This window comes from Lolium perenne, chromosome 7 (assembly GCF_019359855.2).
Source record: "Lolium perenne isolate Kyuss_39 chromosome 7, Kyuss_2.0, whole genome shotgun sequence".
NCBI lineage: Eukaryota > Viridiplantae > Streptophyta > Magnoliopsida > Poales > Poaceae > Lolium > Lolium perenne.
The window spans coordinates 331,082,714-331,154,802 of NC_067250.2; the positions used below are offsets into that span (position 1 = coordinate 331,082,714).

At 46.8% G+C, this 72,089-nt stretch overlaps 1 protein-coding gene and 1 pseudogene across 1 annotated transcript; one reads left to right on the forward strand and one right to left on the reverse strand.

Annotated features, from left to right (window-relative positions):
* Positions 1–20,302: 20,302 nt before the first annotated feature.
* Positions 20,303–21,586, reverse strand: LOC127312160 (probable E3 ubiquitin-protein ligase ATL44). Its single transcript, XM_051342620.1, has one exon. The coding sequence runs from the start codon at positions 21,524–21,526 to the stop codon at positions 20,918–20,920; it is 609 nt and encodes a 202-aa protein (XP_051198580.1). The 5' UTR covers positions 21,527–21,586; the 3' UTR covers positions 20,303–20,917.
* A 23,986-nt stretch (positions 21,587–45,572) lies between these two features.
* LOC127318137 (small nucleolar RNA Z247) lies at positions 45,573–45,654 on the forward strand (annotated as a pseudogene).
* Positions 45,655–72,089: the final 26,435 nt, after the last annotated feature.

Genomic DNA, 72,089 nt, shown 5'->3' on the forward strand with positions numbered 1-72,089 from the left:
AGGACGAAGATGATGAGGCCGAGATCGCCGAGGTGGATCGTGTCCGTGCTGACGTTCTCCGTGCCTTCGAGGCATTCCTTCCATAGAGCCTATCCATGTAACCTGATAACTGCTCGTAACAGCTTGTACCTCTAGAGTCGATGGCTGCGCATCGGCTTTTTAATCTAAAGTCGATGTCTGTGCATCGGCTGTACTTTATGTCCTATTGCTTTGTATATTTTTTCTAAAGTCGATGTCTGTGCATCGGCTATGCTTTATATATTTTTTTTTTACCGGCCGATTTCATGCATCGGCCCCCATATTTCACTGTCCGTCATCCCACATACTTGGGAAATATTTCTTGAGATGCTGACCATTGACAGCCACTGGGAACTTCACACCGCTCAGCTCCTCAAGCATGTATGCGTTACCCTTTAAAACTTGGTCGACCCTGTACGGCCCGTGCTAATTTGGAGACCATTTACCATACACTGCATCCTTAGTCCCCAATGGCAATACAGCTTCCCATACCAGATCACCAACGTGGAACTCCTTTGGTCTCACCTTCTTATTATATGCGCGAGCTACCTTGGCTTTGTTCTCTTTAATTTTCTCAAGCGACCAAAGTCTAAGTTCCGTTAGATCCTCGATACTATCACTCATCAGGGTTGCATATTCTTCAGTTGTTAGGTCATTCTGAAACGTAACGCGTCTCGACCCAGCCGTGATTTCCCAGGGCAATACGGCTTCTTGTCCATAGACCAGATGGTATGGCGAGGTTTTTATCGCTCCATGACATGACATGCGATAAGCCCACAAAGCCTCTGACAATACCTCGTGCCAACGTCTAGGGTGCTCGTCGACTTTCCTCTTAATCAGCTTGATAAGGCTCTGGTTGGACGCTTCAGCTTGCCCATTTGCTTGAGCATAGTATGGAGACGATCGGATCAACTTAATTCCCATGTCCTCGCAGAACTTTCTAAACTCGCGAGAAATGAAGACCGAACCTCCATCGGTCGTGATCGTCTGGGGAATCCCGAATCTATGAATGACATGTTCCTTCACGAAATTGATAACATCTTGTGATGCCACTGACTTCATAGGGACGGCTTCCACCCATTTAGTGAAATAATCTGTAATGGCCAAAATCCAATTATGGCCTTTGCTCGATGGAGGATTGATTTTGCCGATCATATCCATACCCCAACCTCGAAATGGCCAAGGCTTGATGATGGGGTTCATTAATGATGCGGGTACCGTCTGAATTTTTCCAAACATCTGACACGCTTGACACCCTTTATAGTACTTAAAGCAATCCTCAAGCATGGTGGGCCAATAAAACCCCGATCGCCTGATCAACCATTTCATCTTATGAGCCGATTGGTGAGTTCCACAGGCGCCTTCGTGTACCTCGTGTAAGAGCCGATTGGACTCGGCTGGTCCCAGACGTTTGAGGAGTAACCCTTCCAAAGTCCTGTAGAACATGTCATCTCCTATAAGGACATATTTCATGGCCTTGTACCTTATCCATTTAGGTGCCCCCCGAGCCGGATCTTTCAAGTAATTGAAGATATCGGCTCTCCAGTCATCCGGTTCCAGGAGCTGTACCTGAACATCGGCTCCACCTGCTACGTCCTTGTAGCCTGACGCCATCTGTGTGAGATCGTTGGCCTCGGTGTTTTGCGACCTCGGGATCCAACTGAAGTTTATGTACCTAAATTGTGCCATCAGCTCACGGCATTCCATCCATAATGGGAAGAGCGACTCACTCTCGCATTTGTATTCTTCCGTGAGCTGGGAAATCACCAATTTGGAGTCTCCAAAAAGTTCCACCGCTTCTGCCCCGGCCTCCAAAAGCAACTCCATTCCCTTGCGTATTGCCTCATACTCAGCGACATTGTTGGTGCAAGGGGTAGGTAGCCTGATGGAGAAGGAATATGTTGCCCCCCGGGGCGACACGAGTAGAATGCCGATGCCGCAACCATCATCACAAGCTGATCCATCGAAAAACATGGCCCATGCACGCACAGACAGTGCTGCTATATCAGTGTTGATTCGTTCAGCAATAAGATCGGCCAACGCTTGTCCCTTGACTGCTTTCGCAGGCTGATACCGGAGATCAAATTCCGATAATGCAAACATCCACTTACCGAGTCGGCCTTTCAACACAGGAGCCGACAGCATATGTTTGATGACATCTGATTTGCATATGATGACAATTTCTGCTGACAGCAAGATGTGACGAAGCTTGGTGCAGGTAAAAAATAGGCAGAGGCACAACTTCTCGATCTCAGGGTACCTGGTTTCGCATCCAACATCCTTCTCGCTGAGGTAGAAAGCAACTCTCTCCAGACCATCATAAAGTTGCACCACCACCGAGGCGATGGAAGTGTCACCATCGACAAGTAAATATAGAATGGTCTGTCTTGTCAGGAACCAACAGGTGGCTTTGTTAGATACTCTTTAATTTCGTCAAATGCTCGTTGTTGCTCTGCCCCCCAGCGAAACTCCTCATCAGATTTAATTTTTACCAGCCCCATGAACGGCTCGATTCGCCCTGACAGATTGGAGATGAACCTTCTGACGAAGTTGATTTTGCCGATGAGACACTGGAGTTCCTTCTTTGTGGTCGGCGGTTTCATTGTTCGCACTGCCTCCTGACTTTTCAGGCCGATCTCAATTCCGCGTTCATGAACCAAGAAACCCAAGAATTGACCGGCCGTTACGCCAAAAGCACACTTCTTTGGATTCATTCTTAGCCCGAATTTTCTAGTTCGGTCCAGGATGCGTCGCAGATCCTCCAAGTGTCCTTTTACTGAAACAGACTTGACTACCACGTCATCAATGTAAATCTCCACCAACTTGCCGATCAGATCATGAAAGATGTAATTCATGGCTCTTTGGTATGTTGCGCCGGCATTTTTCAGTCCAAATGTCATGACTACATATTCAAACAAGCCCACTGAACCTGGTACTCTGAATGCAGTCTTGTGTATATTTTCTGGAGCCATAAAAATTTGGTTGTAACCGGCATTGCCATCCATGAAACTTAAAACCTTATGACCAGCAGCTGCATTGATCAATGTCTCTGCCACCGGCATTGGATACTCATCCTTTGGAGTGGCTCTATTGAGATCCCGAAAATCTATGGCGACGCGCCATCGGCCGTCCTTTTTCTGTACAGGCACGATACTAGAAATCCACTCAGTGTACCTGCATGGCCTGATAAACCCGGCGTTCAACATTTTCTCGATCTCTTTCTTGACTTCTTCTAAAATTTCGGCCTTCATTTGTCGTGCTCGCTGTTGGAACGGCCGAAATCCTTTCTTGAGAGGGAGCCGATGCTCAATGATGCTCCTGTCTAACCCGGGCATCTCTGTGTAATCCTAGGCAAAGCAATCTGGGTATTCTTTCAACAGAGCTATCATCAGGCCCCTCAGATGTGGATCTAGCTTTTTGCTGATAAATGTTGGTCGCGGCTTATCCCCAGGACCAATGTCAATCTCCTCTAGCTCATCAGCCGATGTGAATCCATACCCTAGCTTTCCGTCGCCTATTAGATCGATGCTGAACACAGGCAAAACGTATGGGGAGGATAAATTGGGCCGATTGCTGGAATCGGCCCCCCTTTTGATTGTATTGCTCAATGAAGGTTTACACCTTATTTGTGCTCTACTACGGGAGGGAGTCTCCCTACTACAACTACGTGACATGCTTGAGGTGAGATCATTGCTTTTTATATTTTGGGGCCAATCGCAGGGATCGGCCTTGCCACGTACGTCCATTGACTTTGCTCTTGCTACTCTGTCAGGCCGGTGGATAAGACCAGCCTCACCCCGTTTTTTGTAGCTTCGATGCTCTCACAGCCGTCCAAACTGACTCCAGAGATCGGCTCTTGGTCGTCTGCGTCCCAAATATTCATGCCAGCTATTGAGATCTCGACTGAGTCATCTGCATGAATGACCTCCACTTCATCTCCATCCCACTGTATCAGGCATTGGTGCATTGTGGATGGAATGCAGCAGTTGGAGTGAATCCAATCTCTCCCTAGCAGGACAGCGTAGGTGCTTTTGCTATCGACGATGAAGAATGATGTAGGGATGGTTTTTCGGCCCACGGTTAGATCCACGTTCAGAACGCCTTGCGTTTCTGATGCTTGGCCGTTGAAGTCGCTTAGTGTGACGTTGGTTTTGATCAGATCTGCGTTAGTGTGTCCCAAACGCCGTAGCATGGAGTATGGCATTATATTGACTGCCGCTCCCGTGTCAACCAACATCTTGCTGACAGGCTGCCCGTTGATATAACCTCTCAGGTACAGGGCCTTCAAATGTCTGTAGCTCTTCTCTCGTGGCTTTTCAAAGACAACTGGCCGTGGGCCGCAATCGAACTGTGCCACCGGTGCTTCTTCGATTCTTGGAGCACAAAACTCTGACGGAAGAATGAACACCATATTTGTGCCAGCCGATGCCTTCGCATCGGTTTTTACTTGTTTGGGGCGCCATTCTTTCTTCTGTGGACGCATCTCCGTGTCCAAGGTTTGCTGAATTTTCACGGCCAGATCGGGCCGCGCTTTCCTCAACGTGTGCAGGTATTGCGCCTCGGCTTCCTCCAAGCTACGTAGCCGCTGAACCCTACGCTTTTGGGAGTGACTGAGTCCATCAGGGCACCACCTTGGCCGGTGGTATCTATCTTCTTCTTCATCTTCGGACTCCTCGAAATCTTCCAATTGAGATGACCCAGCTACTTTGTTACCGAGATGGGAGAGGCCCTAGACGTTTGAACACTGAAACCTCACCTGTGTCCTCCTTCTGCTGCCTACATTCCGGGCAGTTGTCGATTGTAGGCAATCGGCTCATACCTGAGTCCCAGCAGTGCTTAAAGAAAGGACAATCCCAGTGTCTGTCCATGTCTTCCCGCTCTCTTGACCTCCCCTTAGCGCGACGCTCATACCCTTCGTCGTCTCTATCATACCGATGATATTTTCCATTGTCTACACCAGACCGACGATATCTTTCGTCATCTATATCGTACCGCCGGCGTCGATCGTACTGACGCTCATATTTGTTAAGGAGGTGCTCGGAGAGTGGTCGTTGATACCGCACGTTCCTCACTTGTTCCTCGGTGATGTACCGTCTGTCATCATATCGGGGCCGGTCGCGTGGGCCGGCCTCCTCCTTTTCCTTGCCACGGGGGTGACCGCTTCCTTCTCTATCCCTGCCATGGTGGTATACAGGCCCTGCCATGTTAACACCAAATGAGAAATCTAGGTGACGCCTCGTGGAGTTGTTGGGCTCCACCATGTTGACGCCAGGAAACGGTTGCGTGTCCACCTTCATGGCAAACTGACCAAAGATCAAACGGCCTTGTTCTATCGCCGTTTGGATCTGCCGACGCAACTCTTTGCAGTCATTGGTGATATGGGTGAACGAGTGATGCCACTTGCAGTACGGTCTCCCGTTCATCTCTTGCGCCGTAGGGATTTTATGGCCTTCGGGTAACTTCAGCTGTTTTTCCTTAAGCAATAAGTCAAATATTTGCTCAGCTTTGCTTACATCGAAGTTGAACCCTTTTGCAGGCCCTTGTTGTTTCACCCATTTGCAGGACACGGGATCTGCCCCCCGAGCCCATTCAGCCACGGCTACTTCCTGGTCTTCTGCAGAGTCCCCAACTTCTTCTGCCTCGACCAGGCCTATCGGGCGTTTGAACTTGTCTTGGTACAATTCTGGGTGGCGCTGCTCATACAATGTTAATTTCTGAGCCAGGTGCGCCAGCGAATTGTACTCCACTTGGAAAGCCAGATCCTTGATCGGCGCTGCGAGGCCCAACACTGCCAGATCGGCTGCTTCTTTCTCAGTTAAGCGAGCCGAATAACATCGGTTCTTGACAGTCTTGAAACGCTGGATATATTCCGCCACCGTTTCTCCACGCTTCTGCCGCACCTGTGCCAGATCGGCAATGCCAGCCTCGGTAGCCTCTGAGTGGTATTGAATATGAAATTTCTCTTCCAGCTGCTTCCACGTCCGGACTGAATCTGGTGGCAACGAGGTGTACCACCCAAAAGCTGGTCCTGTGAGAGATTGCGCAAAAAACCTTACACGTAACGGGTCTGATGCTGAAATCATGCCCAACTGTGCCAAATATCGGCTCACATGCTCAATCGAGCTAGACCCTTCTGATCCATTGAACTTTGAGAACTCAGGGAGCCGATACTTGGGCGGCAGTGAAATCAAATCGTAATCGTTGGGGTATGGCTTGGAATAGCCGACTGTTCTCCTCTTTGGCAGGATGCCGAACTGGTCTCTCAAGATTGTGCTGATTTGTTCCACGGTATTAGCTGCAGGGGCTGAGCTTTCATGACTCGTTCCGGTGGTATATTTAGATAGCCAGGCCTGTTTATCGGCGTCCGCTCCAGAAATCCCTCCTGTTGCAATCTGGTTCGTTCGCGCTACGTTATTGCAGTCCGGCACGTATGTGCACACGTATCCATGTGGGACCTCTTTAGGCGGCTCTTGCAGGAACTGGTAATCGCCAGGATCGCCTCCAATCTTGTAGACGACGTATGCCGGTGAACCCGGTGGCTCTGGAGCTGCAAGTGCGAATGGCAGCTGCGGTCTGGTTTGGAACGGTATCTCTCCCTGGTGAGTTCCTAGAGCAGGCCCTGACGGAGAGTACTGGTGCTTCATGATTTCCTGAACGACGCGAACCGCAATGCGCTCGAAAGCGTTTACCAGGCTCTCAGAATGACGGTGTAGAGAATGAGCCACCATGTAATTAACTTCCTGGCGCAGAGCTCTGGTGCGTTCTTCTGAAGGGGTAGACAGATCTACTTCATCGAGAACGCCTTCAGGTGAGAACCCTTTCCACCTAATGCCATGTTTACGGGTCCTCTCGAAAGAGCCGATGAGATCGGCTTTGAAGACAGCTTTAAACTCATCATACTTCTTCTTGTGCTCCTCAGGAAGTTCTTCGTACGTGACTGGTGTCTCCGCCATCTCAGCTGCAGATGTCGACGCCGTTGCTGTAGAAGGTCCCACCGGGCGTGCCAGAATGTGTTGCCTGCCAAAACCCACCGGCGAGCAGCGACAAGCAACACGAAGAGCCGGGAGGCTCCCAGAACTGCTGGTGGGCCCTGGTCCCTCGGGCAACGGCCCGCAAAACTCCGGCACGCGTCCTGGCTGTTGCGAGGGCGTGCCACCTGACCTATACCTGGTCAGGAAGGTGATGGATTGCTTCAATTAGTTTCCTACATGGCAGACACGTAAACATTAAATCCGAGCCTCGATCGGCTCTCAGGTTGCCCTGTGAATTGGCTCAAGGAGCCGATCGACCCATGGTTCGTATTAGATCTACGATGACATGGGGGCCCTGCTTCATCAAAACCAAGTTAAATCGACCTACGACAGTCTAGGGTTTTCACCGCGTAATCGGAACGTCCTACACGTAGTTGAGCCTGGCAGATATGAAAGATAACAGAAAGCTAGTCCTAGAAAAGGCCTAAAAACCAACATAGAGTCGATTCTCGGAACAACTCCTCTAGGATCGGCAAACCATACCTTACGCACTACTGGATCATTCAACCCGTTTGTAAGGCCTAACCATGCGGATATCAAACTAATCCTTGGAGAACAAGGAGCAACCATAACAGATCAAATCTACTAAATAAAGACCAAGCAAGTTGCTGCCTTTACACCTAAGATAGGTGCAAAGGCAGCTAGATATGTAGGGGTAGCCTAACTTTTTTTTTGACACCTGTACCGTAGGGGAAGCCCCTACGGTGTTGCTTTTATATATATATATAACAAAAGAAACAAACTGTACAAAGGGGAAGAAAAACCCCTAGGAAACAACAAAAATTACATCAAGGTGGATGAAAGGAGACTAAAAACATATAAAAGAGATGAATCAAAGATTATCTAGGAGCCAGTCAAGGAGAGGTTGAACCAGCGCCTGTTTAACTCTATAGTGATGTAACCAGAGATCACTCCTGAACCCAACTTTCCATCTATCTATGGAGAAGGGGATGGCCTGAAAGATAAAGTCATTGCGAGATTTCCAAATATTCCATGCAGCACATGCAAAAACCTCAACGAAACAAGGTCCCTGAAAGCTTCTTTTTGCATCCCAAAACCCTTCTGCCAAGGAACTGTTGCTCGGCCAATGGATATTTATAACATTCCAGCAACTTTTAGCAAACTCACACTCCAAGAATAAGTGAGCACTTGTCTCCAGGCTGGCCGTAGGGCATAAAGAACATTCTGTCCCAGAATCAGTTATCCAATTCTTACGGCTCATAATGTCCCTTGTGTTTAATCTATCAATCATAAGCAGCCATAGGAAAACTTTGATTTTGGGAAGAGTTTTAGAGGACCAGATATCAATCATTATCTCATTCTTAGGTACTATTTCAAACAAGAAACGATAATACCTTGCTGGAGAATATTTATCACCCCAGACAAATCTCCTCTGGTCGTGTTCTTCACTATTCAAAGGGTTATCACGAGCAATTTGCTGCACCACCTGAAGCTCTTGGAAAGCCTCAATGGATAGTGGGAGGAAGAACTTGGAGGAAATATCCTCCTCCGAACACAAGGAAGCCACTGATATATCTTCATCCAAAGCAAAGGAGAAAAGGCGAGGAAATTTATCACATAGAAGCGTCCCATCTAGCAAAAAATCCTTCCAAAAGAGAACCGAGGTGCCATCCCCAATTTTTGCTCTTGAGATACTGCGATAATCGCCAACTAGACTGAAGATGTCTCTCCACCAAAATGATCCTTTGCCAGTTTTAGTATGAGGAACACTATCACCATAAAGCGACCAGACAAGCTTAACCCAAGGCGTGTCAGCATGAGTGTAAAATTTGTGCAATTGTTTCATCAGTAGAGCCTTATTTTGAATTTCAAGGTTTTTCACACCCAAACCCCCTTGCTGCCTTGGCCTACAAACCTTGCTCCAAGCTGCCAGTGCATTCACAGAAGAAGAGTCTTCGTCTTTAGCCCACAAACAATGATGTTGAGCTCTGTTGCAAAGATTGATGATAGTTTTCTGAATTTTAAGGGAGCACATATAGAAAGTTGGTAAGGTGGAGAGAACTGATCTCACAAATTCCAAACGTCCTCCATATCCCAAAAAACGAGCACTTGCATTAAGCCTTCGTTCCACAAGACCAACCAGGGGAGAGAGATCCTGTATGGTTGGTTTGGTCACCCCTAGTGGAAGCCCTAAATAGGTAAATGGCAGTTGACCCACTGAACAACCAAATGTATTTGCAAGGCTCTGAATTTTATCCTGCCCCACATTGATTGGCACCAGGCAAGATTTGGTATAATTGACTCTCAAACCAGTAGCTTGAGCAAAAGATTCCAAAGTTTCTTTCAAGGCAGTAAGTTGAGTGGGGCAAGCTTGGAGAATAAGTAAAGTGTCATCGGCGTATTGAACGATCGGGAAATCCGAGTTGGGAATATTCAAAGGAGCCTTCAAAACACCAGAGTTAAATAAACTGTTCACCATAGCCTGGAGAAGTTCAGAAACTCCCACGAATAACAAAGGGGAGAGTGGGTCACCTTGGCGAACACCTCGACGACAATTAAATTTCTTGCCTGGTACCCCATTAAGAAGAATCTCAGAAGTACCCGTTGACATGAGCATTTTTAACCATGAAATCCAACGCTGATCACACCCAAAGGCAGAGAAGATTCTGAAAATAGCTTCATGCTCGACTGTATCAAAAGCTTTTGCGAAATCCAGCTTAAGAATAACTGATTCCATATCTCCTTGTTTACATTGATGGATATACTCATAGGCCCATCCAACACAATCCTGAATGTTTCTTGACTGAAGAAATCCATACTGATTTACATGAACCAATTGCAAGATTTTATCCTGTAGTCTATTAGCCAAAATTTTGGTGATCAGTTTAAGACAAATATTGAGCAGAGAAATTGGTCTAAAATCATTGGGGCCTTCAGGTGAAAGAATTTTGGGAATCAAAGTTATGAAGGAATCATTTATACTCTGGAGATTAACTGTGCCAGCCCAAAATTCTTCACAAAGTCTATAGAAGTCATATTTCACAATTGGCCAACAAACCTTAAGGAAATGACCTGAGAAACCATCTGGACCTGGCGATTTATCAGAGGGCATATGTGACACCACATGGTCAATTTCATCAGTGGAAAAGGGTTTAGAGAGTTCTTCCAATCCTGCCAAAGGAGAGAAAAAATGAGAGTAATTGAAATCCTCCAGAATAGGTACAGAAATCCCAAGCCTCTCCTTGTACACATGCCAAAGTAACCCTGCCTTCTCCTGGTGATCCACTGCCAGAGAACCATCAGGTCGAGCAAGGGTAGCAATAGTATTTTTTCTGAAACGAATAGTAGCCATGGAATGGAAGAAAGAGGTATTCTCATCTCCTAGCCGAGCCCAACGAGCTGTGCACCTTTTTTTCCAATATTCCTGCTTACATGTGAGGAGATGTTGTAGTTTCTGTTTAACAATGTTGCGAAAGTTCCATTCCGAAATATGCAATGGTCTCTGCTCCTCAAAAGAATCCAGTTGGAAAATTACAGAGTTGCAGTTTTGGATCAAGGCGTCTAGCACCTGAAAACTAGAGCTCCATTTTTTTAGGCCTTTTCTTAATAATTTCAGTTTAGCTGATAAACACTTTGCTCCATCTCCTGGACAATTGATATTCCAAATATTTTGCACCACATCCATAAAGCCAGGCAATCTAGTCCAATAAGTTTCAAAGCGAAAAACCTTAGCTTTGGGGATAGAGGAGCCAATAGATACTACACATGGTGTATGATCAGAGGTGGGCCTAGATAGAGGGTTAACCAGAGTGTTAGGGTACTTCAGAGTCCATGAATTGGAGGTGAAAAACCAATCTAGTTGCACCATGAGAGGATCAGTTTGCATGTTACTCCACGTGAAGGATCTGCCTTTGATAGGCAATTCGATGAGACCCAAATAACTAATAATTTCATTAAAGGTAGCGATATCCGTCATGTTTGCCCCCGCACGATTGCGATTCTCCACAAAACGATAGAAATTGAAATCTCCGAGAACAAGCCAAAGCGAATCATCCTCTATATCCAGAGAAAAAAGCCATGCAACAAAATTTTCTCTAGCCACACCCTCACAAGGGCCATAGACATTGACAACATTAAACACTTCCGCAGATAACTGAGAAGTGAAGTTCACCACCAGTCCAAAGCTTTCTTCCATCAACACATTGCCAGAAAATAGGTTGCCAACCCATAAAATTAACAAACCTCCAGATGCTCCCTCAGATGGAATGAAAGCAAAATGATCAAAACGTTTAGGAGCAAAATTTCTAATAAAGCTGGGATCAAAATAACTCTTTTTGGTTTCCTGTAGGCAGACAATAGCAGCATTGCTTTCCTCTATCTTGTTACGAACCAGAGGCCATTTAGCAGGGTCATTAATACCCCGAATGTTCCAGCTTAAAACATACCACGCACGATTAACATAAGTAGTTCCACGATTCATAATGAGTAGCACTCACAAAAGCAACCAAATAAGGTTCACAAGCACACACCATAGTTCATAAACATAAAGGGAAATGAAAAGCAGTAAAGGAGACATGACGAAGGCCATCAGCTCGACTTCTTCTTCTCCTGCAGCAGATGCTCTTCAGTAAGCTCGGTAGGATCAATCTGGCATTCTTCGACGCCTATGCGTTGCATTTCTTCAATCTGAAGGATAGCTGGAGCAACTGCCTTGTCTGTCTTGCGAGGGCGACGCGTATCTGCTAACACCTGGTGACAGTAGCCTTCATTGTTATTGCGAGTGCAGTATCTGACAAGCGACTTCACCTTTGGTGCCTCCTGAGACTTGCGTGGCCTTCCTGGACGCCTGGGCCCAACAACAGGCCCAACCTGCAGCCCAGAGCTGCTGGCCAAATCTTGCTCACCAGCCCAGCTAGAGTTTGAAACCCCTGACTCCAGATCAATTGGCGCCCAGCACAGCCCTCCATCTTCACCTAGAGACAGAAACAGAAAAGCACTCGGTCTGGCTTCAGGGGCAGGGTGAAGCAGACTGGTAATGAACTTGGCAGAAGCAATATCCAAGCAAGATGTACCAAAGGTCAGCTTGAGAACAGAAGCACCAAAGAAGTTATCTCTGAATTCAGTACTGAAAACTGCAGGGCAATCCAGGGAGTGATCATCCATACACACCAGAGGTAAGGCAGACTCAACTGTACCACCTGAGATAAACTTCACTTTATTGTAAATGTTGTTGCCGAGAAAAGAAATGAGCAGCTTGAATTGCTCAAATCCAAACGACACCACAGCATCAGCATGCAACACCAAAACATGATCAGCAGTATCAGAAACTAGAGGTGGAACCACAATCATAGAGCTTAATCTAGAGGAGCTTTCTCCCACTTCAAAAGAGGAAAATTGAGCTCCTGGTAAGGCTTCCACTTCCAACAGCAAGTTATCTCCCCCAGCCCTAATGAAGCGGAGCTCTCCACTCTGCCTGCCATGAACCACATCATCAGCTGCGTCTTCCATGTCAGATAAAGATGGAGACCAGGTATTCGGATCATCGGAGATATTGCCATCAGGAACTACTCCATCCATCATGGAACTGCCAGCATACCCAGTAATTGCACGCCAGCTTTCACCTTCATATGGCCACTCACCCCAACCCCCGTCATCAGCTTGCACACCCTGAGGTGCATTCCAGGCCACATCAGCATTCTGTTGCTGCCACATCTGCATATCATGTGCATGCTGCTGCGCTAAATTCAGATAAGGCAGTGAGTAAGGATGAGGTGAAGCATTCATAGGTGGCACCGGATCCTCATTTCCAACGAGCTGAGGGTTCACTGATCTACCATGCAGCACATAAACTGGAACCGACCAAGATCTACCGAGCACCCCAAACAGATTTGCAGCTCTGGTAACCACAAGGCTAAAGGGCACTAGGCTCATAGATTTGATTAACACTTTAACTAGAACTCTAGTCATGTCCAAACGGGGATTATGCCACAGCTCTAACTTGCCAAAAAGAGAGACAGCTTTGTTGACATAGTAGTTGGTTTGATAATCCAAAGGAAAATTCAGCATTAGAACCCAAGCCTCTCTCTCAAATACAGGCAGGCGCATGTTCAGACCCTCATCATGGCGAATAACAGAAAACACATGGATCTCATCTCTATCCATAGTATGCGGCCCAGTCTCAATCAGATGATCCCTAATAGCAGCAGATTCAAATCTAACCAAACCCACCCCAATGCTGTAAACTCTGCCGGTGACTGGGCATGATGGTCCCGATTAAGGATGGTACAAACCTCTGCCAACGCTTCTTCTTTGTCGATGTCGTCCAGTTCTGGAGAGACCACGATGATCGCGTACTCCTCATGCTGAAGAGGCGGATCTCCCACGATCAGAAGGCTCCTCTGCAACCGATCCTCAGGACTTGGCTCGATGGTGACGGGTCCGGGGAGGAAGCGGAACGGCAACACAGGGAAGTTTGCCATCCCAACTTCCGCCGGAGCGGACAGCGGCGCAGCTGGTGGTATCGGGGTGGGCAGTGAAGGTGACGGAGGAGTGAGCGGTGGCGGTGAGGTAGGAGGGGGTGGCGGAGCAGTCCAGGAGGAAGGGCAAACAGGGGAAAAGAGAGGAGAAGAGATCCCCTCGCGCTTATAAGAAACTCGTGGACAGACAACCAAGGAAGGGGGAACGGCAGTTGCGTTAACCACGCTAATCATCTGATTCACTTCCTTAAACGGTACATTAAGCTGCTGCCCCTGGTCATCAGGAGGTAAGAGATGATTTTCCACGGGAGAAAAAGCGTCAGCATTAAAAAAAGGATCCACCTGAGAGGAAGGCTTTTTAATTCTCCAGATTTCTTCTTTGGACATTGATCCCTAACGTGATCGGGCCTCACGCATTGTCTGCATCTACTAGGACAAAAACGGCCCAAATGGCCCAAGCTATAGCAGCACCGGCATCTAATATCTGAGCTGCAATCTTTTTTCAGATGGCCCCAACTCAAGCACCTTAGGCATAGAATATCCGGGCAATTGGGCTTAAGCCCATTAAGCCATTCATGGATGATCTCTGAGGGTGGAAGGCCCCAAATACCTGTGGCCCTTTCTATTTCAAAATCCGAATAACCCGCCTGCCTCTGATCCAGTATACAATTAAGATTTAACTGCGAAAATTTCGGATCTGACATAAAACGGTCCTTCCAGAAATTAGGTTTCCTAAAATTGTTTCCAATAAAAGTCCTGGCAATTAAGCCCGAATGAATGTGTCCCTGATCTAAGGAACCTTCCCAAAAAGAACAGTTCAAGCTGCCTACCACGAAATGCTGCTCAAGAACTTGATTAACTTTTGTAGAAGAAGTTGATGGTTCATCAATATGTTGAGCAGGCGATTGTATCGGAGATGAAGATGGCACCGAAAACCCAAATTTTGCTAGCTCTGCCGTGGAGGAACCATCAAAAGCTTTAGCACTAAGCACATCCAAAGAGGTTTTCACTGCCAAGGAAGGTTTACGTGGCACCCATTTCAAACAATTCTGAGAAGCAATATGCTTAGAAGACCAACCAGAATCCACATTCTTCACTGATTCATTCCCCAAAGGGAGAAAACAAGGTGCAAAACCATCTCCCCGAAATAGAGAAAAGGTGCAATGGAAATCAGGCCAAACTCTTTCTCTTAGGGAGTACACAAAATGGCCAACCTTATTGGATGCCACCGAGAATCTGAATTTTTTATCTGCCAAACGTATCACACGAAAACCAGCAGCAGATCCACCCAAACAACATTCCAAAGCAACCGCCACCGCTTCTTCGGACAGAGGAAACGAGGCTTCCAAGAACGAAACCACCAGAAAGAATTCCTTGGCGTGCGGGGAAGGGGAGAAGTGAACATAGGACTTGAAACGATGACGCACCTGAGAAGCCAATGCCCTTCCAAGGGAGAAGTCCCAAAGGAGAAGCACATCCATGGTCACCGGAGGAGAGGATCATCATGGCCGCCGGCTAGGGAGGTGGAGAGAGGTGGGGAGGAGAGGGGGGAGGGGGAGAGCCATCCGAACACCCTAATCATTTCTTAGGGTAGCCTAACTAAGCAAACATATCAAAAAGGTATCGATGTTAGCCCCAACACATCCATGATAACGGTGTTACTCGCCATCAACAAGGCTTCAGTACGAGCAACACAAAACAACGAATAAACTGATACTGCCCAGATCGCAAGATGCGATCTGGGCAGCATGGCGCTTACCCGGAAGAAACCCTCGAAACAAGGGGTGGCGATGCGCCTAGATTGTGTTTGTTGTGAACGTGGTCGTCCTTCTTTTCCTCAATAACCCTAGGTACATATTTATAGTCCGTGGACTTCCTATTTTCGGAATAAACCTAACTGTGTACGAACTAAACTCTATCTCGTAATCTACCATAATGTACAGATACACGGGCAATCTAGCCCAAACTCTCGCAGGAGGCCGATTCAGAAACACTTTATGTGTATATCCTCTAAGCCCATCTCAATCACGGCCCAACTCCCAATGTGGCTAAAATCCGTGTATAACACAACCACCTTGAGACCGGTAAAAGGAAAACCTAGCAAGGCCATACCTTTGCCTTGCGCATCCCGCTTGATCTTGATGATAACTCTTCAAGCTCCACTCAAGCCGGAATGCCTCACTTGATCATTGTTGCTTCGTGAAGACTCACAAATGCTCCCCCATACACCATGATGGGAAAGCTCCATTGATGCACATCTTCACATGTCCATTATCATCCAATGGACGGCAAGCTTCAAGCATATGATCCTCTTGAGATGCTCAACTTGAACTTGCCCAACTCAACCTTGATGACGATCACCACTTGATGTCATCCTCTCATGGGCTATATGAGATCTCACTTTTGATGCATGCCCATGGAAAGATACCTAACCCATATAGACAACACAAGAGCACATATATGATGGGTTAGTTCATAAAGCATAATTGACAAAGCTTACCATACCACATGACTTCATGTCGCACATTCTTTATGCTTCATGTGTTGACCAAACTTGAATCTATTCTTCGCTCTTTGTATTGGTCAACCTTGTATCTTCTCATGCTCTATCATATTATCTTGAGGTGTATAAAGAACTCTTCATTTGGTTGCATGCTCTAAATCTTAATTACCCATAGCTCAACTCATGAGACTATCATGACACCGACTTAGAGCCATATCTTGAATTCTTCTCTTGGAATCAAACACTCATGATATTGATCATTCATTGCTTAACACATAAGCTAGAGCATGGCTAATATTGAGTTCCACATAAGAACTCTGTCTTCATTTCTTCTTCTTGATCATATTACATATATGTCTTCAAATCGATGATCTTGATGCCAATACTCAAGGTATATCTTTATCTTCATGGCATCCATACTTGAATCCAACATATGGACTACACGTAGTACCTATGGAATATTCCTTCATATAAACTCAATGAAAACATTAGTCCATAGGGGTTGTCATTAATTACCAAAACCACACATAGGAGCAATATACCCTTACACCTGGTATTTCCAGTATTGAAGTCATGGACAAAAGAGAACCATCTGATCGCCATGAACGTGTACTCGAAGTAAGGCTGAATTGGTTTCCAAACATCAAAAGTATGATTACCGGAGTAGTTGGATTTGGAGGTGGAATTAATGCAAGAGATTTGCGAGGACCAGCATTAAGTAAGGCTGAATTGGTTTCCAAACTTCAAAAGTATGAGAAAGAGAAACATGTACTCGAAGAAAGATTGGATGTTGTGGTGGGAGAAGTGGCAGAAATTAAGCATTTTATATCTTCCAGATCTCTAAGTAACATTGGTCCTCAAACTCAGGATGATCAAGTAAGCTATTGTTTCACAATAATTATACATTGTGCCACTTTATATACATGTACAAATTCTTATAAACGATTAATGTTTTTATAGGAATGTACAATAATATGTAGAAGCATGAGAGGCACTATATTTGCTGATGAAGATTGATATGGATTCAAACATCAGCACTTCTGATGGGTGTCCCTCGACTGCAGATTAATAAATTTCTCATTTTAGCTGTTTTGATTCCCTGTTAGAGAGGAGAGAGAGTTTGATTCATATTTGTTGAATGGTATCTTAATACCAGAATTATGTGTGGAGATTATCTCAATCTATATGATTTCAGTTAATAAAAAGAATCTGTTGTTCTCGGGCAGTTTGTTTCAAAGTTATTCTAGTTGTTAATCTTGAACTGTTGCATGCAACATAAAAGGCCGTTAATGATTCTTCACGTGGCTGTGCGGTTTGTTGTACCGACTAAAAGTGGTCGCTGAAGAAAATTGTGTGGTCGTTAAAGATATTTCGGTGACCATGGGAATATTAATAGCGACAACAAAAGTGGTTGTTAAAAGTAAAACTGTGGTCGTTGTTGTCTCATAATTTATTTTTTAATTATTTTTAATAATAGATTTATATGCACCTATGATCCCTCTAGCTAGGCCTAGAGTCTGCAGAAGCTGACAACATGAAGGGCCTGTTCGGCAACACTCCGGCTCCGAACTCCACTACCGGAGCAGGCGGAGCGGTGCCGAAAGCGTCAACTCCGTGAATCTGATACCGTAGAGCGGAGCGGCGCATAGTGCAATTTTGCGGAGCAGCATTTGCCTCGCTCCTCGTTTCAGCAAGAGCGGGATCTGGTCCAAATTAGGAAAAATGCCACCGCCAAGTGTCACCACCGAGACGGTACGAGTCTCTATTTCTCTCATCTCCTCTCTATCGCCTCAAAAGACAGAGACGAAGCGCGCCATCGCTCGAAGCCTAGCGCGCGCCGCCGGTCGATTCCCGGGCGCCGCCGGTCAAATCGCTGGCGCCGCCGCCGAATTGAATTCTCCACCTGCTTATTTTCCTCTCCGAGGCGCCGTTTAAGTATACCCGCTGACAGAGAACTGAGCGCTAGCTCAGTGGCAAGGCTTGCGAGTGCGCAGCAGCCAGCCCATCCGGGTTCGAGTCCCAAGGGGATCGAATTAAACGGGGTGTTATCTAGCGCGTATAAATTCACTGCTGGAGAGGTCTCATCATCTATCTAACAACATATAGCCAAGGGAGGAAATCTTCCGCGTTGGTCAACGTTTTTTTTAGTAAACACGCTGACAAATCGAGGCCACTCACCAGCCTCCGGACTGAGATCCGGTGCCTCGCTTAAAGCAAGGCACGCTGCGCCCAAGGATTTGGATTTCGTCCGGAAAATTTGAATTTCGTCCAAATTTCGCCCATTTCGGTCAGGACCGGTAAGATAATTTCCGTGACGAAATCTACTGAATTTTGAGGATTTTTTCTGAATTTTTCTAAAAAGTAAACCATTTGTCAAAAACTTCCCAGAAATTCAAATTTTGGACCAATATTTGGTCGAATTCCCTTAGCAGATTCAAATTTTGTTTCTCTATTTTCTTCCGAGATTTGACCGAGAAATACCGAAATGGGCGAATTTCGTCCATCTCGGTCAGGGCCGGTAAATTTCTGAAAACGAAATCCAAATGACTGGCTGCGCCTTGAGGCATAGCATCCACCCTCCATACAAATCCAACGGCCAAAATCAGTCAACGCCAAAGGACTTTGTCCTTGCTCACGTGCGCAACGGAAGCCTCTCCACGCGGGAAGGAAAACTTAGCGCGGGCGCAGAGTCTGTCGCCGGCGCCGCTGTGGGAAAGGGAGCCGAGCGAGCTCCGGTGGCGGCCATCGGAGCAATCAGCATCGGTAATCCCGTCCGCCCAATTCCCACAGGCTGCTCCTCCCCGCCCCGCTCGACCGGCCTCCTCGGCCCAACTATGAATACGCCCTCCGCTGCAATCCGACGACTCCTTCCAGAATCGAATATGGGGCGGAGGGACTAGCCGGAGATGGGCGGAGCACGCCGCCGAAGTTCACCCTGGAGGTGCAGCCGGCGAGCTCCCTTCCTTTCTGCAGCGTCGGCCTGACCGGAGGAAAACCGCTCGAGAACGCCGGCCAAGTTATTTCCCCTGCGAGCTACGTAGTAGTTCCCGTCCAGTGACTAGCTGTTTCGGCTGTAACTGCTGCTGGCCGTAGGATGGAGATGGACGGCGGATGCTATGCCTCAAGGCGCAGCGTGCCTTGCCTTCAGCGAGGCACCGGATCTCAGTCCCCTCCGCCTCCTCCTCCGGTTCAATTTCTCCACCGCCAGGACCTTGGTCCTCCGCCTGGAGCTCGCCGCCCCGACCTTGCGCCGCTGCTAGGAGTTCCATGGGAACGAGGCTCTGCAAAATGAGCAACAGGTTTAATTACCCATTTTCCTCCAAATGGACATTGGCCTGGAGAAAATGCAAGCACGTGATCGTGAAGATGAGCCACATGTTTAATTACCCTTTTCCTCCACATGTCTCTGCAAAAAAAAGGAAATAAGGGAATCAACAAGTGTCATGATTCAATTTTTTTTCTTAAAAAAGGTTCACCGATCTATTAATAATCATCAACAGTATTACAAAAAGCTCTAAAAGTAATTAAAATTACAAATAGGTCATTGGACCACCTAGTGAACACTACAAGCAATAGAGCGAGCCGAAGTCACGCCTCCGTCCTCGCCCATCCGTTACCGGAGTCAGGCAAATCTTTTCGTACGAGAACTTGTTGTAGTAGACAGACGGAAAGTTGTCGTGCTAAGACCCCATAGGACCAGCGCAGCAGAGTAGCAACCATCGCCGAAGATGAAAACCATAGATCGGAATAGCGAAACCTGCAACCACACCAATTGACACGAACACCAACCGGATCCTAGGAGATCCGTCGGAAAGGCAAATCCACACGCCCTCCGCTGACGCTAGACGCACCGCCGGAACGGAGATAGGGCAGGGAGGATTTTATTCTGACTTCAGGACGAAGCCACCGCCTCACCATCCCGAATAAGCCACTGCAAATCACTAAATAAACAGAACGGGAACCCTCACACCAGTGAGAGGCCGTGGTCCGCTGCACCTCCAAGGTCCCAAGGTCACCGGAGGCGGGGGCGGACCGGTGGCGTTGCTGGCGAAGGAGACGAAACCCTATATTGTTTCATGGATCGCCTCCTCTCTCTCCCTAATAAGAGAGTACCGGTTCGACGGCATCTGAATTAGTCTCCATCAGCCGAGCTGCTATCATAGTATCATGCTGTGCTTTAATGAATCGCGAATCGATTCTGACGGAGACTAAAGCTTAATCGGCTGCGTATGGCCACAGAGCAGAGCGGAGCAGACCGGACCACCCAAAACAAAATGAAAACGACGACACTGTACAGATTCCCTCGATCGAGATGAAAAAGAAACAAGTTTGAAAATCACAAGTTTACTTTACAGCAAGCAGATGAGCTACAACGTCCAGATACATTGGATCGACACAGCGATCTAGCTGAAAAGCAGAGGGCACTAGAAAAATGAAGCAGAAGAACAGCACTACAAACCTGATTAACAGATTGATTACCAGCTTAGCAAATACTCCATCGCAGAGGCGCCATGGGACAGCGTCCAAGCCGCCACCAGCGCCATGAGTGCTGCTGCCCTAAAGATCCGACGAACCATGTTGACGTGAAGGAGCAGCGCCATGAGAGGAAGCTAGACGGGGGAGAGTAAGCTGATGGGGGAGAAGAAGTGAGGAGGTTAAGGAGCAGCGCCATGATGTAAAGGAGAGCTGCAGCTGGGCGAGGACGTGCAGATCGAGGCGCGTAGTTAATTCTCGTCGAAGACGAAGAGAGAGGCGGCGCTCGATCGCCTGGTTTCGAGGATGGAACGGTACGTACGTGGGGGTAGAATTGGAAAGATTAGAAAGCCCAACAGGCCACGCCTTAAGCCTTGACGAAAATTGCAAAAAATTTATACGCCTTATGCCCTGGTAAGGAGGGAGTAAAAGAACAAGCTAGGGTAAGAGAAGCGCTAAGGTAAGAACGTGGGCGTGGCATCTCCACACCCGCCTGGCGCTGCCACTTGGCCGCACCTCCCGCACCGTCTGCCTTCGCTCGCTACCACCACGACCACCGTTGGCCCCACTGGCGGCGGCTCTACGGCGACGATGGCGGCGCGGCAAGAGGGGCATGTAGCATGGGTCCGGAGCCAGGCGTCAACACACGCGACGTGGAAGCCATGGCCGCAACGCGGGAGCACGCGCAGGCCCTCCCCCTCCGCGAACTCCACAAGGCATATCGCGCACTCCGACGACGACGACTGCGCTGCTACTGCTGCTGTTGGCGATGATTCTGGCGAGGCGGCATAGGAGATGGTGGGAAGCGCGTCGATAGCCTTCTTCTTGAGCCCCTTCGGTGGAGGACTGGAGGTGCGGTGTCGGCGGCAGGTGCAGCGGGAGGCGAGGGCGAGGCCGAGGAGGCAGACGAGGGCGCATAGGAGGGACGCGAGGATCACCGCCATGTTCGAGTTCACCGCCATCCCCTCCGGCGCCGTCTGCTGCTCCGGAGAAGTAGGCGGTGACGTCTCTCCAGAGCCAGCGGCGACGGCCGCGCGGTGCAGGAGGCTCTCCGGGGCGCGCATGGTGTTGCTGTACTATGCGACTCTCTGTTAGATGAGCTGAGCTTTGACTCTCTCTCTCTCTGTCTCTGACCGTGCCCGCTGCGATGCGAGCACGTGGGTTTTTATAGCACTCGTGTATAGTAGAAGTTATGGTGGTGGCGGGTGCAAGAGTAGGCTCGTGCCACTTTAGGATGTTTCTTCATGCACGGGTACGTGGAAAGCAAGTAGTAGAAAGAATGAGTGAGTGATAGAATTATTGAGTGAGTGGTAGAACTATGTGTGGGTGAAAATTAAGATGAGACACGCTTTAATTAGTTCTTTGAACATTCGTGCTTTACTCCCAAAGAAAAATACGTGTGCCGCCAGCTCTTTTTGTTACTGTAAAGTGAGTTTGTGAAAGAGGTGGCTTAGCTAGCTAAGGTAGGGAATGATCCCATTAAGGTGGCGTCTCTGCTGGCTGCTGGGCGATGAAAGGTGGCGACTTGGAGACACCCGCCGCCGGTGCTAGGACCTGAGGCCGTGCTCCGCCCCACGATGGCGCCGGCGAAGACAGGGGAGGTTCCGCAGGCGGCCGAGCTCCCTGAATCCATCCGGGGACACACTAGTACAAAAATGGGCATCAATACCGGTTTCAGAAGCCCTTTTGTACCAGTAAGGCAACCGGTACAAAAGATTCGGGACAACCCCCCCCCCCCCCTCTGGTACCGGTTCCTTACGAACCGGTATTAAAGGGCCTCCACGTGGGCACCCAGGAGACCGCGGGGCTGGAGATCTTTGGTACCGGTTTGTAATACGAACCAGTAACAAAGGTTGGCTACCGCGGCAGATTTCTCTGCCGCGGCAGAGAATTCAGGGTTTATGGTTTTAGGAGGGGTTTAAGGGTATCAGACCGTTTCATCGTACGAGGATCACGTCGATGCGCTAGAAACACGTTTGAGTTTAGGTAGTACATGAAGATCAAGGTGATGCATAACAACTTGGAGCATATAATATAACACATGTAATTGCATAAGATCGCAAATTAAGTAGTACATGCTTGAGAAGATCGATCTTCATGCATAGTGGTACTCTCCGAGGCATACTATCTATTACATGTAGCATAGTGGTACTCTCTGAGTCAAACTATATATTACATGTAGATCTTCATGCATAGTGGTACTCTCCGAAATTAGGTATGACTGTCCCCAAGGAAAAATCCCGCCAATTCCTCTGCAATTGCTTTGAAGCGGTGCTCGATTGAGATCTTGTCCCGCTTTCTTGCCAACTGTAAAAGAATGAGATACAAATAAATACATGAGCTATGTGTGTATATATATATCAAATCACAATCAAACAATTATAACTGAAACTCAGCACAACTTATGGTAACAAAATAAATTTGTAAATATTATTTTCGTACCTCTCTATTTCTTTGATTATTCGTTCTCTCGCTGACAATCTTGTGGATGTACTCGCAAACGTAGTATCCACATAGATTAGTCCCCACTAGTTGTTTCGCGCATTTCTGCACAAGAATATAATTCAATCAAACAATAATTAAGTATGATAAATGTGTGTGAACCTAGCTAGTACTACTTACTTTGTTCGCACGTCATATCAGCTTCGGTTTCCATCCACTGGTCGGATCTTCCTGGATGAACGTTTTCCATACGCTGCCCAACAAAAGAAAATGCATAAAAAATTATCAATTTGTTGATATCAGGAAATTAACGAAAAAACCGATTGATAAGAATTAAAATTACTTTTTGAGCATATCAAAAGCCGTCTTGTATAGTATAGGCTCTTTAGTTAGTGAGTCAAAGACTTCAACTTCTGCATCGTACATTTTAATGGCGATAAGAATAAAGTGGAACTTGCGCACGTTTAAATATGCAGTATCATAGATATAAGTCATCAGTTAAAATTTTAACATCTCGTGAGCAAAATAGAATGTGTTAGAAGACAGTAACACTCACTTGAAGTTGTAAGGCCAAAGTATTATCTTTTTTTCACATTGTCGCTTCAAAAACCTTAGCAAAGTCTCCGGTGTATCCTTCTTATAGATGGGATCATCTATGGTTCTTTCATGCATTGTATCCGAGTCAATGAACCCAATGTCCGTGATTTCATCCCTTTTGCATTCGAGATTCTTCGATCTGCATAATATAGTGCACAAAATATTAAATTGAGGATAATTTGCAGACAATGAACGAGCTGAGCTAAAGACTTCTCAAATTACATTAATAAATCACTTACAGACAATAGCAACTGACGATAGATTTGTCGAGGGCCCGGAGATTGTATAACTGAAAAAGTTCGCAGAAGTCAACGCTCACAGAGTATTCTTGGAAGTAGTGGTCATCCTTAACTCGCACCATGATAGCCTCGATCCCTCTCTTTGTGGCATTAGTGTACCACACATGCAAATTACGCATACTTGTTGGTAGCGACCTGACATTCTCGACCAAATCTTTCCCTTGAACAAATTTATATGCTACTTCAGCGATGGGGTAATCGGTTGTGTTTTGTCGAGAACTTTCAACGGCCTTCTCGTCAAACACCTTGAGAGGGAGACCGATTGAACGGGTTGTTCTCCGAGCTGGTGCACTTGTTTCCCTTTTTTCGCCGAGACCACCGATTGATCGGGTTTTTTTCGCCTGCACCATATTGTCATACGATCTTTCAATAGAACACCTATAATCAGATGGCGGCGATGGTACAGGGTCATATAGATTCTCAATGGTATGCACAACTTTCACCGGATCTAGAGTCTTCTCAAAAGGTATCTCTGGCACTTTCTTAGCAAAATGGGCTTCCAACTCGGATTTACAGGTTTCCATGTTTTCCTCGATAGTTTTTTCCCAAGGTAACTTCTCAATAGGCGGCAGTGGTTTCTCCTTTCTAGGTCTCTTCCTAGGCGGTGAACCGTTCTGCTTAACGGGCGCTGTCTTACGCGAAGGATCTCGAGATGGTGGACTCGCGCTGGGGTCCCTCTCAGGTAGGTGTGGACTTTGCTGCTCATGTGGACTGCTACCAGGAGGAGTCAATGGCCATTGCTGCTCATGTGGACTGCTACGAGGAGGAGTCGGTGGCCTTGGCAAAAGGACGATGTATTTCTTGGACCATAGGGCGAAACCCCTGCGTTCTTCGGCTTATGCCGCTCTACAATGTTGATCGGTACATGGTCCCTAACAATAACTTCAGCTTGATTTATAAATTTACGGAAGTACTCTTTGGGTTCCACCGGTTCACCACTATCCTTCAATGCGGTGAGGGCTAACCTACCCTCGCCCTTTAGAAGTTGCGTCGGGCCTCGTTGCTTTTTAACAGATTTGCTCGATGATCCAGAAGGCTAAAAGAAAAATGATTCGTTAATAAGTGCAATACAAATAAATCAATGCATCTAGTGATGAACATAGCCTTGATATATAAATATACACTTCACCGGCGTTTGTTAAGGACACTTCGTCGTCTCTTCTTTCTTCAGACTCAAGTCCCTCACCGACATCGTTCATGATGAGGACATCCCTACCAAACTACTACCTCCGTCATTACAAGATGAAGACGATGCTGCTGTGAAGCTCAAGTCCAATGAAGTTAGGATTGGACCCATTACAAGGGATCATGCGAAGCTACTCAAACAACAGGTGAACTTGTTCTTAAACGATACTTTGATTGATGAGAATTTTATACTGCCTAAGTCCTTTGACTTGTGTATGATCAGGTAAAGGATAAAGGAAGCATCGCACGAGGAGGAGGAGAGTAGCTGGACATGGAGCTGGACATGAAGATATCTCATGGATGCGCGAGGGAGGAGAGGGAGGCATGCGCGAAGGAAGGAGAAGCAGTTCAGGCCGGTCCCACGCCCGGCGCAACCGGCCGCCACGCCGGATGAGCCCGGCGCCAGCCGGCTCTCAAACCGGCGCCATCCGGGCACGATCCAGGGTTCCTGGACCCCTCGTCCGGATCCAGCCCGGTCCTGGCCCGGTTCAAACCGGACCGTCCGGCCCCTGGCCCGGTCGACCGGCCCCCAGGCCAGCCGTGTCCGAGTCAGTCTCGACCAGATCCCGATCTGGGTCGGTTATTATTGTTGTTTTTCGACTTCTGGTCGTCCTGAACCCCTATATAAGTGCCCATGATGCCCCCAAAATAGCTTTAGACCACGTTTAAGATAAACCCTAGTTCATAGTTGATTGCTTTGCAACTCTATTGAATCTATACACCAATTCGCATCGATCTGGTGTTTTGCTACTGAAAGTCTTGTGTGATCTGCTGTTCCATTGGGAATTAGATGGTTGTAACTTACCGCTTCGTGGTCGGCGGCTACGTACGCAAGTGTGTGGAGTTGCGAATATCTTGCAGGGTTGAGAGCTGTTGCATTGGCGACAGGAACCAATCGAGAGACTTCGTCGGTGTCATACAAGTTATCATCCTCTTCATCATCGTGTATCTCCGCTGTGTTCATCGCGTGTTCATCACCATCCACCTCGCTTACTGAGAAGATCGGGCCACCCCTTATCATCTTGGTATCAGATTTCAGTGTTTCCTCGGTAAGCCATCCACAATCCACCCCATAGTTGAGTTGTGAGTGTTTTCCTATCCAGAAAAAGCCAAAAATATTAGGGTTAGGGTTTGCCATAGCCTTAGGTTGCATCAATTTCGAGTTTTAGTTGCTTTTCGTAGTTGTTTTTGCGTATCTTTTTCGTCCATCTAGTAGATTGTCTAGGGTTTGTGTTTTCACTATCATCTAGTTTTCAGTTTTTGTTGCTCCGAGTCCACATAGCGTACAGTTTGCTTGTTCCCAACCATAGACACAGCCTTTCGATATACATGACTAGGACCTTTCCCACAAGAGACTAGTTTTACCACTCGACAGGCTGCTCGTTAGGGTTTTGGTGCTTTGCAATTGCTGTTGGCCGTGTTCCAAAGAGTAGAGTCATAAAATCAAAATACAAAAAAAGAAGCAAAAAGAGCTACATAGCTGCGTTTTGATAGTACCAAATTGTGGTATGACCATACTAAATAGTTTGTTTGTGTTTGAACCATGTTGTTTGATGCTTGTTAGATGTTGTTTGTAATATGAATTGCCTTGATCTGTTGTGTTCGGGTAGGAACCTTCTTTAGAATCTTTCTATCTATTCTCATCTACACCCCAAACCAAGCAAATCTTTCTCGACGAGTCGCCATGAAGACACCAATGCTAACAACTCCAACCATGGTGTTCTCAATCAAGATGAAGAAGCGTAGAATGTGAGAGACGCAAACCAATAGGTAGGGATCGATAGAAGTTTTCTTTAAAAAAAATGAACAATAGTTCAATCTCCACGATTTTTTTTTGTCAAACAGTGAGGTTGACCAAGAGTTAGAATGCGAGATTCAACAAACCATGTGCAGAGTAATAATCTGGGTGCAGGATGGATTGATCACCATTCCTACTACTCTTATTATTCGCTCTTGTATTGTTGGCTTTGCAAATCTAGAGAGACATACCAAGAGAGACGACGTTGATAAGCTTGAACCCTAGGAAGATAGTTTTGTATCCTCTTTAATAATAGGCAAGTGTTGCCAAACGTAGGAATACGGTGAGGATGACCTCTAGCAATGTCTTGAAGTGAAGAAGATTGCTGAAGACGCCAACAAGAAATATGATTAAAGATGTCGTGAAGTCTACCCAACTTAGTCTTCTGATTGACCCAAAGAGTGATCATTTAGCGTCAAAAGTTCAACAATCATCCTATCTTGACGACAAGGCCTATGGAGAGAAAAAATCTACTCAAGCCATCTTGAAGAGTTTAAATTATCAAGATATGAGAATATATACCCGCATATCGGCGATGAAGTTAGAAATTACAAATGGTTCAAAAGATGACCAAGTGGCACGTCATTCCCCAAATTGCACAGTATGACCCCAAGCTGAAGGCCACCTAGAAAAGCTCCTTTTAAGGGTGGTAGCCCATCCAGATATCTCAAACCTAATTTTTTTTCTAGCCTTTCTCGAATCTCGGGGACGAGATTTCCTTTTAAGGGTGGTAGTCTGTCACATCCCAAAAAATTTCCTAATTTTGGAATGTTAAAATAAATAAATTAGAATGTTCGAATTGTTTGGCTTGATTGAAATTCCGGAGGGAATTAAAAGTTTTGTGTAGTATTTAAAAGGTTTTTCTCAAAATAGTTATTTTATAAAAAAATTAGGCACCAAAATGTTTTCAACAAATCTATTTTGCTTTCAAGGGTTTGAACTTATAAGATGAAATTCTTTGACAAAATAAAAGCCCTAAATCCTACTTTCATAATCAATGCCCAGGTGGTCGATAGGCCAAAGTGCACAAAACCATTTTTTTGTTCAGTGGGACAAGAAGTAGTACCTCAATCTACAAAAAACATATTTCGGGATTTACCTTCAAAATATTCTAAAAGAGGTATTAAAACAAAACCGCCAAAAATCCATTTTTTAAAAGCCCTATGAGCTTATGCGGAACTTTTTCAATTTCACAAGTTTTGTTTCAAATAAAACAGTGCGAAAGTGTTTTATTTTGAATTACCATTGCACTGGTATTTTATTCAAAATTATCTGAAGTTGTTTGAAACTGTTTTAAACCAGTTTTGTATCTGGACTCAATTCAAATAATAAGAGCAGAAAGAGAAAAGCAGAGAATAGAAAGAAAAAAACGAATCCAGCCCAAAGAGGCCCAGGCCAACCCAACCAAGCAAGCCCACCCAAGTTCGTCTTCCTCCTGGTTCGCCTTCACGTACACCAGCTCGAGCGTTACCGTTCATGGCTGCAAATTTTCCTCACCTTTCTCCCATCAATTCTATTAATCTTTTCGCTTAGACTTCAACATAAAAAACGTTCAGAATTTAGTGGGCGTTCCGTTCAGGCTTTTAATATCCCATTTAACGGATTTAATTTCCGAAACCGGCGTCGTGAACTAAATGCCGTCCGTTGACATTCACCTCCTGATCTCCATTCTCGAGTCATTCTAATGCAAACTGAGATGTCCATAGGGTGCACCATTCTTTCCTCCCTCGTTTTCATTCTCAAACTTTCTCCAGATAACCTACGTACAGACCATATTGACCATGACCTTTCCGTCCCTACTGCCGCTGTTCATCGTCGATTTCGACGACCTCCGTCAACCCCTTGACCCATTTCTTGTTTCAATCCTTTCAGTTTGTCCAGGCACATCTCCCTGACAAAGTTTTGTAACTTTTCGTGCCTTAGGGTGAGCTGTTCTTCATCGACCAAGAGCTCCGTTCGCGGGAAAAACTTCGGCGAGAGCACCTAGACGACCACTGCTTCGCCAACAAGCTCTTCTCGACAACGCGCTTCATCTGATATGAACAACACATCTAAATCCCGTATGTACAGCCTGGAACGGCTGATGCCAACGCCGCCCGCCGTGACGCCGACGACCATGGCGAGGTAACCACGGAAACCAGGACCCAAATTCTTTTGCCTTCCGCTCACTTTCTTTGGAGCACATCCTCCTGCCTATTCTGAACTTTCTTTTCCGCAGCCGGAGGACCGCCAGAGACGACACCCGAATTCCGCCGAAGTGCGCCGCCTCCGTTCGCCTGTAGCGGCCACGCAGGACAGAGGAAAACGCCGTCGTGCACTCGTAGCCGTGAAGCTGCTTTCCGTCGACCACCTTACCGTTGTGGAAGATCGCCAGAGCGCCAGGAACTACCACGACCAAGCGTCGTCCCTGTAAGTCGCCCACACACGAGCCATTAGAAAGCTTTATATATGCTGAACCAGTGCGGCTCACACACGAGCCATTAGAAAGCTTTATATATGCTGAACACCAGTGCGGCTCAGGTTAATAGAAATCTGTCACGTCACATGCCAGCGATCCATCCGTTCAGACTTGTAACTAGCTAGCTCATGGAAAAGAAAATTCTTTAAAATTCCATATCTTAAAATCTACAGCTCGGTTTTAGATGAGATTTTCTCTGTTGAGTTGTAATTAGATTATCTACAACTTTCGTGTAGAATTTTTTTCCATCTAAGCAACTTGTTCTGACAACTTTTCGGACGCGTCATCCACGAAGTATTTAATCTTGTAAAAATCATATAAAAGTAAATACTCGTCCAGACGTATAAAATAAGAAATCCCTAGATTCACAAAAATGAGTAGAACACGATTCAAAAGTAAAATTTGACTTTCAAACTATTTTAAAATATTTTAATTTTGAGCATTTTCATCATAGGTTTAATCTATAAATATTTTTAACATAATTCTTTTTTCTAAAATGATCCTTATAACCATACCCATCTACCAAAACTATTTCTACATGATCTTCATGTTCCAAGATCATACCTATCCCAATTTTCCATGCTTTTGTATGCCTATCAATTTCCTTCTCATATATCCAGTTGATCCATTCCTAAGTATTTGACTCTAGCCATTCAATCTATCAAATTCATATCTTTGCAAGCCATACCTCCTGCCATACCTTTATTTTCCATCTGACCATAAAACAAATGGATGTTAAAAATACGATAAATAACAACTCATTGTTTGCTTTGCTTGTTTAGGTTGCTTTGGTGTGTATGTTTATGTTTTGTTATTTTTTTCTATCTTATAGCCTGTACGGAGAGCTAAGATAAAGAGAACAATCTTCAACTACCAAAAAAGGCAAGTGTCACTTTCATTGTCCTAATGTTTTTCTATGCATGTAGTGTTTTTAAATAAAGATTGCATGCGTAAGAAGTTTTCAAAGTATATGCTATGCTATGCTAATCCTATAGTCTTAGGATTCCTCTAGTTTCCCTTAAGTTGCCATCGTAAGTAGTTCTGCTTAGCCATGCTATTAGATACGTGGTTGGGATATCATGATGAGATGAGATGAAGAAAAATATGTTTTTGTTATAAATGAAAACAACTTGATGAATGAAACACCTGGGCGGATTGGTACGAGTGGAGCGTCTGCACGGTGAAAATTGGTAGGGTCCACCGCCCAGGAACAAAAGGGATTGGACAGGTTTCATGTTTAGTAGCTTCTTGTACGGCCGCATGTCATATGGGCTCTGTCTTGACTAAGTAGGTGGTAGGGACCTGTCCCGACGTGACCAGCAGATGTAGTTGTGTAGGTTGGAACGGATCCGTCCAGAGGGCTCAGGGCCTTACTTCTGAAAATAGTCTCGTCTTAGTCTTCTCTCAACCATTTGAGCAAAATGAGCATCATGGTGGAAAAGGGGCTGACTAAGTCGTGCGGGTAAAGTGTACAAACTTCTGCAGAGTGTAAAAAACTAAGTACTTAGCCGTGTCCCCGGTTACGGACAACTTTGAGCAACTAGACCTGGAGCTGTTGGAAGATCTCTCTCATCCCAATTTCATAATAAAACTTGATGGGTAACTTGGGTAGCATTAAGCTGGACTTTAGTGTCTATCCCTGGTGAGCCAGCGTGATGAGAACTAGGTTCATGCTTTTAGGGTTATATTTTCAAAGACAAATGATGTTTACAAAAGATAGGGAAAATGCCTGCTTTTCTGCAAAGAGCCTAAACTCCACCAGCCAAATATACATGTAGGTATTAGGCGCCATTTGTGTCCACTAAATAGTGACATCTTGCCAATACATTCAAAGTATTGACCAAATGTTTTTGGCTGTAACTTTACCTGTTGCAGATATTTTGATAGATGAGTGAGTTACGCTGATTAGGGTTACGAGTCTATCCTCAACATGCTCGCCTGTGGCACATGAAGACGAAGGACTCCATGATGTCTTTATTTCGTTGTAATCTCTGATGTTATGCTAGCCTTGTGCTATGCAAATTTGTAAGTTATTATGTAACTCTGTATCATGCGAATGTAATAAAGACCTTTGTTTCTTGGTATTACATCTTAAACTGTGTGTGCTAGCGATTGATCCAGGGACTAGCACAATAAAGCACAGGGATCGGCACCCTACCGGGTGAGGTCACTACAGAACATGAACCACAACGGTGATACTAGTGTTGTCGATTGAAATAGTAAATTGAATCTTAACTATGGTGAGAGAGACAGATACCCGCAAAGCCACTTATGCAATACAAGTTGCATGTCAAGAGTGGAGCAAGTCTCATGAGACGCAGTCATGTAAAGTTAGCCTGGGCCGCTTCATCCCACCATCCCGCAAGATGCAAAGTACACATAACTAAAGACAACAAAAAAATCAACACCCACAAACTCATTGTGTTCTACTCGTGCAACAGATCTATGCATAGACACGGCTCTGATACCACTGATGGGTTCGATGCATGGAAAACAAAAAAATTCTACCGTGAACAAGAACAAAACCAAGATCCAATCTAGGAAGAGCAAAGATCTGATCTATGAAGATCGAAGCAACGAGAGATATGAGAGACTAACCCTCGAAGATCCAAAGACTTAACGAGATAGATCTCGTGGTTGATGTAGTCGATCGTTCCGGTGCTGCAATCCGGCAGCACTTCCGTACTCGGTCGTGCGTACGGTGTCGATGAAGTCCTTCCTCTCCCCGTTCCAGCGGGCAGCGGAGGTGTAGTAGATCTCCTCGGAATCCCAGCAGCACGACGGCGTGGTGGTGGTGGTGGTGGAGGAGAAGTTTCTCCAGGGCTTCGCCTAAGCCGGAGCAGATTGCGGTGGAGGGAGAGGGGCGGCTAGGGTTGGACAATGATGGAGGGCTGCGCCCCCTGCCCCCTCCCCTCTTTATATAGGGGGGAGGCTGGCCAGGGTTTGCTTGGCCCCTCCTCCAAGCCTTGTGGCCGGCGGCCAAAGAGAGGGGGGAGAGAAATCTTCCCCCCTAGGGTTTTGGGGAAACCCTAAAGGGGTGGCCGGCCTGGGCCTTGAGGGCTTGGTGCGCCTGGCCCATTAGGGAAAGGCAGCACCCCCTCGGCCCATGTGGCCCCTCCCAGTGTCGTGGGCCCACTAGGGGACCCTCCGGAACCTTCTAGAACCTTCTCGGTCTTCCACTGGAAAATCTCGACCTTTTTCCGAACCCTAGAAATTAACTTCCCTTATATGAATCTTATTCTTCGGACCATTTCGGACCTCCTCGTGATGTCCTGGATCCCATCCGAGACTCCGAAAAACATTCGGTCTCCATCTCATATTCCGAATCTACTTATACAACATCGAACCTTAAGAGCGTCACACTACGGTTCGTGAACTATGTGGACATGATCGAGACTCCTCTCCGATCAATAACCAACAGCGGGACCTGGAGATCCATAATGGCTCCCACACATTCAGCGATAATGTAGTGATCGATTGAACCATTAACATACGATACCGATTCCCTTTGTCGCGCGATACTTTACTTGTCCGAGGTTTGATCATCGGTATCTCCATACTTAGTTCAACCTCGTTACCGACAAGTACTCTATACTCGTACCGTGGTATGTCATCTCTTGTGACCGTGTCACATGCTTGCAAGCTAATTAGATGACATTCCACCGAGAGGGCCCAGAGTATATCTATCCGTCATCGGGATGGACAAATCCCACTCTTGATTTATATGCCTCAACTCATACTTTCCGAATACTCAATCCCATCTTTATAACCACCCATTTACGCAGTGGCATTTGATGTAATCAAAGTACCTATCCGGTGTAAGTGATTTACATGATCTCATGGTCGAAGGACTAGGTTACTATGTATCGAAAGCTTATAGCAAGATGAACTTAATGACTTGATCTTATGCTATGCTTATTTGGGTGTGTGTCCATTATATCATTCACCCAATGACATAACCTTGTTATTAACAACATCCAATGTTCATGATTAGGAAACCATGATCATCTATTAATCAACAAGCTAATTTTACAAGAGGCTTACTAGGGACTCTTTTCTGTTTACATAACACACAAGTATTAATGTTTCCGGTTAATACAATTATAGCATGGGATGTAAACATTTATCATAAACACAAAGATATAATAATAACCACTTTATTATTGCCTCTTGGGCATATCTCCAACAGCCGGTGTTGCCGATGCTTTCCTCGTCGGAGGAGTACTTGATGCCGCACACGAAAGGAGGAGCGTCGGATCCCAAATCGTGCCTGGTGTCGCAGCCGATGCAGTAGTACAACATCAGATCCGAAGACCCTGAATCGTCGGATCCGACGGACATCGTGGAAGATGACGTGGCTCTGCACGATGGCGATGCCGATGGTGACGAAGAAGCTGATACGATCAGTGTCGCGGGTATGGTCGATGAAGTTGAAGCCGAACGTTCGGCTGCGGTTGGTGATGAAGCGGCAGAAGTAGCGACTGATAGAGCCGCGGCTACTACAGGACCCGAGAGGATCGGGTCGGGAAGACGTAGAACGCCCCCAGCGTTGATGTTGAGGTGGACGCTTCCGATCGCCAGATCCATCCCGCCACGCAGACCTGAAAAGGTCGAGTGCGACGAGAAGGGGTGCGGGGTGAACTCGAAGGATCCGAAGCAGATCGAATCCTCCAGGGCCAGCGAAGGTGAATCCGGCGAAGATGATGCTGACGCGGATGTACCGGTGCGATCGGAATAGCCGATGTTGTGCCTTGAACGAGCAGGTTTCCCACAGACGGCGCCAATTGACGAGGTGGCTCCTTGGCAATGCCGACCATGAGGGGCTTAGGGTTATTGGAAGCCTGCATGTTAGCACTAGACATCGGATACAAGACAAGTGGGGGCGAGATTTACCCAGGTCCGGGGCCCTCGTAGAGGTAATACCCTTACGTCCTGCCTGTCTGATCTTGATTATGAGTGAAATCGATTACAATGGGGTAGCCGAAGGACTACGTGGTGGTGTTCTCGCCGAAAGGCAAGGTGACTAGGGTTTGGTGTATGCGTGAGAGGTTGAGCGAACGATCCGGCAGCCCTCTCCTGGCCCTTATATAGGAGGCCAGGTCCCGAGAGTCCTGCCCGGATTCGGTTACAATACTAATATATTCTATCTAATCTTTGCATACTTGAATGTTTCCTTTCCCTATACTTCAAGAAATCGTCTCCTTCCGTCTATTCACCGCGCAACCGACGTCCTGGACCTCCTTGGGCTGCAGCGCTCCAGATGGGCCCCTGTTGGGCCAGGCGAGGTAGGGCAATGTCGAGTACCCGAAGGGTAATGCCCACATCAAAAGGTCCATACAGTGGCGGTGCTAGGAATTTGCTACAGGGTATTCGTTTTGCCAAAATTTGTCACTGTTTTGCCAAAATTTGCCAAAATTTATCACTAGTTTGCCTAATTTTTTTTGTTTTGTCAAATCTTGGGTATTCATACGAATATACCTGAATACACCTAGCGCCGCCACTGGGTCCATACCGACTTGACCTATCGGCGACTACTGTGGATGATGTCTAGCACGTCCTACCACTGCAGATGACGTCTACCATGTCCTATTTGCCTATTCTATATTCGTTGTATAGGCCGGTCAGGGTTGGGCTGACCGCTCACACCTGAACCCACACAGCCGACTCCAGGAGCTGGCTAACAACGACTCGTCTCGGGATAGGCCCCGAGACGTTGACTCGACTTGGGATAAACCCCGAGTGAGCACACTCCTAGAAACACAAGCCTATTCTAACAGCGACCGTCCTCGAGAGAGTCCCGACGCCCAGCAAGGGGAGGGAAGGCGTCAGAGCGGCGATTGCAGTGGGCTTGCTTGCCGGAGTCCTGATTGGGGCGGCATCGTGGCGAGATCGACCGGCGACGCGGCAATGGGGCTCGGCGCATCGGCAGCTCAAATCCTAGCCACCAATATGTTCTTCTCCTCCCCTTCACTTGCCGCCGCCGATAGGCATCACCAGGCAAAGCTCGGGTGGCGCGGGCAGCGGTGGGGCTTCTCTTCTTCGGCTGGTTTCATTGGAGGCGCGAGTGGCGGCGGTGGCGAGGATGGTCTCGGACCGGCGATGCGGTGAGGCTCTAGTTGGTGGCTCCTGGTAGCGGTGGCGGCAGCGGAGGGTGGCCGGGGCTGCTGCAGGTCGGTGGTAGGGCTGCCTGGGCCCGATTTGGGTCGGGCAGACCCTGGCCATGGCGCGCAGATGGAGATGACTCCTAGCGGCGGCTGTTCCGGCTGGGAGGTGGCCCGATGCCCCTGTTTCGGTTATGGTGTGGCTAAGATGCCAGCTGTGGGTGCTTCAGGCGGCCGCCTTGTGCTGGGGTTAGCTTGTGGGCCGTGTGAAGGTCGTCACGTCCGCTGTGCTCGCTGCCCTCCTATTGTCGTGTCCGTCCCTCTGCTGTGCGCGCGCATGCCGGATCTGATCTAGGCGGGCTTGGATCTAGCATCGGCTTATCTCGGCCAGGCTAGCAAATTCGCTATGGTGGTGCCTGCTGTTTCGTTGGTGCGATATTGTGTACGCCCGGGCGGCGGCCCTGGAAGGTCGTCCGCGCGGTCGACCCTCTGGCAAGCGGTGTTGTGGTGGTGATGATTCTCTTCTTGGCCTTAAGGATGGCGAGGAGCGGGCAGCAGGGGATCCTGACGTTGGCGGTGCATAATCAATGGTGGCTCCCAGATCGTGACCTGGAGGTACCCTTTTGTCGCGGGTCGTGCCACCACCCGCGACAAATGGGGGGGGGGGGGTCTTTTGTCGCGGCCCGTGCCACCACCCTCGACAAAAGGGGTTGATCCGTGGCCCTTTCCATCCAACGGCTCCGGCCATTTTAATCCAACGGCCTGGAGCTCAATCCGTGGACTTGGGCTCCAGGCCAATGGTGGCTTTTTCTGATTTTTAAGTGTTTTTTTTCTGTTTCTTTTTCTAGTGTCGCCGCCGCTTCCACGTGCCACGCCTCGCCGCTTCCCCGCACCACGTGTCGCCACCGCTTCCACGTGCCACGCCCCGCCGCTTCCCCGCGCCACGTGTCGCCGCCGCTTCCACCTGCCACGCGCCGCCATTGCGGTATCCGGAGTGCCAAACTTGCCGTGTCGCTTCGCGCGCACGCTATAAAGCGCCGCGTACGCGCGCAACCAACCGCCACGGAAACTTCACCTCCGCACAACCAACCAACCGCCTCGCCGCTTCCCCACGCCACGCGTCGCCACCGCCTCCGCTCATTCGTCTCCGGGATGCCGCCGCGCCGCCGCGGGTCGTCCGGTTTCCGCGGCGTCCAAGCGCGTCCGAACGGTAGGTTCTACGCCGAGATGCGCGCCGGCGGCTTCCGCCTCACCCTCGGCACGTACAACACGCCGGAGCTGGCGGCGCGTGCTTACGACGCGGCCGCGTGGCGATTTCGGCGACCACGGCGCGACATGAACTTCCCGGACGCCGAATCGCTAGAGGAGGCGGAGTTCCTCGCGCCAGCGCCGTGCCTCGTCGACGACGAGGACCGTCGCCGCCACCGCCAGGTGCAGCGCCAGATCGCCATCGCTGAGCACGATGAGGAGTTGATGCGCCAGTGGAGGGCGCAGTTCCCCAGCGACGTCGACAACACCGACGCGTTCTTCGCTGACCTCAGGGCACAGCGCAGGTCCGACAGGCGCCACCGTCGGGCCGTCGCCGAGTTCGAGCTCGACAACCCAAATACAACTTGGGCCGACAACGACCCTCGGTGGGACGATATTTGGACCGAGACAACCTCCGACGACGAGTAGACTAGACTAGTCGTTTATCTATTTTAATTGTATTTTCAATGTTTTTTACACTATGTTCGATCTTCTATGTTCTATAAAAATGTGTAACCTTTAGTCCAATTTTCAATTAACAAATTTGCCATTTTCATTTTCTGTCGGTGGGATAAGGACGCATGTGTAACCGGGACTAAAGCTGTCGGTGGGATAAGGATGCATGTGTCCTTTAGTCCCGGCAGGTGGGTGCAACCGGGAAAAGGAAGCATGTTTCCCGCCAAGACGCCGCGCGGGAAAGTTTCCCACCAAGATGCCGCGCGGGAAAGTTTCCCGCCTACAGGCCTCTATAAATAGCTCCTTGATACGTCTCCAACGTATCTATAATTTCTGATGTTCCATGCTTATATTATACCAATTGCTACATGTTTTATATACACTTTATATCATTTTTATGCATTTTCTGGGACTAACCTATTAACAAGATGCTGAAGCGCCAGTTCCTGTTTTCTGCTATTTTTGGTTTCAGAAATCCTACACAGGAAATATTCTCGGAATTGGACGAAACAAAAGCCCACGGTCTTATTTTTCACGGAGGCTTCCAGAACACCGAAGAGGAGACGAAGAGGAGCCATGAGGCGGCCACACCCTAGGGGGGCGCGGCCCCACCCCTGGCCGCGCCACCCTATGGGGTGGGCCCCTCGGGACTCCACCGATATCGCCCCTTCGCCTATATATTCCTCCGTCTCCGAAAACCCTAACAGAGTCGACGATATTCCACGAAGAGTTCCGTAGCCGCCGCCATCGCGAAGCCAAGTTCGGGGGACAGAAGTCTCTGTTCCGGCACGCCGCCGGGACGGGGAAGTGCCCCCGGAATCCATCTCCATCGACTCCATCGCCATCTTCATCGCCGTTGCTGTCTCCCATGATGAGGAGGGAGTAGTTCTCCCCCGAGGCTGAGGGCTCTACCGGTAGCTATGTGGTTAATCTCTCTCTCCCATGGTGTGATCTTTATGTGATCATGAGCTTTGTATCACTATTAATCTATGTGCTACTCTAGTGATGTTATTAAAGTAGTCTATTCCTCCTCCATGATGTAAAGTTGACAGTGTGTGCATCATGTAGTACTTGGCGTAGGTTATGATTGTAATCTCTTGTAGATTATGAAGTTAACTATTACTATGATAGTATTGATGTGATCTATTCCCCCTTTCATAGCTATTGTTGACAGTGTGTATGCTATGTTAGTACTCGGTCTAAATTGCAACGGTCTATTATGCACTCTAGAGGTTACTTTAATATGAACTCCGGAGTCACTCTCCACGGTGTGATGGTGACAGTGTGCGCATCGTGTGTGATTCCTTTATGAAGTTGTGGAGCTTGTTTACTCCGGCTTGAGGTGTGCTTTGTAGCCCTACACAATGAATGGTGTTTGTTATCCAACAAGAGAGTGTTTAAGAGTAGCATTTATTTATTCAGTTATGTGATCATTGTTGAGAGTGTCCACTAGTGAAAGTATGATCCCTAGGCCTTATTTCTAAGCATTGAAATACCGTTTCCAACAAGTTCTGCTACATGTTTGCTTGCTGCCATTTTTATTTCAGATTGCAATTACTACTTACAATCATCCATATTACTTGTATTTCACTATCTCTTCGCCGAACTAGTGCACCTATACATCTGACAAGTGTATTAGGTGTGTTGGGGACACAAGAGACTTCTTGTATCTTAATTGCAGGGTTGCTTGAGAGGGATATCTTTGACCTCTACCTCCCTGAGTTCGATAAACCTTGGGTGATTCACTTAAGGGAAACTTGCTGCTATTCTACAAACCTCTGCTCTTGGAGGCCCAACACTGTCTACAGGAATAGAAGCGTGCGTAGACATCACTCCTACGTCCCCGTCTCCCACTTCACTCACCGAACCCTAGCCCATTTCACAATGCCCCCAAAGCCGCACCCGCCGCCGGTGGACGTGGACCCACAGCTCGTGGAGATAGAGGAGTGGGAGGAGCTTCAGCAGCAGCTGCGGCAGGAGGCGGCAGCCAGGAGGGCAGCAGTGGATGAGGTGGACCCGCAGCTCGCGGAGATAGAGGAGTGGGAGGAGGCGGCGCTAGCGGCTACCATAGAAGCATTTGAGAGGCAGAGTCTCCAGGAGCTGCATAAGCGGCGGCGTGTGGCAGAGCTGGATAGTAAGGAGATGCATAAGCATCGTCGTGAGGAAGAGCTGCGGCAGGAGGCGGCAGCCAGGAGAGCAGCAGCGGATGCGCAGAAGAACTAGTCGAAGTCGTTATTTAAGTTTAAATTTAGTTAACGTATCTAGTTAAATTTCAATAAAGTCATTGTCGTTGTTTTAGTTTCAATTTAGTTAAAGTAATATGAACGAGCCTTATCTAGGGTGGTGGCTTTCGATCGAGATGGTGGGTTAGTTTATATACCTCTTTTATCTTGGTTGGGTGCTCAAACCGGGACAAAAGATGGGGGGCTTAATCTGGGGTGGTGGCTTTCGACCGAGATGGTGGGTTAGTTTATATACCTCTTTTATCCCGGGTGGGTGCTCAAACCGGGACAAAATATGGGGGGCTTAATCTGGGGTGGTGGCTTTCGACTGAGATGGTGGGTTATTTTATATACCTCTTTTATCCCGGGTGGGTGCTCAAACTGGGACAAAAAATATGGGGGGCTTAATCTGGGGGAGGCTTATCTGGTGTTTGCCTTATCTGGGGGGGCCTTATCTGGGGGGGGGGGGGAGGGGATTAGCTGGAGGCACGCTGCTATATATAGCCCCTCCGGGGAGAGTAGAGAGAGCAGCCAGGGAGCAGAGAGAGCAGCCAGGAAGGAAAGAGCCTCTCCGGCGGAGCTTCTCGAATATGTCTTAGATGGCCGGCCGTCTTAGACATATTCGGAAGCTCCGCCCGAGGGAACTCTTCCCGCAAGCAGGACTCCCGCCAGGAAGCTGCTAGTATATATACACCCAACAACCAGTAGCTCAGGGTACAAAAAGAGGGGAGAGCAGAGAGAGCTTCCCGGGAGCTGGTATACACCCGGCGACGGCGACCTGGAAGGAAAGAGCCTCTCCGGCGGAGCTTCTCGAAGATGTCTTAGATGGCCAGCCGTCTTAGACATCTTCGGAAGCTCCGCCCGAGGGAACTCTTCCCGCAAGCAGAACTCCCGCCCGGAAGCTGCTAGTATATATACACCCAACAACCAGTAGCTCAGGGTACAAGAGGAGGGTTCTCATTATTACATAAATGTCGAGATTGTCTTGGGAACTATTAAGAATACATTATTACATTACAGGTTTAAATATCGCCAACATCGCCATCTAGTGACGTGGTTTTCTTCTGCGCCGTAGCCATGGAGAATCTTCATCATTTAGCAAGATGCTTGGGTCAATTTTCACCGTGAAGGGCGGAATTTCTTTAAACTTATTATAATCTTCTGACATGTCTGTCTTGTCATCCACTCCCACGATGTTTCTTTTCCCTGAAAGAACTATGTGGCGTTTTGGCTCCTCGGTTGATGTATTCTTTTGTTGATTTCTTTTTCTCGGTTTGCTAGACATGTCCTTCACGTAGAAAACTTGAGCCACCTCGTTGGCTAGGACGAATGGCTCGTCCATGTACGCAAGATTGTTGAGATCCACTGTTGTCATACCGTACTTATCGTCTACCTGTACCCCGCTGAGCTTCACCCATTTGCACTGAAACAAAGGGACCTTAAAAGTAGGTCCATAGTCAAGTTCCCATATCTCCTCTATGTACCCATAATATGTGGTGGTCTGCCCATTCTTGTCTTTTGCATCGAAGCGGATACCACTGTTTTGGTTGGTGCTCTTTTTATCTTGGGCGGTCGTGTAAAATGTATTCCCATTTATCTCGTACCCTTGGAATGTACATATGTTTGATGATGGTAACCTGGCCAACAAGTACAGCTGCTCTCCAAGAGTGATGTTACTCATGAGATGTGTTTGCAACCAACTGCCGAAGGTCTTCATGTGTTGACGTGTAATCAAAGACTCGGGCTGGCCCGGGTTTACGTCTCGTACAACATTCTTGTGTATCTCGATGTACGGAGCCACCAAGCTGGAATTGTATAGAACTGTGTAGTGTGCTTGATTGAAAGAAAGCTTGTCCCTGCACACCGTTGCTTTCCTTCCTAGTGTGCCTTTTCCAGTCAGCCTCCCCTCATACCGAGATTCAGGAACACCAATCGGCTTAAGGTCAGGAAGAAAGTCAACACAAAACTCAATGACCTCCTCTGTTCCATAGCCCTTTGAGATACTTCCTTCTGGCCTAGCGCGGTTATGAACATATTTCTTTAAGACTCCCATGAACCTCTCTAAGGGGAACATATTGTGTAGAAATACAGGATCGAGAATTCTAATCTCATCAACTAGGTGAACGAGGAGGTGCGTCATTATTGAAGAAGGATGGTGGGAACAACAACTCGAAGCTGAGAAGACATTCGACCACATCAACCTGTAACCCTGACAAAGTTTCTGGATCCATTACCTTCTGAGAAATTGCATTGAGGAATGCACATATCTTCACAATGGCTAGTCGAACATTTTCTGGTACAAGTCCCCTCAATGCAACCGGAAGCAATTGTGTCATAAGCACGTGGCAGTCATGAGACTTTAGGTTCTGGAATTGTTTCTCCTTCATATTTACTATTCCCTTTATATTCGACGAGAAACCAGACGAAACCTTGATACTGAATAGGGCTTCAAAAAAGATTTCCTTCTCTTCTTTGGTAAGAGCATAGCTGGCAGGCCCTTGAAATTGCCCTGGATGATTGTCATCTCGTCATTTATGACGTTGCTGGTCCTCTCGTGCTTCTGTTGTATCTTTTGTCTTCCCATACACGCCCAGGAAACCTAGAATATTCACACAAAGATTCTTGGTCAGGTGCATCACGTCGATTGCAGAGTGGACTTCTAGGACTTTCCAATATTGTAGCTCCCAAAATATAGATTTCTTCTTCCACACGGGCGCGTGTCCGTCAGCGTATTTCGGAATAGGTCGACTGCCTGGACCCTTTCCAAAGATAACATTTAAATCCTTGACCATATCAAATACATCCGCACCACTACGGGGGACAGGTTTCGGACGGGGTTCTGCCTCGCCATTGAAATGCTTGCCTTTTTTCCTTAAGGCATGCCTGCGCGGAAGAAAACGACGATTGTACGGGTACACATTTTTCCTACTTTTTTCCAAATATTTACTTTCAGTCTCATCTAAACAGTGTGTTTATGCATTGTATCCCTTGTTCGTCTATCCTGAAATGTTACTAAAGAGCAGGCCAATCATTGATGGTTACGAATAGCAACGCTCGTAGGTCAAATTCTTGTTCGGTGTGCTCATCCCACACACGTACACCTGGTTCGGCCCACAACTCCAAAAGTTCATCAACTAATGGCCTTAGGTACACATCAATGTTGTTGCCGGGTTGCTTTGGGCCTTGGATAAGCACTGGCATCATAATAAACTTCCGCTTCATGCACACGTACACCTGGTTCGGCCCACAACTCCAAAAGGAGTAAGGTTGTAGATACATAGAGTCACGGGCCAGGTGCTGTGACTGCAGCTCTGCTCCCCAAAAGGATTCATGCCATATGTACTTAGACCAAACCATAAGTTCCTTGCCTCACATGCAAAATCCGGGAACTCTCTCTCGATGTTTCTCCACTACCGACCATCAGCGGGGTGCCTCAACATCGCGTCTTTCTTACGTTTTTCCATGTGCCATCGCAACAACTTAGCATACTCTTTGTTTCTGAACAAACGTTTCAACCGTGGTATTATGGGAGCATACCACATCACCTTCGCAGGAACCCTCTTCCTGGGTGGCTCGCCCTCAACATCACCAGGGTCATCTCTTCTGATCTTATACCGTAATGCACCGCATATCGGGCATTTATTCACATTCTCGTACTTCTCACCGCGGTAGACGATACAGTCATTAGGGCATGCATGTATCTTCTGCACATCTAATACTAGAGGGCAGATAAGCTTCTTTGCTTCATACGCACTGGCGGGCAATTCGTTCTTTCTTGGAAGCAGCTTCTTTAATATTATCAGCAATTTTTCAAATCCCGAGTCAGTCACACCGGCCTCTGCCTTCCATTTCAGCAATTCCAATATGCTACTCAGCTTTTTCTGCGCATCTTCACAACCTGGGTACAACAATTTTTGGTGGTCCTCTAACATCTTGTCGAACTGCAACCTCTCCTTATCTGTGCCACAGTCTCTCCTTGCATCAGAAATGGTCCGACGAAGATCATCATCACCAGGCTCATCTGGTGCCCGTTCTTTACCTCCTTCTTCTTCATTGTCTTCCATTGCGGTATCATCGTATTCAGAGAACATAGATCGGTAGTTATCATCGTTATCTTCTTCATCGCCGTCTTCCATCATAACCCCTTCTTCTCCGTGCTTGGTCCAAACATTATAGCCGGACATAAATCCGTGCCGAACCAGGTGGCTCTGAATGTCTCTTGAGCAAGAGTAATCCTTCTCATTCTTACATTTCAGACATGGACAACAAATAAAACCTTGTTTCGACTTGTTGACCTCGGCCACAAGCAGGAAAGATTTCATGCCCTCTCTGTAAGCGGGATCGCATCGGTTACCGTACATCCATGGATGACTCATCTGCACCATAAGTACAATTATGTATCAAATGCAATCACCATGCTAAAATTAGTATTGTGCGGACTATATATACGAGAAAATAGTTGCTAACATTTTAGGACCAAAAAGAGGAGAAATTTTATTAAATAAAATCAAGTGGCATCCTCACAAACATTTCATCAAACACCTCTTGTGCACATGAAGAAAAAAAAAGCTAGTATCAACCTCCACCTTTCACCACCAAGGAAAAAAATATAGGGAGGTGGGGGAGGGGCTGGCTGTGTATATATAGGCCTGGACCTTTTGTTCCGGTTTGTGGCTCAAACCGGAACAAAAGGGGTGCCAGCAGACCGCAGAAGGCCTCAGACCCTTTTGTCCCGGCCCGATCCACCACCCGCGACAAAAGGTTCCTAACGGACCAGAACAAAAGGCCCCGTGCCCTCCAGCTAGTTTCGGGGCGATGTGGCCAGGGCATTTGTCCCGGCTTTAGACTGAGCCGGGACAAAAAAAACCTGAACGAAAGACTAGTTTTCTACAAGTGACGATCTCGTAACAAAATGGCACGGTGGCCTTTAATAGTGTGGAAGGGAGGATGAGCCCACAGACAGGTACGATGGGGCCCACTCGGTAGTGGCAGATGCCAGTACGGTTCGACGGTTCGTTTGCCAGGGTCGCTTTAGGTTATTTTCTTTGCACTCGTGGCAGGTTAGGCCGCTTTGGTAGAATCTAACTAGTGACAGCAGTACTGTACGAGTAAGTGGTCGCGCCAGTAACTAAACAATGAATCCGATCCTCTAGCTTACTGAAGAAAAGTCATGGTGCTAAAGTGTTAGCCTAGCGATAAACCATGAAGGAAAGTTAGTAATTGTTAGCAGGTTAATTACTATAGTTAATTACTGTAGATTAAGATAATCTAAATAAATATTATAATTTTTATTGTAAGTAATTACTGTGAACATATATTTGTAGATTTATAATATACAAATTAATTTAAACTATATTAGCCTTAATCATATGGATTGGAATAAGAAAAGTTAGAGTAGTGTAGCTTCTCTAACTTTACTTCTGTAAGTTAGCGGATCCGGTTTCTACAACGAGTGCATGTATAGATGGAAGTGTTAGACATGTAATAGGGTACGTATAGGACATGGTATAGTATATCACTCCTATACGTACACAACTATTGTATGCCACCGTGGGGGCTTTTCCCACGTCTGTATCAACACGTAACCGAGCCCAGGGAGAGGGCATCGTTCCCGTCAGAACATTTACATGGTATCAGATCCGACTCTTCCCATCATCTAGCTCTACCGAAAAAACCCAAAACCTAGATCGATCGCCGCTGATACGTTTGGCCGATCCCCACGAAAACCTGCCGCTCCGGTTACGATCGGGGCCGCCCAAGAACCCTAGCCACCTCCGGTTACGATCAGTGGTCCTCATTTCCTCCAAGATCGATGGCATTGTCCTCCTGAAGTGTGGCAATAGCCCTGGCGGCGGCCCTTGGGGCGCCTCCCTCCGACAAACTCACGCGGGAGAACTACCTTTTTTGGAAGATGCAAGTCCTCCCTGCTCTCCGCGGTGCATAGGTCATGGAGTTGCTGGACGGCTCTGACATGGCGCCCGCTAAAACCGTAGAGGTAGAAGATGATGAAAAGAAGACGAAGACAATGCCCAATCCAGCGTACGGCGATTGGCTTGCACGAGATCAACAGGTATTGAGTTATTTGCTCAAGGGATTTTCCCCCGATATTATCTCTCAAGTTCTTGGACTCGACCACTTGGTTGATGTTTGGTCGGCAATTCAAGAACTGTATGCCTCTCAATCCACTGATTGCATTACGATGCTTCGTGGTGCTCTTATCAATACGAAGAAGTTGGATATGTCTGCTGCAAAATATATCACCAAGATGAAAGCTTTTGCATCCAAAATCGTAGCTGCGGGTCGGAAGGTTGATGATGTTGAGTTAAAGGAATATATCCTTAATGGTTTTGATGGTGAATATAATCCTCTAGTTGCTTCCATCAATGTTGTTCCTAGCACTACTCTTACGGACATGTGTTCACTGCTCATAGCCTATGATCAGCGTCAGAAAATGCTGGCCGAGAGTGGTTAGGGTACCAGAGGTTTTCAGTCTTCGGCAAATGCTGCACAATGTGGTCGACGTCCATACCGTCCGAACAACACCTACGGCAATAGGCAATACAGTGGCAATGGTAATGGAGATCAGTACCGTGGCCGCAATGATGATCAGTACCGCCGCAATGATGGGGGTGGCTGCAACGAGCAGAACCATGGTCGCCAATATGATCAGAATCGTGGCCCGCAGGGCCGCGGTGCACCTAAAGGGAATCATGGCCGTGGTCGTGGTCGTATTCCCTCGCCTCACCAAGATATCACATGTCAGATTTGCAAAAAGTTTGGGCATCCTGCAAATGAGTGCTGGTGGCGTTATTCAGATAATGGTGATGATGATGACTACAACAACCAACAGAGAGGCACATATGGGGTTGAAATAAACTGGTACATGAACACTGGGGCTATGGATCATATCACTGGTGAATTAAATAAACTTCACACCCATGACAACTACAGAGGACATGATCAAGTTCATAATGTGAATGGTATAGGTATGACAATTAAGCATATTGGTCATTCGATTTTGCACACCCCTCATAGTTCACTTCATCTTATCAATATTTTGCATGTTCATAGTGCTTCCAAAAATTTATTATCTGCTCATAAAATTGCTCTAGACAACAATGCATTCATTGAGTTTCAACCTTTCTTCTTTTTGATTAAGGATTAGGACACGAAGCAAATCCTATTTAGAGGTCCCTGTCATGGTGGTTTATACCCTCTAGTGCCTATCTCTATGGGCTCTTCCAAGCAAGCTTTCATCACCATCAAGCCTTCTTCATCCACATGGCATCCATCATCATTCATTGTTCAAGAAGTTCTTGGGAAAAATAATCTCCCGTATTCGCCTGAAATAAATCCTTATGTTTGTGATCCTTGCCAACAAGCTAAGAGTCATCAATTGCCATATCCCATATCTACTACTCTGTCTTTCCTTTGGAACAAGTGTTTTCGGATGTATGGGGACCTGCTCCTGTTTCTGTTGGCAAACACACATATTATGCAAGCTTCATTGATAATTATAGCAAGTTTACTTGGATCTTTTTGTTTAAGATGTGTTCTGATGTTTATCAAATCTTTATTAACTTTCAAAAACTTGTTGAACAAAAATTTGGTCGTAAAATCATCACTATGCAAACTGATTAGGGTGGTGAATATGAAAAACTCCATGCTTTCTTTCAAAAAGATGGCGTTACACATCATGTATCATGTACTCATGCTCACCAACAAAATGGTTCGACTGAGCGTAAATATCGTCATATTATTAAAGTTGGTCTCTCTCTACTTGCACACGCCTCTATGCCTCTAAAATTTTGGGATGAGGCTTTTCTCGACGTCACTTTTCTCATCAATCTCCTACCTACTAAGGTCCTTAATCATCAGACTCCCACTGAAAAAATCCTTAATAGCAAACCAAATTATGATGCTCTTCACATTTTTGGGTGTGCATGTTGGCCTAATCTTCGCCCTTACAACACTCGTAAACTAGCTTTTCGCTCAAAACAATGCGTCTTTTTGGGGTATAGTCAGCTTCGTAAGAGAGTAAAATGCATTGATGTGTCCACTGGACGTATTTATATTTCTCGTGATGTTGTCTTTGATGAAAATAGTTTTTCCTTTTCAATTCCTTCATCCAAATATCGGTGCTCGTCTTCGCGTAGAAATTCTTTTGTTGCCCCCGCATTCATCTTCCACTACATTTCCGAACAAGGGTGTGCATGTCAATGATAATATGCCTATTGCTCCTATGACTAACAATCTATAGATTCCTGAGGAGCTTGATGATATTGTTAGTACACATTCCAGCTAAAAATCCCATGAAATATCGTCTGCAGATGATGAAATAACACACAATGTTGAAAATCTGCAGACACAGACTTCGAGGAAGATTCCTCAGACAAATCTGCATCGGCTGACTCCCCAGGTGCTGCATCTTCCTCCAATCGCTCCCCCGTATCTGCTTCAGGTCCTGGCCTAGCACTTGACCAATGCCACGCTGCCATGACATCAGAACCGGCCGATAGCCCAGCCGACAGCGCGACAGACTGCGTGACCGACATCATCACTGCTCCCTTGTCACCGCATGCACCTGGGAGTCCTCCCGTGTCGTCTGCTGCTAATCGTGATGTAGAGCAGCATCGCTCTCCGGAATCTTCTGTGGCACGCCATCCTGTGCCACCTCCTGCACCCACGATGAGAACACGTCTCCAAAAAGGTATTAGACACCCCAAAAAGGTATACTGATCGCACTATTCGCTATGGTTTGCTTACTTCCGCAGGAGAACCACGTAATCTTGCTGATGCTTTAAGTGACAACAACAAACGAAAAAAGGATATGGAAGAGGAGTATGATGCTCTTATGCTTAATAAAACTTGTCATCTTGTTCCTCCCAGTTCCAACAAAAATTTGATTGACTGCAAGTTGGTGTATCGTATCAAGCGAATTTCTGATGGTACTATTGATCGTTACAAAGCATGGCTTGTAGCCAAGGGTTTCAAACAATGGTATTATGAAGACACTTTCAGTCCAGTTGTTAAAACAGCTATTATCCGGCTTGTATTAGCGGTATCTGTTTCTCAAGGATGGAGTCTTCGACAGCTAGACATCAACGCATTCTTACATGTTGTTCTGGAAGAGGAGGTGTATATGAAACAACCTCCTGGGTTTGAAAATCCTCACACTCTGAATCACATTCGCAAACTTGATAAGGCTCTATATGGACTAAAATATGCCCCTCGAGCTTGGTACTCTTGCTTCAGTTCTAGATTGACAAATCTTGGTTTCATACCCTCCAAGGCTGATACATCATTGTTCCTTTACAATAATTCAGGTACCACTATGTTTGTTCTCATTTATGTTGATGACGTCATAGTCACTAGCTCTTCTTATCAAGCTATCTCAGTTCTACTTCAACAATTGGGCGAAAATTTTGCTCTCAAGGATTTAGGTGACTTGCTTTATTTCTTGGGTATTGAAGTCACTCATTGCTCCGATGGTCTTGTTTTGACTCAAACTAAATATGCAGCTGATCTTCTAGCAAAAGTAAATATGAGTACATGCACAACTATGCCCACATCACTATCCACTGCTGATAAATTATCCTTATTGGATCAATCTCCTCTTGGCTCTAAAGATAGCACTCGTTACAGGAGTATTGTTGGTGCCTTATAGTATTTGATAGTCACATGACCGGACTTGTCTTTTTTAGTCAAAAAAATATGTCAATATATTCATGCCCCTACTACTGTTCATTGGACAGCTGTCAAGAGGATCTTACGCTATGTGAAAGGTACTATCGATGTTGGTCTCACGTTTAAGAAGTCATCTTCTACTCTTCTTAGTGCATTTTCAGATGCAGACTGGGTAGGCTATCTTGATGATAGACATTCCACAGGTGGATTTCCTATCTTTTTCGGTCCTAACTTAATTTCATGGTGTGCCAGAAAAAAAGCTATTGTCTCTCTTTCCAGTATTGAAGCTTAATACAAAGCCCTGGCTAATGCCACTACTGAGTTAGTTTGGGTTGAAGCATTGGTTCGTGAACTTGGTATTTCTCTTGGTGTTATAATTTTTGTGCAACATATCTATCTACAAATCCCATTTTTCATGCTCGGACCGAACATATTGAGATTGACTATCATTTTCTTCGTGAGAGGGATGGTAGCATACTATTGGATATCAAATTTATTTCCAACAATGATCAAGTGGTTAATGGCATTACCAAAGTTCTCACTATAAAACTTTTCGATGAGTTCAAGCGTAATCTCAACCTCTCCCAAGGTTCAGATTAAGGGGGGTTGTTAGACATATAATAGGGTACGTATAGGACATGGTATAGTATACCACTCCTATACGTACATAACTCTTGTATGCCACCGTGAGGGAGAGGGCATCGTTCCTGTCAGAACATTTACAGAAAGATGAGAGACACAGACGCTTTTAAATGAATCTCCTTTTGTGCCTGTGCTCTTCTCAAAAGTGAGAGTGAAGTGCAAAGGAGCTAGCCATGCTTGTTTCACCCCCAATGATCAACGTGTGTGGTATTATTCGTGGTGAGGTAATCTATATATCAATCATTAAGATATATATGATCCTTTCCATCTGGAGTTAGCCCAGCTGCTCACACTATCAAGGGTTACCTATGATATCCTAATATAAACTACATGGTGAATAAAAGTATTAGTTGAGATAGAAGGAAAAGTAGGATTATTTATGAAGGAAATATGCCCTAGAGGCAATAATAAAAGTTATTATTTATTTACATTTCATTATTATTGTTTATATTTCTGTGCATAATTGCTATGGTTATTGAATATGAGATTTAGAGGAAAACTCATTAGCATGTGTGGAAACATAAACGCAATATAGTTCCCTAGTCTCGCGTCTAAGACTAGCTCAAGTGTTGCATGATGATTTCTTTTTTCTAATCATGGGCATTGTTAAAGTAACAAGGATGCTGGCAATAATGAGGGAACGTTATTGGCGGAACAATGGTGTTGGACAAATTAACCCAACCATATGATATACTACAAGATCACTTCGTCACCGCTGTTAGTATTATCGTAAGAATGTTATCGTGCGATCTGCAGCTCAAGCTAGGCAGCTAGCATAGTGCACACGGTCACATTTTGTTCTTTCATTGCTTCGTTCGTTGGCTTCTGCATCTCACTCGTTACGCGTGTTTTTCTATTTCCTTTTTGTTTTTTTCTTGTATTATTTTACTTTTTCTGTTTCTTTTATATATTGGTAAATTATTTTTCTTTTTTTCTCATTTAGTTTTCCCATGGTTCTCTTCTTAGCCCGTTTTTTATTTTGTTTGTTTGTTCTATTTAACTTAAAACTTTATTTCTTTTGTAATGGTTTTAAAAAGAGATCCGGAACTTTTGTTCCTCCTATAGTCAGGAAGGGTTTTGCGGGTGCTAAAATTTTATTCCACTCAATCATTTTTCGTCTATAGTTGTAGTTTTTTGCATGGGTCCAAAAATCATGTTCCACTTATTCCAAAATTATGTTGTGCTAGTTGTCGTCATTTGTTCCTCTTGTGATAAAGGTTTTTTCCGCTTTCTATAAATTTTTATTCCTCTTGTACTCATGAATTGTTCCACGTGCTATAAAATTATGGTCCAAATTTTGTTATGTTTACATATGCTATTTGTTCCTTTTTAAATGAACTTCTGTTCCTTCTGGTCTAATGTTTTTATTCCGCTAGAAGTCATGGGTTGTTCCAAGTGCGCTAATATTTTGTTTCACTAGGTCTAGAATTTTGTACCTCATGTAGTTGCCATTTGTTCAAGAGGCGCTAAAGCTTTGTTCTAGTTGGTCTAAAATCATGTTTCACTTGTAGTCATGATTAGTTCCACAAACCCACAAATCATGTTCTACTTAGTCCAAAATTGTTTTCTGCTAGTTGTGATTTGTTCCTCATGTGCTAATGTTTTTTCCAATTGGTCCAAATTTTTGTTCCTCTAGCTTGTACTCGTGAATTGTTCCACGTGCTCAAAAATTATGGTTCAAACTTTGTTCCGTTTGCAGATGCTATTTGTTCCATTGGGACTGAGTCTCTGTTCCATCTGGTACAATGTTTTTATTCGTCTGGAAATCGTGAGTTGTTCCATGTGCGCTAAATTTTTATTTGACTGGGTCTACAATTTTGTACCCCTTGTAATCACGATTTTTTCTAGGGTGTTAAAATTATGTTCCAGTTGGTCTAAAATCATGTTTCACTTCTAGTCATGATTTGTTTCTCATAAGCTAAAATCATGTTCCACTTAGTCGAAGATTGAGTTCTGCTAGATGTCATGATTTGTTCCTAATGCGCAATTTTTTTGTTCCACTTGGTCTAAATTTTTGTTCTTCTTGCACTCATGAATTGTTCCACGTGCTCTAAATGTATTGTCCAAATTTTGTTATGTTTACAGATGTTATTTGTTCCTTTGGCCGTAAACTATTGTTTCGTGTGGTCCAATGTTTTTATTATGCTAGAAGTTGTGAGTTGTTCTAAGTGCGTTAAAATTTTGATTCACTAGGTATGAAATTTTATACCTTTTGTAGTCGTGATTTATTCTATGGCACTAAATTTTAGTTCCAATTTGTCTAAAATTATGTTTCACTTGTAGTCATGATTTGTTCATGAATGCTAAATATTTTTCCCACTTAGTACAAAATTTGCTTGGGCATGTACTTATCATTTATTCCATCCACACTAATTTTTATTCCACCTAAATTCTTCTTTTTTTGTTCGCATGTGTTCGTGATTTGCTTCTATGATGCTAAATTTATTTAGACGCCAAAATTATGTTCTTATTAAAGTAATTCTTGTTCTTAGATGCAGTAATATATTTCGCGAAATATTGCATATATACGGTACATTAGAGAGCACATAATTGTTAATTAATTGGTCAAATCACCAACGAGAAATCCATACGCAGGCTGCAAAACCTGTGCATGCACATGTACAAGCCACTTCTCGATTGTAGAAGCAAACTGTACTAACTAATTCTATCACGTACGTGCATGCAGACATTGGCCCATCACCTGGACATGTGTATGTGTATATCCATGTACGCTAGCAGGATACAAGCCAGAAAAAAACTGGTGCCTCGTACTGATTCAACTGGAGGTGGGCCCAGCAAGCAGCTGCCTCCCTCTCGACCAGACAGGGGGCATCAACGAAGCTAGGGCTTGTTTAGATAGCGACCAGTTTAAATACCATCAGTCACGCTCTGCTCCTCTCCCAACCGCTCTTCCTCCACCGCTCCCTTGAGAGTGGCCAAAGCAGGCCCGGCTCGCTCCTCTCCGACGGCGCGGCGTCCATGGTGGGCGAAAGTAGAGGACGAATCTGGCCGGAGCTCTTCCCCCAATAAGCTCGTGGTCTGGCGTCTTGCAGGTCCTCTCAGATCTGCTGCTTCTTTTTTCTTTTCTTGCCATCGTGGAGATGGAGGAGGAGGGAGGCAGAGAGCAGCTTGTAGGAGATATGCAAGATGGGTAAGTTTGGCTGCTGCACTCTTCTGGAGCACATCCTCGGCGGCGCTCCGAGCTCTGACATGTGCGGTTGATCTTCGGATCGTTTGCCGGCGTCAACTCATCACCAACCTCCCGGCCGGCGTGCCAAAGTGGAGGCCCTTCATCTCCAGCAGTGCGGCGCTCTTCGGTGGCTTCATCCCAAGTGGTCTCGTCCCCGGCGATGTAGTTGCTGGCCGCGACTAGAAGGATCGATGCGAGGAAGGTGGCGATGGACCCGATTGCTTCTCTGAACTTTGTGCTAGGGTCTTGGTTGTAAAAGTAGAGGGCTCGCCTTTATTTTTAGATTTCATAGAGGTCCTCCTTGTAAAATGTATTGCCACCGAGTATAATTAATGCAGCTTCTGGGTCCTTCGGGGCCCTTTCCTGTTCAAAAAAAAAAAACCATCAGTCCCCCTCAGTAGGTGTACAAGTTGTTGGGTGCCGACGACAGCGCTCTTCAGCCCACTGAAAAATAGCAAAATAATTACATGGGCTGGAAGTTCACTCGTGGCCCAAAGTAGGGGGACTCGCTCACACTCAGGATGACGCCGAGTTAGCATCGTGACTGTTCCAGAGAAAGACTGACATCCTGGCCAGCCTCGACGCTGCTGATATCGTTAATTTTACTTTTATCGAATTACAGTCTACGTTCTCCAATTATCTCTAATTTAGCGAGACACTAGAACTCGCCCACAGTCAAGATGACGCCGAGATAGCATCAGGATTATTCCCAGAGAAAGACTGACGATTGAGTTTTACTACCATCATATATTGCTCCCGCAAAACTTTCCCGGACTACTAGCTAGCCTGCTACATGCCCCAATTTTTACTCCCTCATCGCCCTCGCCAGACCCGACCACTAGTGGAAAACAGGCCTTTTGATCCGGGTGGTTAGGGCCTTTTGTCGCGGGCGGCCAGCCGCGACAAGCAAGGCGCGATAAAAGGGTGGCCTTTTATCCCGGGTCACTTACGACCCGCGACATAAGGTCCACCACGTGGCAGCCGCGGGGCGCGCAGGGCACAGGCCCTTTTGTCGCGGGCGGTATTACCACCCGCGACAAAAGGCCCTCTACGTGACGCGCGCACAACGCTTCTGCTTTAGGGTTTGAGGGGTGCAGCACCCCTCCCCCCGCCACCGACCGCCTGTTATTTCATTTTTTTCGTCCGAAAATAAAAGTTGCATATATTTGTACGCTACTAGAAGTTGTACACATTCATTCATTATATATATATATAGATCGATCAAACAAATATTGGAAGCAGAAGTCGATTCCCCTTACACATATTCGTAGGTTCCCTACATATATACATGGAGCTCACGATCGACAAACGGTACTAACGACCGTCTATTTGGAGGTAGAACAACTATCTGGACTAAACAAGCCTTTGTTGTTTATTACTTCTCTAACCAAAAGTCCCGCCAGTTCCTCCGCGATTCCTAGTGCGTGTTCCTTTGGTTGGAGTCTGTCCCGCATGAAGTCGACCTATATACGAAAATGAGATGAGTATGACTATATCAGTCTTGATAACGAAATATTGATGATAATAAATAAAGTTGTGAATGTTATTGCTTACGTCGAATTTATTTTTGTTCTGCTTCTCAGTGGTTAACATGCGAATGGACTCGCAAACGTAGTATCCACATAGATTCGTCCCTTGTGGCTGCTGGGGGCACGGTACAGATTAAATGTTAGCTTCTTTGCAAAGGTAATCTCCTTATGAACATTCTTCAAAGCTTGCCAAGCCCTGCTGTGCAAAAGAATGATTGAATGAGTGGAGAATTAAGTGATATCTCACGAAAGATCAAGCGCGGCGATGAAGGACATGCCACGTGGAGCAACTTCGCAAGTCCTGGAACCCGTCCGTGCCTCTACTCAGTGGGTCTTTTACTTCAACTATTCCCTTATCAGGTTGAATGTCTAGTAGAATCCAGTGGAAGCTGCACATGTTATGCATATACGTCAGGAATTACACTTAACATCGAGTAAGAAAAATTGAATGTGCATATATAAAAGATCATTAAGACTCTCACTCGTAGTTGTAAGGAAACAATATTGAATCACAGAAATATTGCTGCCCCAAAAACCTTAGTAGGTTTCCCCCCGTTTCTTCGCGTTTATGCTTCACCGTTTCAACATGTATTTTATCTGGGTCAACAAACCCAACATTGATAATATTATTACTTTTGCACTCACTGATCTTCAGTCTGCAAAAGAGAACCCATAAGATATAATGAGTATATATATGCAATGAAAACGAACATGAACTGAATGAAAATGAACTTATATGTAGTTAACAACTTACAAGCAATAGCAACTCATGAGAGATTTGTCGAGGGCTTCTAGATTGAATAACTGCCAGAGTTCATTCATCTCAATATGGATCTCCTCCTTTCGGTAGTAATATTCCCATGGTATACTCGCCACGATGTACATTTTTTTCTCCTTGCATGCATCAAGGTACCACTGATGCAAATTCCGCATATGTGTTGGCAGTTTATGCAGCTGCTCTCTGCTGACCAAGTCAGCCCCGTAGACAAATTTAGGAGCTATATCAGCAGTGGGTAGTGCAGCATCTGCGGCACCAAACAATTCCTCCACGGTAACTCCACATTGAGCCGCTAGAGTTGCAGCTTCATCCATATTGACACCACCACCATGTTCCTCGTACACCTTGGGAACATTAAACACTTTGAGTGCTGGGATCGATTGTTTGGGCTGAGCACCGAGGAGGGGAACTTCCTTTCTCTTTTTTGCCTTTTGTCGTTTGCTTGGCCTTGAGGGGTGCACTTGTTGAACTTGACCTTTTCTCATCTGCACTTCTAGCTGATGATTTGCTCGTGCCAGCAATGTCATTCTCCTTAGCCTTTTCATCCTTCTTTTGGTCAATTACCTTCGCAAGAGTGCGTGTATAGTCATCCTTCTTCTCGTGTAACTCATACTGCGATGGTGTGTTCAGAAAACTAGTAGCATATTCTATTTGCTTCTCTGTGTATGGCTCTGGCGCTGGAGGTTTTAGCTTATGGAAATGATCATAGTTGTGTTTCGCAACAGCGGCCGCATTTTCCTCGACAGTAAGATCCCAAGGACGGGGGGGAGGAACCTTTGGTACTTTTGGGAGGGGCGACCTCTTGGGGACAGGACTCTTGAAACGCTTCCGGCTGGGTGCATTCCGAGTCTTAGTGGGCGGAGGCGGCGGCGCTGGAGATGGAGATGGACTACCGATGTCGTGGTCGACGTCGTACCCACGGGGTGATGGTGGCGACATGTGATCAGTAGGAGGAGGTGATGGTGGCCTGCGATCACCTGGAGGAGGTGATGGTGACCTGCTGGGACGACCGGTACTAGGTGCTACCCAGCCTGGCAGCCTGATGTTCTTCTTTTCCCAGAGAATGATTTCTCCCAGCACCTCTCTGAGTGTCCTTTTAGTTCATTTATCTCCCTCTGCTGCTGCTGAAGCTCCCGCTGCTGCTGGTCAAGTCGGCGTTGGAACTCGGCCATCCGGTCATTCTGCACCTCCAGCTGGCGTTGTTTAGCTCTCGCTCGGCTTCTATAAGTCTCCGCGTCGGCCGGAAACCCAAGCGACCACGGAACACTAGGGCCGAAGCCTCTTGTTCGTCCTCCCTTCTCAGGATTACCGAGGACAAGCGTCAGCAAGTCTTTCTCTCTATCGGGAGCAAACTTTAGTTTTCCCGCCTTTATATCTGTCGTCACTTCAATCCATTTTTGCCTGGGTACCCTAACCCTGGTGTCACTTTCAACAATGTTCCCTGTCTTCATGTCATACTCACAGCCATGCGCGAGGAACCAATTTCGAGCCCTTATGTCCCATCCTTCTCGCGTGGGTTCTGGAGTGATCCCGTTCAGCTCCATCTCAGCCTCTTGTGCATCCCACTTAGGCATGGCTCTTCCGTAGCCCCCTCGCCCCGTATGATGGTGATATTTCTTCTCGCTTGCATTCTTCTTGTTTTTCACGACAGTTCACAGCCTCCTCTCGATTCTTTGTACCTCACAAATTCTTCCCGCTTATGCTCCGCTTCGCTAGGTAGGTCTCGAATAATGGAGGCTTCTTGTCTTTCTTATAATTTTTCCATAACCGGTTCTTATACGCCCGGAAAAGTTCCCCCATCTTCTTAAGAGCCCATTTCTTCACTAGCGCTCGCTGCTTAGCATTCTCAGACTCCGATCCCAAATCTGGCAAAGTGAAATGTGCCATGAGGTCTGTGAAAAGTGTGTCCTTGTACCTATCGGCAACCTGATTTTCGGACACATTCTTCGTCTTGTTCCATTCTCTGACAGTGATCGGGACACGATCTCTAACCACAACTCCGCACTGATTTTTGAACTTCACTCCGACATTCTCGGGTACCACCGGTTGGCCTTCCGGTGATATAACTTCAATTGTGAAGTGGTCTTTCTTGGTCAACTTCTTTGCCGGGCCTCGTTTCTCTATCTTATCTTCGGAGGCCTAAGAGAATACATATAGAATTGCATTAATGCCTCTATACTAATGCCTCAATACATATGTACATATAGAAATCCATTAATACCTCGTCACCGGAGCCGTCGGCTTCTCCGTCACCGGAGCCGTCGGCTTCTCCATCACCGGAGCCGTCGGGTTCTCCATGACCGGAGCCGTCGGGTTCTCCATCACCGGAGCCGCGGTCTTCTCCATCACCGGAGTCGGCTCGGTCGGCTTCTGTACCATCGCGGATTATGTCCGCGAATATGTCTTCCTGTTCCAAGTCCCGTTCGAATTGATCCATTGTTTCTGCAAAAGAATTAAATCGATAAGTAAATGTTCAAACACAAACCAAACCCTAACCCTAATCAAACACAAACCAAACCCTAACCCTAATCGGCGACACGTGTTTGCGAGAGGGAGAGGGGTGTCGGCGACGCGTGTTTGCGAGAGGGAGAGGGTGTCGGCGGCGCGTGTTTGCGAGAGGGAGAGGGGTGTCGGCGCGTGTTTGCGAGAGGGAGAGGGCGCGTGTTTGCGAGAGGGGGAGGGTGTCGGCGACGGGTTTTTGCGAGGGGGGAGGGAGTCGACGTCAGTTGTTTGCGAGAGGGGTCTCGGCGGGTGTTTGCGAGAGCGGTGTGTTTGCGAGAGGGGTGTCGGCGGGTGTTTGCGAGAGCGGTGTGTTTGCGAGAGGGGTCTCGGCGGGTGTTTGCGAGAGCGGTGTGTTTGCGAGAGGGGTGTGTCGGCGGGTGTTTGCGAGAGGGGTGTGTCGGCGGCGGTTACAACAAAATTTAAACTACAAATTTGAACTAACTAATTACATTTAACAAAAATAAACTAACTAATTACAACAAAGTACTTACAAAATTTAAACTACAAATTTTTGTGATATTTTAAAATGTTTTTCTCGGTGGCAGGAGCATATACACCTGAGATCAAAATTGCATTTCCGTAACTTAATACATAAACTAAATTATTAACTAACTAAATTACTAACTAACTTAAAAACTAACCAATTAAATACATAAAAAACTAATTAACAAGAAAACTAAGAAATAAAAAAAAAGGGGCGACGGCGCGCGCGGCCGCCGGTACTGCCACGCGCCGGTGGCTACCTGTCGAGGCGCGCGACGCGGCGGCAGAGGAGGTCGCGAGGAGGCGGTGGCGCGGCGGCAGGGGAGGTCGCGAGGAGGCGGCCGGCGCGCGGCGGTGGCGCGGCGGCAGGGGAGGTCGCGAGAGGCGGCCGGCGCGCGGCGGCGGCGCGCGCAGAGGAGCTCTCGCGGAGGAGCTCGAGGTGCGCGCGGCGGCGGCAGAGGAGCCCAGGGGACGGAGGCGCGGCGCAGAGCTCTTCCCCGATGGCCGGAGGTGGGGGCGGCGGCGGCGGCTAGAAAATCCGGCAGCTTTGGCGGCGCTTTTTGGTCTAGGGTTGGCCTCCAATGTCGCGGGTGGTTGCTCCGCCCGTGACGCGGAGGTTATATACCCCACCCCCTTTTGTCGCGGGTGGTGGCTCGACCCGCGACAAAGACCCCCTTTTGTCGCGGGTCGAGCCACCACCCGCGACAAAAGGGTGTGGGGGCTGATCCGTGGCAAGTGAATCCAACGGCTCCGGCTGATCCGTGGCAAGTGAATCCAACGGCCAGGAGCCGTTGGACGAGGATCAGTCCCTCAGACCCCTTTTCTATGTTTCTAACTGCGGCTTGTTTTTGCCTTCGGGCATGGAGCTCATCCTGCTCCTAGGGTTTGCCACTTGGGCGCTGTTCTTCTCCGCCGTCTCTGCCGGCGTTGGAGGACTTTGGTCTCCGGTGGAAACGAGGAAGATGGCGGACTTTGTATCCTCGCTGTTCTTTTCTTCTTGTATTTGTAATCGTACTGATCTTGTTTTCCTACTTGGTTAAATACAAGTTCTACGCTTTCAAAAAAAAACTTGTAAATAAGGAGCAGATTACTCTCTTATTGCTTTGGATAATTTAATTTCACAATCAGTTCAGTATACTTGGTAAAAAGAAGACCTAGCTAGAGAGAACCAAGGTTTCACCCCTGTGCACCGCCGCCGTGCCACTCGTGTCGCGTCCCCGTGCCACGTGTCGCCACCACTTCCACGTGCCTCGCTCCGCCGACGCCGGCGTGCGACGTGTAGCCACCGCTGACACGTGCCTCGCCCCGCCGATGCCGGCGTGCGACGTGTAGCTACCGCTGACACGTGCCATGCCCCGCGTGCGCTATATAGAGCGACGAGTGCGGGCGCAACCACACGTCGCCACCGCCTCCGCTCATTCATCTCCGGGATGCCTCCATGTCGTCGAGGGGCGTCCGGTTTCCGTGGCGTTCGAGTGCGTCCGAGCGGTAGGTTCACCGCTGAGATACGCGCCGGTGGCTTCCGCCTCACCCTCGGCACGTACAACACGCCGGAGGAGGCGGCGCGCGCTTACGACGCGGCGGCGTGGCGCTTTCGGCGGCCAGGGCACGACATGAACTTCCCGGATGTTGAATCGCTAGAGGAGGCGGAGTTCCTCGCGCCACCGCCGTGCCTCGTCACCGACGAGGACCGTCGCCGGCATCGCCAGGTGCAGCGCAGGATCGCCATCGCCGAGCGCGACGAGCAGTTGATGCGCCAGTGGAGGGCGCGGTCCCCCGACGCGTTCTTTGCTAACCTTAGGGCACAACGCAGGTCCAACAGGCGCCACCGTCGGGCCGTCGCCGCCTTCGAGCTCGAGAACTCGAATACAGCTTGGACCGAAAACGACCCTCGGTGGGATGACCTTTGGACGGAGACAACCTCCGACGACGAGTAGAGACTAGACTAGTAATTTATCTATTTTATTGTAATTTCAATAAAGTCGTTGTCGGTTCTATTAGTTTAAATTTAGTTTATAAAGTCGTTGTCGGTTGTTTTTGTTCAATAAAGTGGTTGACACGAAATTTATTACGATTGAACTGAAATTAAAGTACAGAGCTCAAGCGAAAAATAAGATACATGGCCAGATTCGAATGTTGGAGCCATTCAATCATAGTCGTGCCTAGTCCTATACACGTCGCCACTGTAGTCATCAAAGTCGCCGACGTCATCGTCGCTAGCATCGGGGTCGCGGTTGTCGAACCTCGGCGGATGACCACGCGTGGGCTGGGATTGAGGGTAGCGCAGGCGGGGGCCACGATAGGCCAGGACGCTCTGGAGAGTCCGGCCGCGCCACCACATCCGACGGCCGGCCTCGTTGAAGTTCGAAGGAGGCGGGCCATCCTCCTCGTACCTGGCAACCGCCCTCTCACGCCGATTGATGAAGAAGCTGTCCCAAGTCGGGCTGTAGTCGGGATGCCATCGGGGATTCCTCCGCTGCTCGGGCGTGAGCTCGAAATAGTAGTGGTTCGTGATGGCCATCTCGCGTGGCACACCTACAGGGATAGGAGGGACCGGGTACGCCTCCGACGCTCGGCAACCAGCCGGTCGGGACGCGGTAGCCGGGCGGGCAGGGTAGTTCGAGGCGCAAGCGCCTCCGCCTCCCGGGGTGTTAGACATACGATGGAAGCCATGGGAGAGAGTGATGAGGTTTGCAGATATGAGAGTCCAAGCCTACATATATATAGTGGAAAAATGGCGGGAATGCGGGAAGAAAATAGGCGGGAACGAAGTGGCGCGAAACTTTCATCCCGGGTGGAGGCTCAAACCGCGACAAAAGATCGGGGAGGCTTATCTAGGAGGGCCTTTTTTCACGGTTGGTGGCTGCAACCGCGACTAAAGATGTCGGCAGGATAATAAGGATGTGTCGGTAACCTTTTGTCACGGTTGGTGGCTGCAACCGCGACTAAAGCTGTCGGCAGGATAAGGACGCGTGGGTGGACGACCGCTCGATGAGATAAAGCATGTAGCGCACGACGGCCTGTCGAAGGAATAAGACAAAGTAGAAGCGGTGCCGTGCCTATAAAAGGAGCATCGATACGCCTTGCCAAGCAGGTCAACAAGCCAAGCACAGTTTAATCTTCATTATTACATAAATGTAGAGATTGTCTTGGGAACTATATATGAAGAATACATTATTACATCGCCATCTAGTGTTGTGATCTTCTACGCCGTAGCCATGGAGAATCTTCATCATTTAGCAAGATGCTTGGGTCAATTTTCACCGTGAAGGGCGGAATTTCTTTAAACTTATTATAATCTTCTGACATGTCTGTCTTGTCATCCACTCCCACGATGTTTCTTTTCCCCGAAAGAACTATGTGGCGCTTTGGCTCCTCGATTGATGTATTCTTTTGTTGATTTCTTTTTCTTGATTTGCTAGACATGTCCTTCACGTAGAAAACTTGAGCCACCTCGCTGGCTAGGACAAAAGGCTCGTCCAGGTACGCAAGATTGTTGGGATCCACTGTTATCATACCGTACTTATCGTCAATATGTATAGCGCTGAGCTTCACCCATTTGCACCGAAACAAAGGGACCTTAAAAGTGGGACCATAGTCAAGTTCCCATATCTCCTCTATGTATCCATAATATGTGGTGGTCTGCCCATTCTCGTCTGTTGCATCGAAGCGGACACCGCTGTTTTGGTTGGTGCTCTTTTTATCTTGGTCGATCGTGTAAAATGTATTCCCATTTATCTCGTACCCTTGGAATGTACATATGTTTGAAGATGGTAACCTGGCCAACAAGTACAGCTGCTCCACCGCAGATGGGTCATTAATGAGATGTCTTTGCAACCAACTGCCGAAGGTATTCATGTGTTGACTTGTAATCAAGGACTCGGGCTGGCCCGGTTTATTTCTCGTAAAACATTCTTATGTTTCTCGATGTACGGAGCCACCAAGCTGGAATTGTATAGAACTGTGTAGTGCGCTTGATTGAAAGAAATCTTGTCCCCCCACACCGTTGCTTTCCTTCCTAGTGTGCCTTTTCCAGTCAGCCTCCCCTCATACCGAGATTCAGGAACACCAATCGGCTTAAGGTCTGGAAGAAAGTCAACACAAAACTCAATGACCTCCTCAGTTCCGTAGCCCTTTGAGATACTTCCTTCCGGCCTAGCTCGGTTATGAACATATTTCTTTAAGACTCCCATGAACCTCTCGAAGGGGAACATATTGTGTAGAAATACAGGACCGAGAATTCTAATCTCTTCAACTAGGTGAACGAGGAGGTGCGTCATAATATTGAAGAAGGATGGTGGGAACAACAACTCGAAGGCGACAAGACATTGGACCACATCTTCCTGTAATCCCGACAAAGTTTACGGATCCATTACCTTCTCGAGAAATTGCGTTCAGAATGCACATATCTTCACAATGGCTAGTCGAACATTTTCTGGTAGAAGTCCCCTCAATGCAATCGGAAGCAATTGTGTCATAAGCACGTGATGTCATGGGACTTCAGGTTCTGGAATTTTTTCTCCTTCATATTTACTATCCCCTTTATATTCGACGAGAAACCAGACGGAACCTTCATACTGAATAGGGCTTCAAAAAAGATCTCCTTCTCTTGTTTGGTAAGAGCATAGCTGGCAGGCCCTACAAACTGCCCTGGATGATTGCCGTTTCGTCCTTTATGAAGTTCCTGGTCCTCCGTGCTTCGTTGTATCTTTTGTCTTTCCATACACGCCCAGAAAACCTAGAATATTCACACAAAGATTCTTGGTCAGGTGCATCACGTCGATTGCAGAGCGGACTTCCAGGACTTTCCAATATTCTAGCTCCCAGAAAATAGATTTCTTCTTCCACATGGGCGCGTGTCCGTCATCGTCTTTCGGAACAGGTCGACTGCCTGGACCCTTTCCAAAGATAACATTTAAATCCTTGACCATGTCAAATATATCAGCACCACTACGGGGGACAGGCTTCGGACGGCGGTCTGCCTCGCCATCGAAATGCTTGCCTTTTTTCCTTAAGGGATGCTTGCGCGGAAGGAAACGACGATTGAACGGGTACACAACTTTTCTGCTTTTTCCCAAATATTTACTTTCAGTCTCATCTAAACAGTGTGTGCATGCATTGTATCCTTTGTTCGTCTGTCCTGAAATGTTACTGAGAGCAGGCCAATCATTGATGGTTACGAATAGCAACGCTCGTAGGTCAAATTCTTGCTCCGTGTGCTCATCCCACACACGTACACCTGGTTTGGCCCACAACTCCAAAAGTTCATCGACTAATGGCCTTAGGTACACATCAATGTCGTTGCCCGGTTGCTTTGGGCCTTGGATAAGCACTGGCATCATAATGAACTTCCACTTCATGCACAACCAAGGAGGAAGGTTGTAGATACATAGAGTCACGGGCCAGGTGCCGTGGATCGCAGCTCTGCTCCCAAAAGGATTCATGCCATCTCGTACTTAGACCAAAGTATAAGTTCCTTGCCTCACCTGCAAAATCCGGAAACTCTCTCCCGATGTTTCTCCACTGCCGACCATCAGCGGGGTGCCTCAACATCGCGTCTTTCTTACGTTCTTCCATGTGCCATCACAACAACTTGGCATGCTCTTTGTTTCTGAACAAACGTTTCAACCGTGGTATTATTGGAGCATACCACATCACCTTCGCAGGAACCCTCTTCCTGGGTGGCTCGCCCTCACCAGGGTCATCTTTTCTGATCTTATACCGCAATGCACCACATATCGGGCATTTATTCAAATTCTCGTACTTCTCACCGCGGTAGAGGATACAGTCATTAATGCATGCATGTATCTTCTGCACATCTAATCCTAGAGGGCAGACAAGCTTCTTTGCTTCATATGTACCGACGGGCAATTCATTATTTCTTGGAAACAGCTTCTTTAATATTATCATCAATTTCTCAAATCCCGAGTCACCACACCGACCTCTCGCCTTCCATTTCAGCAATTCCAATATGCTACCCAGCTTTCTATGCCCATCTTCACAACCTGGGTACAACAATTTGTGGTGGTCCTCTAACATCTTGTCGAACTGCAACCTCTCCTTATCCGTGTCACAGTCTCTTCTTGCATCAGAAATGGCCCGACGAAGATCATCATCAACAGGATCATCTGATGCCTGTTCTTCACCTCCTTCTTCTTCATTGTCGTCCATTGCGGTATCAAAGCATTCAGAGAACATAGATCGATACTTCTCATCATTATCTTCTTCCTCATCGCCGTCTTCCATCATAACCCCTTCTTCTCCGTGCTTGGTCCAAACATTATAACTGGACATGAACCCAAACCGAAGCAGGTGGCTCTTAATATCTCTTGAGCAAGAGTAATCCTTCTCGTTCTTACATTTTAGACATGGACAGCACATAAAACCTTGCTTCGACTTGTTGGCCTCGGCCACAAGCAGGAAAGAATTCACGCCCTCTCTGAAAGCGGGAGCACATCGGTTACCGTACATCCATGGATGACTCATCTGCATCATAAGTACAATTATATATGTATCAGATGCAATCACCTTGCTAAAATTAGTATTGTACGGACTATGCATATATATATAGTCGAGAAAATAGTTGCTAACCTTTTTGGATCAAAAAGAGGAGAAATCTTATCAAATAAAACCAAGTGGCATCCCTCTCACAAGCATTCCATCAAACACCTCTTGTGCACATGTAGAAAAAATGAGCTAGCATACACCTCCACCTTCACCACCAAGGAAAAAATGAGGTGGGGGGGGGGGGTGGCTGGCTGCTTCTATATATATAGGGGGGGGGACATTTTGTCGCGGGCCGTATTACGACCCGCGACAAAAGGGGTGGCCACGTCGCTCCTACCCCTTTTGTCGCGGGTCGTAATACGGCCCGCGACAAAAGGCCGCGACAAAAGCCTCCGCGCGCTCCACATGGTTTCGGGGCGACGTGGCCAGGCCATTTGTCGCGGGTGCAGGCGCGCCCGCGACAAAAGGCTCCCACGGAAGCCCTGTTTTCCACTAGTGGACGCTGTTGATATCATTAATTTTTTATATCGAATTACAGTCTACGTGCTCCAATTATCTCTAATTTAGCGAGATACTAGAACTCGTTGAAGATGCAAGGCATAGCTGTCAGCAATGCGAAGCGTCAATAGCCGAGTAGAGACAATGCATGCTGAGAAGGTTAGGGTTTTGGGATTTCTGGGTTGAGGGTACTCGCATGCATCATAGAATAAAACGGTGCCTCCTGGTACTAGGGGTATGGCCGGTGGTAGGGACGAGACTAGGGTGGCAAATGTAGTTAGCTTATTGCTTTGGTGTTCTATGGTGATGTTTTAGTGGACAAGTAATAATGCACGTGTTGATTGAAGAAAATTTAGTTAGGTGTACAAATATCAGAATCTCTCGTAAATTTAGGAAACCTTGCAAGGAAATTTTAAGCAAATGGACAATGCATAGTTATTAGCATATATATAAGAACCGAGATATTTACATAAAAATGCTGCCACATAATATTTTAAATAGTTAAACCATAACCAAATACAGTGCCAATTTTATTGCACAGGAGTGTTTTAAATCAACAAATCAAAAGTCTAACATTGTTTTTCACGAAGAAACTGGTGGTGATCTCACTGAATTAAAGAATTTATAGATGACAGTAACACTTTTGTACTCAATTTAACTTCCTTTGATATAATTGTCAAGCTGCTCATGTACATTTATTCCCACTTGCGTTGTTCAAGCCCTCTGAATAGGCAGTAGTTGAATACGAAATAATGTATGGCAATACTCACCATTTCCGAACGTCTAAATCGAGAAATAATGCTTGGCAATACTGTCCACCAGCAAGGTCTCGTCCATTCTCAGCTGCCAGCAAAATTCAAATGTAGTAATGAAATAGGAAGTGTGTAGTATACAAACATTAAGGGCATATTCAATTCTCATTTTTTCTATTAGAAATATTTCAATAGCTGGACTGAACTCTGGAAGAGAAAGCCAACATGGGAACTTCTCATATAGAAACTATACTTGGAAGTATATCTAAAGAAGGATAAAGGATAATCAATAATGAGAGGAAGATTATCAATAATATGATATTGCATTGCATCACATAAGAGAATAAGAAATACCATGGCATATGTTCCACAGCTTTCAGCATAGGAACCAATATATAAAAATAAGAAAAAACATTAGGTATTTAGCTGGCACATACCCAAGTAAATTGGCCAGGAAACCAACGATCAGATTAGGAATGGATTGACCATCAGCTTTGTTTCTTTGTACCCAAGAAATTAGTGAAATAGAAAATTATCCAACAGCAGGCGTGGAGGGCAACATTAGCAAACCCATCAGTTAATTGTATTAAGAATATCATGGATGCCTGTAAACAAACAGACCCAATATACAATCTAGGGATTAATATCCCAACTCAAAGTAGCAGTGCCCAGATCAAATACTTGATGTTAAAAATATATGAATGGCGTACTAATATCTCAAATCAAAGTACCTCGTGCTTTCTCGCTATCTCAAAAACTAGTACTATAAACGATAAACCGTAGTCATGCACATTATAGCACCGAGCAATGAAATTTCACAACACAATAAATGACTAATTTACTTCAAAAGAAAATATACACTCATAAGAAGTTCCCACATCGGTATGAACATGTGCTAGGAAAGTGACATTCAGGTTCCTAAGTAAAAAATAAAATCAAATTTTGGGTTTGAATCGCCATTTAAATGTAAACTAAAATTACTCAAATGAAGTGCCATTTATTTTGTGTTTGATTAAAATTAACCGTGATGCATGATAGAAAAATATAACATTTTCATGATTCATAATTATTTTATTTGCAAGAAGATAAAACACACATTTAGAACACAAGTATTATGTGGCCAAGGTAAACCAGAATTAAAGCGACCACCGGTACCTCTGTTATCCAATGTATTGGTGTGAGGGAATGGGTGGTGCCCCTGGATTTAGGAGTGGCCACGACGATCGACGTCGGTGGCGGCCAGTGGGTGAGGTACCAGCAACGGTTCTGATCAAGAAACAGAAAAATGTCTCAGTTGTAGTTATCTAAATAGACTTACGAAGTAAATAAAGAGAAATTCACACCACAAACTTGCAAATGCTAAGCTCGGGATATTGTTCTGTCTATTAGAGCTAGCTAGTGGCGATGGCTCTCCCACGTGCTATCAGTTTAATCGAGCAAGCAAATCATCAGGAAACAGAAAGATAAGCTTACAGACTGTGCATTGCAAATTTAGTCAAAATCTCACAAAAACAAAGGAAACTGTGAAAACTGCTATCTTTGGAAAATCAAACAATAGTTGAAGTAGATAAGTATTTTTGCTAAAACTTGCACACAAATGCATTTATACATACCCAAATTCATTCCTTATTCAGAAATTGTTAAAAGGTTGAATTAAGTAGGATGTTTATGCACAAATCAATTGCTTCAAGCACTATACTTTATATTGAAATATCCCTAAATTAATAGAACTCAAAATTGTCAATAAAGCTTTATCATTCAGTTTACCGTTGTATACCTTTCCCCGAACTCATGCCCCAATCTTAGATTCAATAACGTATATCTTCATGAGAACAACAAGCAAGGCATAAAAAAAAACACGAATTACACATATATCCATCATGTTTTATCACTTGTAGCCTAGGTTTTGATCTCAAAGGGGGTCCTCTGATAGTGTAGGGATACTAATATAGTCTAAAATGCTTGCTTGAGAAACTGCTAGGTTTAATTGCCTGATGCTCACCAGTCACCCATATACTCACGTTGGGTGCTACACAATTTATATAGAATAACCGGAAGGAAGACAAATTACAGTCAGAACCAGCGGTGAATTCTCCAGTTGTTTGCTAAAAAATTCAATGAATCGATTGACAGTAATGCTTAGCTTACCGATTTCAAACTCTTACAGCTTCTGTGTACCTCATGTGGAAGTAGCAATGCATGCCCTTTTGCCGCTCGTAGGTGATACGCACTGGCATAAATCGCAGCACACATGTACTTGACCACAGATGTAAACAATTCTCTGACCAAAACAAAATATTGCACTTGGTATCAAGGCGTCTCAAACTACAGTCATTGATTTCGTTCAAATGCAGAACATTGCGTACAATAATTTGATTCTGAAGCGGTCAAACCTGAAGAAAGTGCCTTAAACGGTGGTCGAATTGCAGGGAAGAAGTGCAGCTGGGTGCGTCCCGCTGAAGCATGTAAGCGCGCCAGCGGGAGCCTATCCCCGCATTCCTCATCGGACGCGCAGGGCGGGCACGGGTGCCGGCGGGAGCCTGTCCCCGCGTTCAGGGATGTGCAGGGCGGCCTCCCTTTGCAGGCTACAGCGCCGATTTTGTGGGGCGGCGGCCGGGGCCGGGAGCCTGTCCCCGATTTCAGGGGATGTGCAAGGCGGCCTCCCTTGCAGGCTACAGCGCCGATCTTGTGGGGTGGCTGGCGGCGCCGATTTCTATTGCGGCGAGCAGCGGCAGGCGGCGCCCGGAGTGCTTCGGCGTGGGATGGTCGTGGCGATGTTTCTCGGAACGAACGGTTCGTTCGATTAGTGTAGAGGTGGTGGTGTCCGCTTCCGTCAAACACGGAGCCGCTGTGAGGCGTTGGATGATTGGATTGTACGGCACCATGACGGCGGGCAAGGTTTGCCGAGTGTCCTCTAACGGATACTCGACAAACATTTGATTTTTTTTGCCACCCAAATTTTCCCGCGTGTGGGAAACTTCCCGCCCACCTGTTTGCCGATTGTCCCATTTTGGCACTCGGCAAATAGCCCTGCATTTTTTCGCCGCCAACATTTGCCTCGCCAAAAATGCCCTTCCCACGCAGCAAAAACTTCCCGCCATCTATTTGCCGAGTGTCTAGGGTTTGACACTCGGCAAACTATGATTTTTTCCCGATCTTTCTTTCCCGCCCATTCTTTCCCGCCAATTTTCCCCGCTCCTGATTCCTCCATGACACTATATATGATGTGACCAGCCTTTGATAGATGGCATCCGGTTCCTCTCATACTGTGTCCCCTTCCCCTCATACACCGTTATACTATTTCTATTCGTCGAATAAAAATCATCCGGATCAGACGGGCTATATCCACGGGGGCATGTGATATCCAACATACATGGCCTTCGCGAGCCACCGGTGGATATAGCCCATCTCAACCATTTGTTTTGTAACCTCTTATTGCGAGGTGTTCTTTCTCTTCATCGAATACAAATCATCTGGATGAGACTAGGTATATCCAAAGGGGCATGTGATATCCAACATACATGGTCTTCCCGAGCCATCATTGGATATACCTAGTTTTAGCCGTGTGCTTTGTTACAGGCCACTCGGTGTCATGGGCATACCCTTTCGGGTACCCATTATTGCCATACCTGGCTCGGCCCGTTATGGAGGTGGACCAGCACAAGGACTCAACAAGCTGGACCCGCATGTAATATCGACTTGGAGTACAAGAAATAGGACTCTCAGAAGGCCCAAGAAGGCAACTCCAATTCATAGTCGACTAGGACTCTTGTAAACCCTAACCTGGTTGCATATATAAAGCTAGGTAGGTGCACCCCTTAGAGATAACGTGATATGAAAGATAGATCGCAACATAGACAAGATAGACACAACTCCGCCCACAGGCGGCTCCCTGTAACACAACTATTATCATATACTGGATTGCTAGCATGACGTTTCGATCCTCCACCGTGTGGACGTGAACCTGGGTACATCGTGTGCCTACTCTCGCTCCCAGAATCTCCATCGTCGCCTTCTCCCCGAAACCCCAAGTCCATATCCATGGGCATTGTCGAGTTCACCCCTCGTCAATTGACGCCGACCGTGGGGATCGCGACGACTGGATTTCGTTATCCGGCGGTATCCCTCATCATCCATCAACACCAGCCGGATCGCATCTGCATATTTGTCCTTCTTCGGCGGTGTGATCAAGTCATCGTCGATCACTCCATATGGCGGCCGGCCAGCTTCTTTCGCGCTGACAAGCTAATGACGATCTGCGGATTAGGTGTGCCCGATTTGTCAACATCGACAATCTGATGATCCGACAGAATCAAATACTAGTTCGTGTCACCTCGGCAGGAAAAGGTGGATCATATCCCTAGGCAATGACTATCCTTGCAAGGGCCTGACAAAGATCCAACAAAGAAAAAGCTAACTATTGATGGAATACGCACGGAGAGATCAAGGAAGACTGCGCTTGTACATCACGCCTCAAGTCCCCAAGGTGTAATGCAATCGTGCTTGACGAAACACTCGGAAATCAAGTGCAAAACATCGCATCACATCGTTACTAGATTCATGCGCTACGGTCTTGTGCATGAGCGGACGGACCCTAATTAAGAACACAGCGACTTGTTCGACCAAAGTTCAACCAACTTCGCCATCACTGCAGGCTGCTTCGACTGACATATTACTATCGCTTCATCGTCGATGGCTTCGCCGACCGATAATTTTCTCCACTCAAGCTTATTCTAGTTATTCTATTTAGTGTACTAATCGATTTATTTCCCAAACGTGTGTGATGCATGTACTCGCCACGCCCCTCACGGACTCGACACGTTCGCGAAATCGCCATCGCGCACTCGCAGTCATGGACTCGCCATCGCGAACACTCCACACGCGGGGACTCGCCGTCGCGAACTTGCCATCGCGGACTCGACAAGTTCACGGAATTGCCATCGCGCACTCACCGTCGCGAACTCTTCACGCACGGGGACTCGCCGTCGCGAAATCGCCATCGTGGACTCGATACGTTCGCTGAATCGCCATCGCGCACTCGCCATCGCGAACTCGCCGTCGCGGACACGCCACGCTCGGGGGCTCGCCGTCGCGAACTCGCCATGCTCGGGGACCCGCCAACGCGTACTCGCCATCATGGACTCGCCACGCGCGGGGATTCGCCGTCGCGGACTCGCTCATCGCAGACTCGCCATCGCGGACTCGCTTGCTATATCGACTACTTCTGGCTAAACGCCGCAAGGCTTTGCCGCGTCGGTCCACTTCGTTGCGTTGACTACGTCTGCCACATCGACTGCTTTCAGTTAAACGCCGCACCCGAAAAAGCTATATGTTTCTCTTCTAAGAGTCTATTATTATTTACTTTCGTCGCACCCGACACTCAGGGGCTGCGCCATGCAAACTCACCTTATATATCATCGACTCTGAGCGTCTGACACCTCACATGCGAAAGCTCGAGTAGCTGACAACCCCCGTCGAATCCTTGAAAACTCCGACCCAATTGCAGCCCAACTGACAGGTTGGCAAGGCACAGACACCTCGGGTGTCAGGCTAACGAAAAGGTTTAGCATACGGTGGCCACGCGATGGGTCTTATCACCGCCAACAGTATTATAAGCTGTAAAGACAATATTTCTTAAGTAACAAATATTTCACATCTCCTCACATTGTTTGCAGTTTACAAGACGAGTCGAGTATTTTCTCGAGTGCTTCACCAAGCCCGAGTCGAGTACTTACTTGAGTTCTTCAAAAACTCGGGATGAATGTTTCCTCGGGCGCTTTAAAAGCTTGAGTCGAGTACTTCCTTGAGTGCTACAACAACTCGAGTCTATGCGCGGTTGCAAGCACCCACCCATAGACTCGGGGGCTACTCCCATTGGGAGCGCTGGTCGCGCACCCGACATAAATATTGAAGAACCCGATAATTTCGGCCAAACAAGATGAATGAATCAAGGTTTGTAGACTCAACCCGAGTCTGCGACTTGAGTGGAGCCTACTCCCATCAGGAGCACGTGGATGCAAAGGCATTCGAGTACATCGTACCGTCGCCCGTAGCATCGGATACGCTAAAATACTTCGGCATATCCTCCAACAGGAGTCGACAACGTCATCGAGTTCCTCCTTGAGTGGTACAACTTGAGTCTACGCGCGGCTGCAAGCACCCGCCCATAGACTCGGGGGCTACTCCCATCGGGAATGCTAGCCGGGCACCCGATAGAAAGACAATTGGCGCAACTTGTCGACTATGACTGTGC

Excerpts from the sequence above, each read along its gene's own strand:
- LOC127312160 (XM_051342620.1), bottom strand. The coding sequence starts at position 21,526 with ATGCGCGCCCCGGAGAGCCTCCTGCACCGCGCGGCCGTCGCCGCTGGC.